Source organism: Falco cherrug, chromosome 5 (assembly GCF_023634085.1).
Source record: "Falco cherrug isolate bFalChe1 chromosome 5, bFalChe1.pri, whole genome shotgun sequence".
NCBI lineage: Eukaryota > Metazoa > Chordata > Aves > Falconiformes > Falconidae > Falco > Falco cherrug.
The window spans coordinates 26296082-26367663 of NC_073701.1; the positions used below are offsets into that span (position 1 = coordinate 26296082).

General features: G+C 38.8%; 2 protein-coding genes across 6 annotated transcripts; one reads left to right on the forward strand and one right to left on the reverse strand.

Annotated features, from left to right (window-relative positions):
- Positions 1–3472: 3472 nt before the first annotated feature.
- DNM1L (dynamin 1 like) lies at positions 3473–42764 on the forward strand. 5 transcript variants are annotated; one of them, XM_055710594.1, is made up of 20 exons: positions 3473–3705; positions 15046–15193; positions 21202–21240; positions 22407–22453; positions 23560–23631; positions 24190–24276; positions 25078–25240; positions 27204–27324; positions 27933–28064; positions 28365–28571; positions 28769–28889; positions 30250–30405; positions 30514–30603; positions 31569–31661; positions 33231–33287; positions 34469–34546; positions 36850–37017; positions 37714–37823; positions 40283–40442; positions 41878–42764. In XM_055710594.1, the coding sequence occupies exons 1-20, from the start codon at positions 3604–3606 to the stop codon at positions 41932–41934; spliced, it is 2208 nt and encodes a 735-aa protein (XP_055566569.1). In that variant the 5' UTR covers positions 3473–3603; the 3' UTR covers positions 41935–42764. The 5 variants fall into 5 exon arrangements, with proteins under 5 accessions (XP_055566569.1, XP_055566570.1, XP_055566571.1 ...); XM_055710595.1 differs by lacking the exon at positions 21202–21240; XM_055710596.1 differs by lacking the exon at positions 34469–34546 and having other exon boundaries at positions 3474–3705.
- Positions 42765–46393: 3629 nt separating this feature from the next.
- Positions 46394–54160, reverse strand: YARS2 (tyrosyl-tRNA synthetase 2). Its single transcript, XM_055710600.1, has 6 exons — positions 53323–54160; positions 52251–52418; positions 49481–49636; positions 48976–49146; positions 47908–48505; positions 46394–47633 (listed from the first exon to the last, which is right to left on the reverse strand). The coding sequence occupies exons 1-5, from the start codon at positions 54123–54125 to the stop codon at positions 48346–48348; spliced, it is 1458 nt and encodes a 485-aa protein (XP_055566575.1). The 5' UTR covers positions 54126–54160; the 3' UTR covers positions 46394–47633; positions 47908–48345.
- Between the last annotated feature and the right edge of the window lie 17422 nt (positions 54161–71582).

Consider the following 71582-nt stretch of genomic DNA (forward strand, 5'->3'; position numbering starts at 1 on the left):
CAATGAAATATCCTTTACTGAGATGCTAGTTTGTTGTTTCCTTGTTTTGCAGAAATGAATTAAATGGCAAATGACTTGTCCACTACTGTCAATATGTCAATATAAAGAGGCTCCAGCTGTCTGAGCAAAAACTACTGAGTAAAAATGGAAGCAGATTATTATGCAAAACTATAAAGAATTCATATAATGGAGAAGAAAGACTGGAAATTTTGTTCTCCTGACTTCAAACGTAAACCCAAGGAAGCTTATAATGAAATTAGAAGATGACAGATTTACAACAGACACCAAATTGATGTTTTACACTATGCATAATTAGATCATGGAATTTACTGTCATAGGACGTCATTGGAGCCAAGAATTTAGCTTGATGGGACAAAAAACTATTACACGGTAAATGAAGCAATCTAGTTTCCAGTAACGTAAAGCGGAAGAAAAAATTGAACTGTCTACTTCCGATCTTACAGCAATACCAAAATTATTTAATAAACGATTCGGGAATCAGATCTTATTACATTGCATTTTTATATTTTCCCCAGACAGCTGATGCTGGATGGTCTTAGAGATGAGATTCTGAGGGAGTTTGATATCAGGGGCAGATTCAGTGTGGCAGTTCCTGCTTTCTCCTGTCAATTAACTTTAGTAAATAACCAATCTAACTACTGCCTCTTATCAGATCTTTGAGCTTCTTGCTGAGTACAATGTAGGCGGGCCATGGAAGGTTAGAGTTAAAGCTACAGAAGGCCATTTCTTGTTAAAATGTTTGGTTTGGCACAGTCCTCAACTGGGCTGAAGTGCTGGATTTTATAAATTGGTGCAGTACATGACAGTTCATAGCAAAAGCACTTCCAGCTTTTTAGCCAGAAATGTACAACATATTAAGCTTTGCATTCTGGTGTTTCTCAGTCTTGTATCTTCTTTAGTACTTTCTTGTTGCTTTCCTTCATCAATTCACTTCCTCCATCTGTGCTGTGCTTCTCCATTTGGGTATCTAGCCCTTGATAAGACTTTTGACATCTCTGCTGGGCAGACTATGTTATCTCAACTTGGTTCAGCAACTGATATTTTCGCTGTGTGATTCTTGAAATATTATTCTGATAAAATTCTAAGAATAGCCATACTGGGACAGATTAAAGGGTAAGCACACACAGTGCTTCTGCATGATACTCTCCCAGCTTCCATCCATTGTCAGCTCAGAAACATCCAGAGCTAGTTTTGATTCCTACATAGCTATTTATTTATATGCAATACATTTCCTTAAACTTGTCCAAACATCATCTGAATGAATTTAAATTTCTACTGTCTACAACATTCTTTGGCAAGGAGCTCAATAGGTCACTGACCCACCTATGAGGGGCTACTCTCTTTATTTTGTTCTGACCTGGCTCCTAGTTTCATTAGACACTCCCCAAACACTTTATGTTGGAAGGGAGGGTAAACAAAACTGACACTCCAGGCTGATAATGATTACACAGACCTCTAATCCTCCCTACTCCTCCCCATTTCTTTTGTAGAGTGAAGACTTCTAGCTTAGTGTTGATATTGAAGCTGTTCCACAGTTTTCATCATCCTTCCTGTCCCTCTCTGACCCTTTTCCATTTCTACATTCTTTCAGAGATGTCCCACTTCTGGTCTAAATTAAAACATAAACCAGGTTGCACTTTCTCCATTTCACAGTGGTGTCCATGAGGTCATATGGCAAAATGAAAACATCAGGAAAAAAGAGATACTCGTAGAGAAATAAGCTAGTGTTATCTACTTCAGGTGCCAGCAACTTCTATTTCTGTGCAACTAGGATGCTTTTTTTTCCCTGTTTTTCTTCTTTCTTTTCTTTTTCTTCCAGGGAGTCAAGGAAGGAGAGGAAATGAGGCTCCACACTAGCCAGGGAACAGCAAACCCTTTAGAAAGAGTATTTGCTGTGTCAGGTGTACAATGCAGGGAAAGTTCGCTGTAATCCTGGAAGCTGGAGAAGAAGATGCCAAATGGCATCCTGGTATTAATGATCTCTGAGAGCAACTGGCTGAAGCACACTGAAAGCTAATGGGTGAAACTGCTGGATAATCATGTCTGTACGGCTATGACAAGAACTCCTCACCAAGAGGTCGTTCAGGACCTTCTTCATAAAATGTTATGTGTTAGTTGATTCTCTCTGTACTGGCATACACCAATTTTTGAGTGTTTCAATTTGCTTAGCCATCTTTATGCTTTATGTATAAAGCACAAAATGCCCTCTGACAAGCAGTGTGAAATTTCCTCATTCTAAAGAATGAGAAACTTTGTTGTAAAGATATACAGAGAAGAACATACTTCCTTTGTACGTTCTTTCCTTCAACATTTGAGAGTTTCAAGACACGAAGACTGGGAAAGAGTAATTTGTATAGAATAACAATACAAATTCTAATGCCATCCAGAACTTCAAACTTTCAGAAGCATTTTTACTATGTTGGCTTCCAAGAAAGGACAAGCCAGAATTTAACACATTGAACATGCTAGCATATTCATAATTTATCTTTGAGAAAATGCACTCAAGGGGAAGACATTTAAATATTGGAGACTCATTTGTTGTGATCTCGCATCACAAGTCATCCTCTGTGTCATTCTATCTTTTTGTATAACGCAGCTGAGCAGTAGATCTCACTGTTTCCCACTCCCCATGCCCTGCCAGACACCTCAACCAAACCTAATAGTATTCATCTGAGTTAGAAAATTTCAGATGCAGATTAGCCAAGAGACTGACAGTGAAAACAAAAATATCCACAGAAAAAGCAAACAGAATAAATATAGCCGTTTTAAATGTGTCTATTGCAATTTTCAATACATGAACAGCAATGGGAGAATATCCTTTTTGCTGCACAGTTTGAAGGACCTGGTCTTCTCTGGTTATTTTCTCCCCCTGAAGAGACCTCCATAACGCTTCCTCCTCACTCCCAGCAGTTTTATTTTCCTGCTCGGTTGGTTTTGCAACACCAGACACCGACAGGGTCCAGCAGTTTGTCATCCAGCACCCTTCCTTGCTGTATTCAGGCCGTGCCACCGGCACACCTGGTGAAGCAGTGGGGAGGGCAGGGGAGGCACGGTTTGGTTGTTTCCTGCTTCTCAAGGGTTTTCAAAACGTTGTGCCTCAAATAAACGTGGCCACTCCACACTGCTTGCTGAAATCTGGCGAGGCCTGCCACCCAAACACCCCCAGCTGCGCTGCTGCTGGGGCTCCCTTGAGGGGATCGGCTTTGTCGCACCAAAAGGTGGAGTAAAACCTGGGAATGGCTTGTAATACACGGCCACAACGGCAACGCTGCCTTATCCTCGAAGGCCTTTGGGCCCTGGGCGCTTGCCAGGCAGAAAGCGGCGGCCAACAGCCCCCAGCGCGCCGCCGCCTGAGAGGGCGCCCGCACATCCCACACCGCCCCCCCCCGCACTACAGCTCCCATGATGCCTGGCGGCGGCGGCGGCGCGGCGCCCCGGGCGCGCACTGCCTGCTGGGGGCCGCGCCGTGCGCGGGGGCCGGCGCCAATGGCGGCAGGCGGAGAGGGCGGCTGACGGGAGCCGCTGCCCGTCGCGCCCATTCATCGCCGACGCCTTCCCCGGCCCTCGCCCTCCCCCGCCGCTATGGAGGCGCTGATCCCCGTGATTAACAAGCTGCAGGATGTGTTCAACACGGTGGGGGCCGACATCATCCAGCTCCCGCAGATCGTGGTGGTGGGCACGCAGGTGAGGCGAGGCGGGGCGGGGCGGCGGGGCAGGCCGGGGCCGGGGAGCGGGCGACGCCGGGCTTGGCCGCCTTGAGGGCAGACTCGGGGCGTCCGTTGCGTCGGTGCTGCTGACCTGCCTCCGCCAAGGGCACGGGGGCGGCCGGGACATCTGCCGCGGCCGCTCGCTTTCCCCCGCCGCCGTTCCCTCGGCGAGCTCCTCTGCCTCCCTGCCATTTGCAGTGCCAGTGCCCCTTTCACCCCCCGCCCTCCCCTCCGGCTCTCGGCAGCCGTTTGAACGGCCGAGGCGCTCGCAGGGCTGCCGGGGCGGCCTGGCCCTGTGGCCCCGTGTCTGCCCCCGCACCACGGGCGTGGGTGGCGCCGCCCGCCCGGGGCCCCTGCCGGCCCTGCGCCCCGGCGGCTGCCGCGGGTCGGTGGCGGCCCCTCGCTGGCAGCCGCCGCGAAGCGGGTCTCAGTCACAGGGATGCGGTAGCGGAATGGCATCGTGCCCGCCTGGGTCGTTTCCCCGTGCTGCGAGTTCTCCTGCCGTTCGCACCTCTTTGTCTTAGCTGGCGGTGGGGAATGATGGTGGGAGGCGAAGCCAGCCGTTGTTGTCTCTAACGGTGTGCGCGTCTCTGCCCGATAGTGCTGCTCCTGGGCCCGAAGATAGCTCAGACCCGTGCAGATCTATTCAAATGGGATGCCGTTCTTCGGCAAAACTTTTGGCAGCAGAACATGTGTGACCAGAACAGCAGCAGTCATAAGAGAACTGAAAATGAAACGTTAAACCCAACTGAAACTTGAATTAATGGATCTCTCTTTCTGTGTCTTGAAATTAACAGTATTTATTGAATGTGTGATGCTACCTGACAGTACGATGCCCACCTAGGACAGTAATACCAGCAGCTGTGCAGTCAGGGATTTCATTATATGACTTAAACCACACAAGCTGTATATTTAAAACTTGCACGTTGCTGAAGCATGGAGTAGGTTTGCTGAAAGCCAAACACTAAACAAACACTGAAGTGTCAAACTGGCTGGGAGACAGCCAGCTGTCATTCTGTTTTACCAATACAAATCAGATTCGTTGAGTTTGTATCAGCCACTTTATAAAATAGATCTGAAATACTTGAATTGGGTGGGAGGGACTTCGTGCTGTTGAGCTTTATTAGGTACTTGCTATTTTTGTAGCTGACAGGATTCAATCGCTTTATGAAGACATTTGTTTTCCATTACATTAAAAATCATACAAGCAAGCTGCTTTTTTGTTTGTTTGGGGTCTGTTTTAGTTTAGTTCTGCAACAAAGTGCAACGCAGAGGTGTGGCGTTTTTCTCTGTAAAATAAATAAAGTATTCTTTTGTTTCACTTTATGAAATTCATTGAAGTGGCATTTTTTTAATTATCATCCTTTTAAACAACTTTGTCCTAGTTAACTTTTTTTAAGTGTGTACATTAGATACTGAGAGTTAAGACAGTATTGACATGCATTTGACTTCAGTAGTTTACCCATCAGTATTAATATCCATTTAGTGCTGTATTCAGTATATTCATAAAACTCCTTGAATTAGTGTGATATTTCTTAGCATGCCAAAACAAAGACTTCTATAGACTCCAGGAAAATACATAGCGAAATTTCTGGCAATTTGTATCTTGTTTTTTTTTTGTTTTGGTTTTTAGTCAGGGTTGTTGGAAGAAATAATCGTATTTACTGACGTGGTAATTCTGTAGGTGGTTATTTTATGCAGTTAGTCTTAAAATAATTTAAATAAAGTTTTTTTACTTTATTCATTTGAAGTTAGTTTATTGTAGACCAGATTTGTGGAGATGTCTTAAATATGGCCTTAGAGCTGATAGTTTTACTGCTGGTAGCTTGCTTCCATGTTTTATTGAGATATGCCTTGAAACAGTCTTGTTTCTTGAGATGTTTTTGGTTATGTGCTGTGCAGCCTTTAAGTTTGTTCACACAGTTGTTTTGTTTGTAGCCCACTGGCATATGCAGGCTTTACTTCCTCCTCTTTGAATAATATTCACAAAGAGTTTTGAATTTTGCACCTACATTTTTATTCGTAGGAAACAAATGCTACTGGTTAAGATTTCTGTAACTCTGTTAATTGATTATGCTTTTCACCCCCTTTTTTGGCCTGTTGCTTTTCTTAAATGACCTTTTTATGTATTCAGCAAGGAGAAGAAAAATGCTTTTTAAAGTAGTTTTTGCTGTTTCTTTTTCTCACCTGTCATATGTTTCTTCTCTACCCTTTTCTTTGTGCTTGTGTCTTTCTTCAGTTCTCTGTGCATCTTTCTACTTCTGTGCATCAAATTATTCTAGAGTATGTACAACTAGAAACTGCTTATAATTCTTAATTTAGCTTTGAATGTTTTCTGTTTCCCATGTCTCCTTTGCCCCTCCTCTGTTGTTTTGGGATTCATTTCCTACAATCCTTGTGTTCTGAACAGTAGAAGCATCTTAAAATTTCCTCTTTCTAGATGGATTTTGGTACTAATTACAAAATATTTATCAGTAAATGTTACACACTCAGATGGCCTCTTGTACTTCTTCTAGTGGTGTTCCTGTGACTCAGTCATGTGAGAATTCCTTTTCATTCTCCACATAAATACCATGTAAGTTATTTCTGTATCTAGTACAGGGTCTGTTAAGAAAACTGAAGACTCTACTGCTGATAGAACTTGGAGGGCACCCTCAGACTGCCAACTTTTCATCACTATTTCAGGGTTTTTTTGCCGTTCTCAGATAGGGGTTTAGTTTTTTCTTTTCCTCATTCAGTATTTCAGTTACATTTTTAGAACTGTATTACTGAAGTGCAAATAAAATGTCCATGCTGGGAATACTATATAAACAATATTTGTTCAATAATACTGTAATAACTAAGCTTCTGATGTGTTTTGTACAAATGCTTTGTGATCAATACCGCCCTGTTAGTCCTTTACAAGTACTGAAGTGCCTGAACCAAACACATTAAAACTATAATTAAAGGAGGCAGGAGGACGAAATTTGGTTAGTTATGGCCTTTTGTATGTTAAAGGTACACAGATGCTGTCACAAAAATGAAATGCCCACACTACAAAAGTGGGCATGAGTTTTAGAATAAATTAAAAAAAAAACCCCACAACCAAACAAAAAAATCTCTACCTAGAGATGCGTAGAAATTAATTGGGGTTTTTTTGGTTTTTTGGTTTTTTTTTTTAGTTTCTTAATTCTTGGTATCTGTTTTGCATTTTTAAAAGTCATTAACTTAGCTATATACAAAGTTATTTAGGAACTTCTTCCAATACTGAAGTTATAAAACCAAATTGTGGGCTTTGTTTGCACTTGGTAGTGTTGATTCTAGTAGAGACATCATGGTGAAATTGATCTAGCAACTAATGAAATTCAGAATGAGATTTTTTTAAATTACCTTCCAGATGTACATATATATAGTACTTTTGTTCAGTCTTCAGTTAATGCTGTTTTGGGACTTTAAATGGGGAGGTACAGTTTAACATAGGCTGTTTTGTTGAATGTTTCCATCAGAAAAAAATGTTTCATTAGCTGCTGTGATTGGCTCACAGATGAGCATTACACTTCATTCTTTTTTTTTTAGCTGTTTGGAATAAGTATCATGTTTGATATTTCAGTGCTAAACCATTTTTTGTTGCTGAGGAGGAACATTTCTTGATCTGAGATAACAGATAGCTTGAGCATTTGAATATGTATAACTGTATATTCTCTTAGGCTAAACAGGATAGTAATTTGCCTGTTAAGAATTTGACAGCAGTAAGAATCTAATGTATGGTCCTGACTACTTATGAAGAGAAGAATTCAGTGGATGCTGTATCAAAGCATCTGGTCTGGGAGAGGCTGGTACTGTGGTTTTAAACTTCAGTTGCCCTACAAAGCTGTGACCTTTCCCTGTCAGGGGAACAGAAATTTAAGCCACTTCACCTTACTTGGTTTGTTCAAGGTATCCTACATTGTGTTGGCAAAAAGCCAGTTTTAGGTGAAGGAAATTCCTGCTTGTACCAAGCAACCAGGACAAACCCCATGCCAAGCTGGACTCGGGAATATCTTCCTTCCTTCTCTCTTGTGTTTGGTTTTGGTTTTTTTTGTTGGGTGGCCTTTGGTTTGTTGGTGGTTGTGTTTTGGGGTTTTTTTTCGCAGGGATTTCAAGCAGATGCAAAAAGACATTGTATCTACATTTGTAAAAGGGGATGCAACTAGAGCATGGCTTCAGCCCTGGCAATGCTGCCTGGGGAGAGCTTGGTTTTTTTCCCAAATATTTTGCATAACTGTTTTCCTTTTTGCTATCCCTTCCTCCTGTCAGACCAGGCCCTGAGCCATTCTGGTGCCTTTTTCAGACAAGCAGCAAAGTGAAGCTGACATTAATTAGCTGGTTACATTTACCAGATATAAAATAGATTTTGCTGCTATAGTTATATAGTACAAAGAACATTTGGCATTTTGCTGTTTCTTTTCTCTGATGGGCCCTCTCAGTTTCTGAACAGCGATACTTTTTAGGTCCTGAAGGCCGCTATGATTAGAAGGATAGCGTTTTCGCTGTGCTATGTACAGACTTCAGATTAATTAAAATTATAGGTCTAATAACTGATGTTGCCTTCAATCTCTACAGATTTTTAGTATATTAAACATCTTTTAAATTGATCTTTGGCTTTATTTTGCATTTTTAAATTTGCAGATTTAAATTGATTTTATTGTTTGCAAGTGCCCAGTTATTTTGGAAGAGTGGAGAGAATGTGCAGTTGTAGAAGGATGTGAATTAAATGGTTCTTTTTCTTTTTTTCCCTTCCACTAGTTTTGTATGCTTCCTGCCTGGGTCCTGTTCGTCTTGTGATTGGCAATTGTTTTTCTTGGAAAACCTGTATTTTAATTAGAATGGATGGACCTTGTATCTTGTCCACAGGATACAGTGCAAAGGAAACATGTTTTCAGGAAAAGTAATGGGAAGAATATTAAAGCAGACAGCCCTGGCAAATGCGTTTCAGAATCTGGAGAGAAAATGGCTTTGAAGTTCTTAGAAAACATTTGGCATATAGTAGCCAAAAGGTTGATTTGCTTTCTCTTCATAGTTATATTTTTTTAAATCTTTCTTGTTTAGAACTTTTAAAATTTGATAATACACATTGGCTTTGTTTTGATTAATTTTACTGAAAAAGTAATGAATATAGTAGTATAAGCAATACTACTTCAAATACCATGGTTCCATGATCTGACCTAAAGGAGTTCTTTTTTAATCTATCTTTAAATTACATGAGTTACTTTTTTCTTAAGTATTGGAGGACTTTGGCAATTGATGAGTTGAGAAAGAATACATCTGCAAACCTTTTATCTATTTACTGTTGTTTGGCATATATTTACATTTTGATATGATGCAAATACATGGTTCCTGAAGAATTTAGACTGAGCTTTGTGAATTCAGGATTTCCTTACTACTTCTACATAAGCTGTCCTTTGTGGAGGGAGCTCCTGTGGCTTCCAGTTTCTTTGTGACTGATTCAGGAAAGCTCTTTATTCAAGTGAGTGGGGAATGGCCTGCAGGAAGAACAGTCTTGTAATCTGGATGAGATCTATTACAGAGAAAATATATTTTGCAACATCCAGCAGTGCATTATTTCACTGCTTTCTCAAGTTGGGATCAGCCTGTTAGCTCTTCTGCATCTTTCTAGAAGTATAATTTTGTTTCAAAGAATGTCTTACAATAATTCATCGGGCCTGCTTGTAACTTAAAAATTCTTTTCTGATTAGTAAATGCATTTTTAAACTTGTTGGCTGCTTAGAACCAGCCTACCTTGGGGTGTTCCTGGTTCACACAGGAAAATTTTGCCACAATAGCTATTACAACCAAAGCAGTTCCCTTGTGGAACTGCTCTGGAATTGCATGTGTGCTGACCTTTTATTTCAGAATAATTCATGTTTGTAAAACAAAGAAAGAAAAAAATCTTCCTGTTTTTTAGTTATAGTATGTTGAACTCTTCCAGGATAGCTACTGCAGAGAACCTATTTTCAAAGTATCTGTTTGGATAATGTTTCTGTGGATGAGATCCCTGTAAAAATGTGTTAGCTTATATTTCCCAATAACAGAATTAAAATTTAGTAAACCATATATGTATGTATTGCTAAAAGCATGATTTAGCCAGTAAGGCTTTTACAATTTGTGTATGACAGAAACTGCAAAATTGCCACCATTCTGTCTTGGGTGTCAAAGTAGATGCATTGCTTTTCATAAGAGAATTCTTCAGGAATTACCATGTCTCACTGAGAAATCTCTCCTACTTCACAGTTCCTTAATGTTGTTCTCAAATATTTATTATTGTTGTACCACTGAAAAAGTCATAGGGAATACTGTGTCGTCCTGCAGTAAACTTGTATTGTGTTGCAGGAGTTCTTTGCAGTTTTTTTCCCATTTGTTCAGATAATAAAAGATTTATTAGTTTGTGCTATGAAAAGCAATGGACAAAGTTTATACCCCCTTCAACCAATTTTCTTGTTGGAAGTTCCCCAGTTATTTATTGGACATGTTTCCTTATAAAGATTTTTTTCTGCAGATGCTTTATTTACATTGGCTCCACAAAGCATTTACAAAGTCTAAAAATAGAAGGAAAGCAGCAGGTTCTTGTAAGATGACTTAAAATCTGCAGCCAATAGAAGTCCACTGTCATTTTACTAACTTGAAATATGCAACAATCAACATTCTGAGCAAATGACTGTAAAAAAAAAAATTATGGATCTTGTGCATCAATGATACTCCAGGTGAGTCTTGTGTTTATTGCCTTCGTGCTGCATGGACTTCATAAGACTAAGAGCAAACTTTGGCTTATTTACTAAGCTAATCGGTGGGATCCAGTGAGTTAAAGAACAGCTAAGCTCAAGAGACCTGGTATGCCTTTAAGGAGAACCTCGTTGGAGCACAAAACATTTGTCAGTACAAATGTCCAGGAAAATGAGTAGACATGTAAGGAGAGCAGTGTGGAGGGAACTCATGACTGAGGGTCAATGCAGAAGACTTTTGCAAGAGGTAAAATAAGGACAAGCTCATTCAAGGATATAAAAATACTGTCTGCATATGCAGAGATGGTATTAAGAAAGCCAACATTCCACTAGAGTAACTTGTAAGGGACATCAAAGACAACAAGAAGAACTTCCAGAGCTGCATCAGCAGTTAAAGAACTAAAAAAGAGAAACAAAGGAAATACAGGCTCGGTGCTGACTGTGAACAGTGGATATGGCCAAGGCTGAGGCAGTTGGTGCTTGCTTTGCCTGGGTCTTCACCAGCTGGCCCTTCTAAGCCTTTGAACCTATAGATGGGGCCTGAAGTGGAGGCTAACTATCAATAGTGGATGACAATTGGGTCAGGGTTCTCTTTTGGATATGGGGAAAGCATCTTTGCATGCCTGCGGGTGTAGGGCACAAGTCTTTAAAATTAGGAATGCTAATGAGGACTTGGAAGTAGAAGAAAGCCAGTGAAGTAAATACTTGGGATGAATGTGAATGGTTGTTCAGAGTGTTACTTCAGAATTTTCAATACAGGTCTCTTCCATTTGACATGTCAACAACCTTGAAGTATTGGTGAAAGTATCATCTCTTGCTGTTCATGACCTGGACAACTATAAAATAATGCACTGTTGTCTGCTGCTTCTGAATTCCTTAAAAATGTGGCTAGTAATACAGCAGGCTGCAATCCAGATTGTCTCATAAGAATTAAGGTAATGGATGGGAATGAGTTTGATACTTGAGGAGTGCACGCAGTTAAAATACGCAGAGACAAGTAAAGAAGAAATGAAGGACAGGGAGGCAGACGCAAGATCATTAGGGCTGCTAAACAGTAGAGATGTTGGCCTTTTGGAGCAGATCACAGTTCTTAAAGATTTCAGCTTTTTAGTTTGTGAGAGTACGTACACAGTTGTTTCCCTGTTATTCTACCTTTCATCCTTGATTGTTTTAGATTAACCTGAAGATTATGTTAATAATGATGAAAATATAACTGTTAAGGAGGCAGTGAGAAAGCTGATAAGATTTACATCATATATAGTGTCAGAGTGTGTTGAAATAAAATGTTTTAAGTGTCTGTTCATCATCTTTTCTTGTCTTAGTACTTCTGGGAAAAATGCGTTTACCATCTGTTAGACTCAGGTGCTTATCTGTGAGACTGATGATGCTTAACAGAGCAGAGTGTTAAACACTCAGCAATGGAAGTTTGACAGAATGGTTAAAGCAGCAACAGACAGCAAGATGCCCTCTTTTTTTTCTCTGCAGACTGTATAAAATTCCTCTAGATATCACAATTTAAAGTTATTTATAATTAGGATCCGATACTAGGGTGCAGAGGAAAACCTGACTGATCTGCCAGAAAAGCTTAGAATTTGTTAATGCTTTTTTTTGGACCTGTCACGAAACGAGTTTATGGGTTTCAGTCTGCTTAAAATAGTGACGAGCATTCCAATGAGATGACAGAACAAGCATGATGCTGCTGCAGACTTATTTCTAAAAATTTTGGGGAACCTTTTGGTAAAAAGTATTACTCTGTCTACATCTGTTATATGAAGGAATGGCTGAACTGAATTTGTATTCTGAGCAGACCTATATCCCTCACTTCCTCCCACTGGCAGAAAAAGATCAGCGTTGTGTTTACTGCTTTTCTTACCATGTTCCCAGACAATTCTTGGTACTGGATGTGTATGAGGCCCAGATGAAGGAGTGCGTCATTAGATACTGTATCATTTTCCAAGAACAGACTGCTTTAATAAGGGAACATAATGCAATTTGAAACAAATTTCCGGATCTGTGGAGTACTGACTGTAGTGTCTCATCTAATATATGACTTCACATTTGCAAAGGATCCAGATCATTTCTTCGAAGTGATAATTGTGGGAGTGGTGTAAAACATAGTGGTTTAGTTTGATACGTAGTTTGGTGCATGCCTATCTCATCTTCCTGCAATACCACTCTTTTGGAAAGACCGATGAGCAGTAGTGTGCAACAGCATGTCCCATGGATTTTGGTGTCCTGTCTTGAGGTTCTTGGTAAGGGCTTGAGCTCTCTATTGCTATCCTTTCTCTACTTGGATCATACGTTCAAGAGAAGCCACTTCATCTGTCTCACCTCCAGACCTTTGAGACTGAGTGATCATTCTAACCGTGTGTAAGAAATCTTGCTCAGGAGGTGTTCAAAATATTTTTTAATGGATGAAACTCTGGTGGTTTTGGTTTTTTTTTCCCCAGTGCAGCTGATGAACCTTTATCATGTCTCATCTTTTTGAGCAGGCATTGCACTTTTTTAAAATTATGAAGTTTGTTAAGTGGTTTGTTTGTCACACTGAAATTTTATGGCTTTTCACATTCTGTAATATCAGTAATTCTTTATAAGTAGGCTACAACAGGAGCTCTCTCAGGGAGGCTTCCAGATCTAGTTCATGCTTTGGCCAGGTTATTCTTCAGTTCTCTTTGGTAAGATTTCAGTGTCCAATGTCCTGTCATAAGCTCCTTGTATGGAAGGTGCCCAAAGTTGGTTGGAGAAGGTCAGTTGAAGAATAGAATTATTAATTACTTTCTAGGGAAGTCTTTTGAAACAAAAAATCTTAATAAGGTATATTTCTGTTTCCTGTGACCCTGTCCTTCTCCCTACTCTTTCTAGACAGTTGACCTCGCTCCTGTCAAATTTGACTTTGTGTATATTTTTCAAAGTAAATTTGTCTGCATTGGGTTGTTATTCACCTGACATTGTTGATAAAACAGCATTTTTCTGTGCTGTAAAGCATGGTTATAAAGTAAAGTGTTAGAAGAAGGCTTTCATTTGTTGTCATTGTTAAAGCTTTCTAGGGATTTGGGCTTATATGCAGAAGCATGCAATAAACATTAAATACAAGTCCCGTTTTAATAGATTCTAATGCTCTCACATAACATGTTTCTGTCTTCTCTTACTGCACTAGTAGAAAGGTGCTGTTTGCTAGTGCTGTGTTACTTGATTTCTGCAGATCTATTTTTCATTTTTAGAAAAGTCACCTAAGATGTCACTAAATGTATGATATTTACAAGATATTCAGTACTGCTTTTATTTCTGTTAGGCTAGGTTATGTACTCATGATTTACTTAAAGTCTTGAATTAGTTCTTTCAGAATTGGTAAGCTGAATTGAGGCTGTATAGCAGTAATGCACATTGGAGCTGTCAGAAGCATGTGTTGCTTGCGGTGTTTTTTTTAAGAGAATTGTTTGGTAGTAGCATTAATATAGAAGCATTTGTTAGCTGAGGGCAATGATTGTCAGAGCAGGTTTTCACATGGCATGCCCACGTTGAATTCCCAGTTGCAGAAAACTGGGAGTTTAATAGACAAAATCTTATTGTTCAGACTTTTAAAGTATTATGTTGACTTCTTAGAGTCAATTGTTGTTAGTTTTAACAAGGTAGTAGTCTTTAATCAGTCTCAAAACCTGTGTGTTCACAGCGATATGGTGGTCCATGTCGCCCAGTTCTGCATTTTATACAGAAGTGCTACAGGAGAACATTTTAAATGTAGACTTTAAAAGCAAATTTGTAATTCCACAGCCTTTAAAAGTATTCACAGCTTCTTAATTGTTTGTTATTATGTAGACAGATGTTTGCAGTCAATTCGTAAATACTTATAGAGAGGGTGGGAGAGACAGTATTAAACGATGTTTGTTTATATATTTAGTATAAAACAATGTCTGTGCTTATTAAGCTGATACGTTATTTAAAAAAAAAAAAACAAACCCACAACAAAACCAAAGGAATAGAAGACTGTAAGAGCTTAATGTACTCGTATGTAGTTAATATCTTTTTGTTCATGCTCCTGTTATTGTTAACATGGCCATCCCATGTTAGCACTAACTGGAGGTTAGATTCCATAGTCTACAGAGTGGAGTGTTACTGCAAGATGTTAAAAGATGATGTAGTAGAGGACATAGTTTTCTTTATAATGCTCAGAAGGAAATTCTTCTTTTCTTTTCCAAAAATATTTCTGGAGAGATTAGTATTTGGGGTAGAAAATGTTAAGTAAGATATTAGTTTTTCTGAGGCATATTATGTGTTTAACTTAGCCTTAAGAGATAGAAAATACATCTATCTACGTGACTTTTAAGTGTCCCATAGTTTTTAAGTATCCCAAACAGGTTTAGACAGTTATTGGTATATAGCAGGACTCGTGTCCTTCACTGCCTGTGCAGTGTGATACAGCTGTGTTAGATGCAGTGAGTCTATCAGGTGCTTCTTTAGGTGCTGTATAGCAGGGGACAGAATACAGCACTGTTTGCAGCAGTGATGAAAGCAAGCTAAAACTAAAATACTGCAGCATTTTGTTGTTTAAGAAAATCATGTAGCTGTATTCCAATTTTCAGAGCAGTGGAAAGAGTTCTGTGTTGGAAAGTCTTGTGGGGAGGGATCTGCTCCCACGAGGTACTGGAGTTGTCACCCGGAGACCCCTTATTCTGCAGCTGGTGCATGTTTCCCCAGAGGATGGTCGGAAAACAGCTGGAGATGAAAATGGTAAGTGTGATCCAAGAGTGTGTTTTGCCTTGTAGGAAAGAGACTTTTAATTTTTCTTGTTCATTTGACTGAAAAATCAGTTGTAATCTTAAAACTTGTGTGCTTTTAAAAATTTACTTGGAAGAAGACATAGCTGTTGTCACATCTGTTCTGTCCATTTAGCAAATGTTATGAAGTCAAAATCTTTTGGGTATTCAAAATATCTTTAATGTTTTAAGCTTTCCTGTTTCTTCTTAGGGAAGGCTTTTGAGAAAAGCAGGCCGAAGAAAGCATTTTGGTTATGGTAATGATTGTTTAGATTGTAGAGAACATTATTTTCTTGTGTGTTTTTCTTTTCCTCCTCTTTTGCTGTATAAATACGTTTTTTCCTTGAGAAGATGAGTAAGTGATGTTTTAGAAGGTTAGGAAATAAATAAATTCTGAATAGAGCAGAAGAAGGAGAAATGAAAAAACGTTGTAGTAGGTCAGGCAGAATTTAATGGGCATGTTCTGTAGCTTACAGATGCTACCTTACTGGACTGCACTGAGAGATTCCAAGTGTGTCAAGAACAACAATTCAAATGTTCTGAAGCTGTCTGGTTTGAAGGTTGTCTTTTGTAGTGTTTCTATCTTATCCCTCAGCAGATCAAGAAAGTAATCTCAGTTGTCCCTTGGGAGTTTAAATGTTTTTTCTATACTAAATAGTTCTCTTGATCTTATGAAAGAGCAGCAGAGGTATATCCACCTTCTGATCGTGAAATAAATCTTAGCTTTTTGATGTAAATAGTAAAGAATACACAGGCTTTTGATGGTGTGATAATATTGGGACTGTAATTACTAATTTTTATTGTGTTCAATTTTTTTTGAGTTGATTTCTAGCAGTAGTAAGTCAAGGTATCAGGAATTCTTTACAGTATTTATTTTCATGTAATATTTATAGCTTTTGGTTTCCGAAGACCAGTTACTAGTATTGTGCAGTTTGAAAGGTTTAAGCTCTAATTTTCATTATTGCCATAAGCAGAGAATACAGTTTGGGTTCATAACAATTAAGAACTTTTTGTGTGCAAGCCAGGATGTGCTGGATTGTGAGAGGTTGTAGGACAATTCAGGCTGGAAATTGTTTCAGGAGGTGTGTTGTCCAACCTTCTCAAAAAAGGGCCATCTCTGAACTTAAGACCAGGTTGCTTGGGGCTTTATCCAGTTGGATCTTGAAAATCTCCAAGGGTGGAGAATTCAGTCTTTGGACAGCCTTTTAGAAATAGCACATTGGATCTCTTTATATGTGGCTCTGTTACTTCATTGTGCTGTGTATAGTTTCTAGTACTTTTCAGAATGCATTGATTCTGAGTTGCAGGATCTTGTTCTGCTCTGCAACTTTACAGGTATAAAAGACAGTTTTGTAATCAGAATAATCTGAGTCAAGGCAGAGCCTTTCTGTTGCAGGTTGAGTTTGATCTGGGGATTCAGTTTTTAAATTTAAAATGGGGTAATGATATTATTGCATAAGGTTGTAGGCTAAATTAGTATTTATAAGGCCAATTTAGGTCTCTGGGGAAAAATAAATCAATATGTAAGATGTATATGTTATAATGTCGTCTTGATGTTCCTTTGAGTAAGACATGGGCTTGTTTGGTAGGAACAGGCAAACCTTTATGACTTACCAGTTGCCTTTGAAGTGCTTCTTTTCTCCATCCAAACTTCAAGCAAATCGTGGTCTAAATGGTTTTGTCACTGGTCTGGTTTAGCATATGTACAGACTCTGGTGTTACAGCTGAGAAGATGGGATTCAGTAGCTTGGAAAGAAAAAAGATGGAAACCTCTTATCATTAATAATAGCCTTATGGGCTATGCTGCCTATATTATTCTATGTATATAAGTCACTATATTATTAGAGGTCATTGGTTTTTTTTATTATGAGGTGGGTGTTGAGGTAGGGTTGAATACGTGTTCAGGATTTCCCAGAAGGAAATCTACCCATAGTCTTGCAGAAAAGTATTTTCTCCAGATGAGAGGTCTGGTCTCTTGTCCAATATTGAATTTGTAAAGGAGATTAGTCTTGGCATGCTGCTTTCTGAATGTGCTGGTACTGAACTCTGTATGCACAGATACTTCTATGCAATTGCTTCTTTGTTTTGTGATATGTCACCTTTAACTGTACTAATGCTTGCTCTAGATATGTATTAGTATTACATACATCCATTTAAAAATAGTCCTAGTCTGTGGTTCTTACAAGCTTAAATTTTGCCTTTGAGTGTTTGCATTCAGAAAGGTTCCCTGTTGTTAACACAAAGTGCTTTGGGTTGCTGTGGTATTTGTTTAAGCATGGACAATTGCCTTGTCTTTATGACTGAAGGAAAAAATTACGTATCTCCCATAGCTTAATTTTGACAACTTCTGATGCTTGTGAACTGTCAAAAGTATCAGTTTGTATCAATTTACCATTTTTGTTTGGCTGGTTTAGGGGTGTGTTGGTTTGTTTGTTTGGGTTTTCTTAATTTTTTTAAATTTGATTCTTGGAAGCACGTTGGGAAAGACTGTTGAGAAAGAATTGCAGCCAGATACTTGAACTAACTTCTGATTTTTTTAACATGCAACCTTAAGGTCATCTCTGCTGTTGCTCAAAGTCACTGAGGAGCTATGTGATACCCTTGTATGGTAGTCACTGCTGTAAATCAAGATAGTCAGAAAACAGCAGAGGGATGAATTTTCCATTAAATTTGAAGTGCTGTGTTTTCATAACATGGTATTTCAGACTGGTGCATATAGTCTACAGATGCATGTGTGATGTGCAGGAAATGTTCTCATTAAACTTTTGTTGTTTATTGTTAGCCTGTAGTGATTCAGCACGTACAGTATGTTTCATGTGGTGATAGCCCACTGTGGTGTTCTCTTATCAAATTGCAAGAGAAGCAGCATTTACGAGAGAACTAGGCCTGGTCTCATAAATTATTAAATTGGTCTTATAGCTAAGACCTATTCAGGTGGCGTATCCACTTGTTAGGAAATGGAAGAGAGGAAGGAACGTATGAATGGTCAGTTAGTAAATGTTTATAGGCTGGGGTTTTTTTTGTCCAAGATAGGAAGCCAAACATTGTTCAAATTCTGAACAGAGAGAACTGATGTGGAACACAGGAATATTTAATACACATCTGTTGCTTGCTAAATCAACGCTGTTTTTTCAGCTTTTTGCACTCTACTTCAAATAGGAATCTCTTACCCCTAGCTCCCAAACAGTGTGGTCTGCTTCCTTGTTCTTAGCTTTGTAGAAGCGCAAGAAAGAGCTTTAACTCAAAAGAGCTTGCCATCTAGTTAGCATCAAAGATGGAAAAAATGGTACAACATACAGAAGGGATTGGAGAATGTGCACATTTTTTCACAAGTTGGGGTTTATTTTTTTTATTTACAGAAAGAGGGCAAGGAAAGGATGAGTTGATGGGGGGAAAAAAAAGAGTTCAGATGGTAGTCTGCTGCGTCCAAGAGCTGTGAAGTTATGGGAACTAGAAATCTAGGAAAACAGATAAGATTCTTCCAACTTTGCTGATTTTTATCCTTTTTAGTATTTGAGATGTTCTCATTGCCGTGCTGCAAGAAATTGTCTATGGTGGTAGCCTTTTGTGACTTTGAACAGCTTCTTTGTGCTCCAGATGTGTGTGAAGAACATTTCTACTGCTTTAGAAAGGGAGAAGAGAGAGAGGAATAACTGAAGTCAGTTAGCATTGTGCTGTATTTGAGCTTCTTAAAGGAGCATTGAAGCATGGGAGGCAACAAATAACCTATCGATGGAGGGCAGTCCTGAGAAAAATACCAGAATCATGTCTAGTTTTCCAGTATATTGGGAGTTTTTCAGGTCTTGTTTCAAGATACGAAAAGTGAGAAAAGGAAACAGACTGTTGCTTTATTCAGATGTGTTTTTTGAAGGGCAGGATTTGTTTGTTCTAAATAGCTGCTGGTTTCATAATTTCTTACAATCTGTAATACTTAATTTTATAATGACCAAAATGTCATATCTGCACACTTTTATCTAGCATTGAACCTCTAATGTAACTGAGTAATTCACATGAAAGTTTTAGCAGGAAAGCTTTCAGAAGGTAACATAACCAGAAGACTGATTTGCCAGTGAAATGAGTGATAAAAAAATAGTTCTACATGTAAACCAGAACATTGTGTTGTTGCATGTAAGCTAATTAAAATATTTTTTCCTTCCCTGAAGCATTCTTGCATTTTGAATAATGCAAATCCTTCCTTCTTTCCTAAAACCTCCTTGCATTGAGCTATTGGGAAATTTTTCTCAAATATTAAAGGGGTGTTAGTACAGACTTCCTCAGAAGGGTGGGGCAAGAGTTTCCCTGCTGTATAAAATTTTATACTTTGACCAGATGAGATCTGTGCACCTTGGGAGACTGTGTTTATTCCTTAACTTTTTGTCCTCCTCTTTTTATGTGCACTAAGGCTGAGGTTAAGAGAAAGCCATTTATCAGGGCTTCAGTCTTCTCTTCTGTGTAGCACAGAAAACTTGCAGCTTGTTAAAGCTTGAAAAATTTTCAGTCCCCTTTGATCCATAGATGTTAACAAGTTAAAATGCAACGCCTCTGACTAGAATGCATCTTTGTTACATGCATTTTAAAAAGTTAATAGATTCTACTAAATCAAAACATTTATTTATACGTAGAACTAAGCCTGGTACCTAGCTGCAAATTCCTGTGCCACCACAAAACCGTAATTGAAGACTAAACCATGTGTCCTAGGAGGACATCATCTCCTTAGGAGGGACATAACAGGAGAGTGCTTGGTCCTCTCCCAAATGTAATGGTGGCAGTATCTTGCTGTATCTTTTTCTTCCTCATTTTATACCTGTCTTTACTTTGTTAGATTCAGTTTTTAAGAGGGGATGAGCAATACAATCTTGAAGATACTGTAGTTTCTTCCCATATTTGCATTTTGCTTTATTTCCTCTGAACTGTAACTATACTAAACCTGTATAATAACGTGGAATTAATGAACCCTTCCGTTCTGCGCTTATTTTGGAGACTGGTATGTAGTTTTGCCTGTTTACCAACCAAGACAAACAAACTGCCTCCTAACAAGGGTTTCTTCATAGCTTATGCACCTGCAGAACAGTAAGGATAAAAGTAGGTTTTTAAAAAAACTTTTTCCTTAATGGTTCCAGTCCATCTAAATCAGCATAATTCTGTTGATGATAAACCTTTGACTTACCTACCTGAGCAAGACATTAAAATAACTCACCAGATGTGCTAGGATTTCCAAACTGATGAATTGATTGTTGCTGTGCTACTTGTGTTCTGTGCCAAACAGGCATGTGCCAAAAATGTATTCTCTTGTTTGTTTAGATTCTTGCACTTCCATGGTGCTGTACTGACATCATATAAAAATACAGAGTTGTAAAGTCATCAACCCTTCAATAAAAAGTTGGGTTTTTTTGTAATAGGATTTCCATAAATATTTTGAGAAAATCAGAAGTTGAGAATGGTGATAGCTAATATTGTCTCTTCTTAAATCTGTCTCAGAAGTACTGTTTTTTTAATTGAGCATTAGAAATATTGATGCAAACCCTCAGATTTCTTTCCCATACAATAGTATTACTTCCAGTGACATTAAAAAGGTTTCTTTACTCTTACTTGCTCTTGCCATGAGTAAATGATGAGAAACATACATTGCCAAAGAAGTTCAGCTTTGCAGAACTTGATGGTGCTGTTTTCTGTGTGCTCAGATAAAAATATTGTGAGCTGTTGGAATTAGATGAACAGCAGTAATAAAGTCATCATGAAGTAAACTTAGTTGTATAGAATATCTGATTAGTATGCATCATTTATCAGTGTTTAGTTAAGGTCTTATATCTGTGCATATTGTTAATGTTATACATTCTCATCAATAGTAGAATAGCATGCACATCTGTCTGCATGCATTTGTGATCTTTGTAGTATGTCTGGTACTGAAAGTTAATGAAATGCTATATTAAATATGATTACAAATTTTAAACATCATTCAATGCTGTTTCTCTTTAACTGCAGACCCTGCTACATGGAAAAATCCAAGACACCTTTCTAAAGGTTGCCTTTATCCACTTGCTTTTTCTCCCTACGCATAAAGTGCATGCTTACATACACTAGCCACGTACATTTCATGCCACTTTATGGCTGAATACACTTTTACTTTTACACTTTGGCTACTGTGTTGATTGATTATTTTGCTGAGCCTTGTTGTCTGGTTGATTTTTAGTTTTCTGACCTTGTTTGCATTAGAATGAGATGATTTTTGCTTTTCTTCTGTGCCGCTGCTGCCTCATAGAATTTCCTGCACTTTTAATTCCCAAATCCTTTAAAAAAATCTCTATTGATCTTGGATTTCAACTTGAGTGGAAAAAATGTTTTGAAAGATTACTTGATTTTAGGTAAGCAGTTGTTTGTCATATGTCCAGATTTCTTGTAGACTATTCTTCTAGAGCAGATTGCTGTATCGGGGAGCAGAGGGGAAATGACCACAAACTAAAAATTTGAAATTGACTTTATCGCTAATACTTGGAAACCTAGTTGTCTAGGTGTGAGTATCTCACAATGTGACTCAGACTGCTGTCTGCACGATGAAGCAGGAATTGACTGAACCTCCTTTGCTGTTTCTGGGACTGCTCTTGAATAGCCCCCAAGTAATTCCAGACGTTAGTGGTGACTGACAAGAATTAAGATGTTTGGTCCTTGACAGATTTGGGAAGAGACATGTTCTCCTAAGACTTCATGGTTATGCAGAATTCTTACATATTTTCTGTTTGCTTGGTTTTGGTTTTACAGGTTTTTCTAACTTTTTCTTTCAGCTGTAATTTGATCTCACTTGCATGGTAAAAGAAAAGATGCTAAAAGGTGGTATTATTTTCAGGTTTTTAAAACTATTGCTAATAACTCTTTTGTTTTCTGTTGCAAGCTGATATTTAATGGACTAGACCATTTCTGAAAAATGGTAGGATAACTAATTGGCTCAGTCACAATTAGGACCTTGTGTAAGAAAGACAAATTGAAGAGTCATGAGATGCAGTGTTTAAATAAGAAGAATCATAAATACATTTGTACTGAGCTATTTAACATCTAATGGTAGAAAGCAGACTAATTTTTTTCTTGCTGCTTGGAAAAAAGCATAACATTGTAGTTTTCAACAAACAGGCTCTCAGAAAAATGTCATTAAAACATCTGCTTCTTCTCCTCACCTATCAACTCTTTGTTTTCAGAGATAGATGCTGAAGAGTGGGGTAAATTTCTTCACACCAAAAATAAGGTATGTTTACTCTGATAATTGAGTAGCATTGTCATAAATACACTATCATGTATATACTTAATTCTGTATCTCTTCCCTTGACTTTCTCAAAAAGGAGATTATTCTGTCTGCTATACTATATGCCAATATTGAGGATTTTCTGCTTTGGTTTTTGTGAGTAGAAAACTTCTGAAAACCTTCTTAAACTCAACACAAAGTTTATCAATGGTTGTTGTGTGGGGCATTGATTCTGCTGAGTTATTTATCTTAATCCTTTTTATGTCAATTTGTTCGTTATTGTGTGTGTGTGCGTGCGTGCATTGGTGAAATTAGAATGGACATTGCAAAGGCAAGGAAGTGTATAATCGCAAGTTGTTTCAGTCCACTGAAGAATTGGCTACTTCAGAAACTTATAAAGCTGTGAAAAGGAAGGAAGAGCCTAATGCGCATCAGCGGCAAGAAGCAGAAACTCAGATGACCTAGGACTTCAATAAGAGAGTCAAAGTTTAGTTCTTTGCTTGAAGAAAGTAATCTTTTTGTTGGCAGATGAATTACTTAAGTGTTTGTTACTTTAAACTGATTTCCTCACCTGGGCAGTGCTAGAAATTGAAAGAGATCTAGAGACAAATGCAGAGGGAACTTGCGCAAGGGTAGCTCTGTGCCAGGTCATTTTGGATTGGTGGAAGGATAACAGTTTGGACAAGAGTGGAAAAATTTTGAAATGAAACTGTTCTTGTTCTTCTTCCTCTCTGAGATGAGAAGAGGTTCAGGCTACATGTTTATTAACTTCAAAGGATAGCAGCTAGATTAGAAATGGAATTGCTTGAGATTCTCTTTAGGTGAACATTATTTTATACTTTTGTCTGTTGTTGTTGGGGTAATAAATGTTAATAACTACCATTGATCAATAGATTAAATACCAAGATTCCAATTTCTGCAATTTTTAGCACTGATGATTGTTGCTAGCATTAGCTTAAGGGCGAATAGTCATTCTTAGTTTTTCTTGCCTTCTGTATACTTAGTTACAGAGTTTTTCACTGTCACTTGGAGAACAGAGCATTATTTTGCAATTAGGTAGGTGGATGCTGTCCTTGATTTTTAAACAATTTTTTTCTTCCGTATTTCAGATTTATACAGATTTTGATGAGATTCGTCAGGAAATAGAAAATGAAACTGAGAGGATTTCAGGAAATAATAAGGTAAATGTTGGACTGTTCATCTTTCTCTTGGTATAGATTCTCTGCTGCTTAAAACTTTCTTAAACAATGTTGACAGAAGTGAAAAGCATTGAAGTATTCTAATGAAGAACACAATGCTGCTTGCTATCTTGAGATTTTTTTTCGTTGTTCATTGGATAAATTACTTCAGCTAAAGAAAATGCAGAGAATTGCTGTTGGTTTAGTTCAAAGCTTCTGTAATAATAGTGCAAAACATAAAATTTGAGCTAAACTTGCTTCCATTTTTCCACAAACATGGCTTTATCTGTAATTGTAAAATCAAGTATTCTGTTCTTACATGTCTATATAATCACTGAAATAGAGAAGATTTTATACATTATACTGAGGGAGGGCTTCTTCCAAAGACAAAGGAATTGATTGACAGATGTGGCTGGCATTTGTTTTCCTTATCATGTAGTTTTAAGGTGTATGATGGAAGAAAGTTTTTCTAGTATGACACTACAGCTTTTGGTTTTCTGAAGGGTGCATTTAAATAATCCAGTACAGTGATTAATTTTTATTATTAATATATATTTCTAGGGGATCAGTCCTGAACCTATTCATCTTAAGATTTTTTCATCTAATGTTGTAAATCTGACTCTTGTGGATTTACCTGGAATGACAAAGGTAAGATGCAGAATGCTTTTCTTCTGACTGACTGTGAACAATGTATTTTGAAGCAAGAAGTGTATGCTCACTCTTTGGAATTATTCAATATTGTTAGATAAACAGCCCTCCTCAGGTTTAAGTAGCTGGTTGTATAAATTTGAGATGTCACCATCTTCTGGTGTAAGATTTGGGTTTCTGGTGCTCTTTGCTGTTTTAAGAGGTAGCTTTGCTTAAGTTCTTCCTCTTTCTATATACAGCTGAGGGACTGGAAGCATTGTGTGGGCTGCATGTTCCTTTTTTTAATCGAAGAGGTAGAAATTGAAGTTTCAAAGTTGTACTTGCAGATAGATGGGTAGTTGGCAAGGTTGAAGATGTTTCCCCCATTGCTTCTCCAGAAGTTGCTACGTGTATTTTATGTAAGAAGTTGTATAAAGTAAGATACAGTAGAAGAAATGTTCAAGTCCTGTTTGATCAGGTTTTATACTGAATGATTTTCTGCAGCACGAAGATGACAAAATGATATCTTTCCCTGCCTGTGCACACGTATGCACCCTACTCTACCAGTTGTTCAGGTGGATCTCGGATACCATGCTGCCTTGACAACAATATCAAATAATTTGAATTGATTATTATTTCTATGAGGTTTTAGTTCTTACACCTTGTAAGATATTTCTTTTCTTTCCTGTTTGTTTGTGAAGGGGGAAGGAAAGGACTGGAAAACTATCTTATACTGTGTTATAGGGTATGAACTTTCAATGGGTGGTCTCACACGGGCATAAATGTACAATTTTGAACAGTTCTACATTATTTTTTCTCTAGGTGCCTGTTGGTGATCAGCCTAAGGACATTGAACTCCAAATAAGAGAGCTAATCCTTCAATTCATCAGCAACCCAAATTCAATTATTCTGGCAGTCACAGCTGCTAACACGGACATGGCCACTTCAGAAGCACTTAAAGTTGCACGGGAGGTGGATCCAGATGGTAAGCAGCAGAAAATCTGGATCCTGTAATTCAACTCCTAAAATAAACTGAAGTCATTTGGGCAAAAAGTAGTAAGGAAAACACATGTCACTGCATTTCTTAGAAAATACATTTATATTTGCTTAAAGACTTCCTGTTGCAGTTTCTGTAACTCAGAGAATGTTGTGATGAATTAATACCTAATAGATTTCTGGCTTATGAACAGGCCAAATACCTATTTTAGTAGTCATAGGTGCCGTTTCTGTTTCCAGAGCATTAAAATGGCATAAAATGGGGGAGGTTGAGATTTTTAGTAGTTTACATTAATCTGTTAGGATGGCTTCATGCTTTGTTGTCCCATGTTGGTTGTTTCTTTTAGTAGAGGAAATACACCATCCTGCAGCTAGTAATTGACTGTCTAGCTGTTAGTTTAAGTGACTGCTTCTAAGAATAAAATCAATATATACTGTCAGTATCCATTTTTGTGTCCTGCATTTATGTGATGGGACTGATTTGATTTAATCTAAAAAGAGGATTATGGTTTTGTATTTACTTTATGACTTTGAAACAGATCTGAAGCTACTGGTTGCATGCTTCTTTTTTATGCAAAGTGCTGTTGGTATCATTGACTAATAAATGGCACTGTGTGATTTGAAATGATATGGAAGAGTATACTTAGAAAATAGGGATACTGAAATTAGGCTAAAATTTAGTGTTGGCATGCTTTACCCTCCCATCTTTCTTCCCATGAAGTATAACATTTCTTGATTTGTTTCCAGACTCTGGTCTGTCTGCGTAAGCCTTTATGGGTTCCATAGCCCCATAACCTTAAGGGAGAACCTCTTCAGGCAGGATTCTTGGTCCAGTTGTCCTGGTTCAAGGCAGCAGACCCTTTCCTTGTAATTTGCCCCTATAAAAATGATGAGCTGTGACTCTTGGATCACTTTTCAAAATTCTAAACCTTAAGGGTCTGGAGTGGCAGCTCATATTGCAGGTTCTGTAGGAATAATGGTATGTAATGAGAACTTGAAGTACTAAAGGTAGACTCTCTGACTTGCATTCATCTGAAAGTTTCAGGACCTGAAAACCTGCTGATTTTACTGAGGTAATTTTTAGACTCAGTAGTTTGTTTTTTTTACAGAGGTAATTTTTAGACTGGTTTATTTTTAGACTCAGTGTGTTATATTTTTAAAGAAAAAGTTCTTGCCACTTTTTTTTCAGACCCAAGAACCTGGAAAATATTAAGGTCTCGGACAAATCCTGTGCATGTTAGCTTACTTGTTTAGGTGTGCAATATTTACAGATTTAATGAATTTAGGTCACTTTGTCCTTCACAGTGTCCAGTATAAAGTTTAGTTTGAATTCAGAAAACATTCAGTCACATATTGAATAAAAGTATGTTTCATTAGCAAAATTGAATCCCCTAAAGCTTTTTCAGTGGATGGATTTCAAGCTATTCAGTCTCCTGGGGCATTCAGCTATGTATTTGATGCACTGTGCTGGAAGTGGGCCTGTTGCCTTCTTTAGCAGCTTCTCCCGTGGGTAGTGGTATTTCAAATGCAGTTGGAAACAGATTGCCATTATGTCTGGTCCTGCATACATGCTAGAAATATGTTCAGTCCACTCACACTTGTGAGTCCCCTGCCTGCCTTACTGAGTACTTGTGGAGGAGACTAGGTAATGCCTCTAACCTCACGTAGTATGCAAAAGTGTTTGTTGTACTGAGTAATGGCTCCTTTCAAACTGCATGGTGCCTGAACCTTTTCCTTTAGCCAGATCTGGGGGAGGAGCAGTACCAGCCAAATACTTACACTCCTGTTAATAAGGGACTGCAGATATACTAATAGAACATGTTCTTGTGCTGGTCTTTGCTGGTTTGCAGTGTCAAACTTCATGCAGCTGTCTGAAGAACTTTTTGAATGATGAGTTTTAGCTACCCTGGTCGAGACAAAACATCCCTGTGAGTGAGTTTTCCTTTTGGTAGGTCGAAGAACCCTAGCTGTTATCACAAAACTGGATCTCATGGATGCTGGCACTGATGCTATGGATGTGCTTATGGGAAGAGTGATTCCAGTCAAACTTGGCATCATTGGAGTAGTGAACAGGTTTGTCTGTGCACATTGATGCTATTTTCAAAACTTAATGTGAGGTAATGCTTTTGGCTTTTTTACCCATGAATATGGTTTTTTAAGAATAAGGTGACGATGTTGAAATTAACTTCTGAGTAAATGAGAAGCTTGTTGCTCACTTCTCAAAATCCTGTCCTTCCACTCAACCAACTGCTAATTTAGAAAGGAGTAGGGACACTTCTGGAAGTGCACTTCTTTCTGCTCTTATTTTTGAGCTTGAGGGATGCCTGTGGTCAGCTGTTAATATTAGCACTGATCCGCTACAGATCTTGTTTATGTTAGGCCTAACTGCAAATGGCTGTAGTACCTGTAGTACTGTTCATTTTATTTTTGCATTAGCCAGGTCAAATCTCATGTAGTTTTGATAAAAAGGTGTTGCTTAGTCTGTGTACAGCTGCTGTTCATACTGATTTGTTGACTATGCTGCACAGAACAACAAATAAACCCCTTTATTGTCTGAGGAAGATGTTAGGTGTGTAAAGCAAAAACCAGCTGTTAGATGTCCTGTCCAGAAAAGCAGAAGTGTAATTTTATTTTTACTTTGCATCTGTTAACTAGTGTGTAACTCTGCCTTTTAACTTCAGGAGTCAGTTGGATATTAATAATAAGAAGAGTGTGGCTGATTCCATTCGTGACGAGTATGGTTTTCTTCAAAAGAAGTATCCTTCCTTAGCCAATCGAAATGGAACCAAGTACCTTGCTAGAACATTGAACAGGTATTACGTATTAAGTAAAAGAAAATAAATGTGAGCTTTTAAAGATACTTTAAGCTATAAATTGGTGTTAGAAATATGTGTAAGCATCTATTTTTACCTTGCCTTTCTCTTTTGGTGATGTGCAGTGATACATTAAGGAAAACTCTGTTTGGTTCCAAATTCAGTTTCTGAATTTGCTGTTATTTTCCTGAGTAAATGTTTTCCTTTGGTGATTATTTTCTGTCTTTTCTCTGTTTTGCTGGAGATGATAAAGATGAAACTTTTTCTCCTTTCTAATGAGGGACTGTTCTCTATTTTTAGACTACTGATGCATCATATCAGGGATTGCTTGCCAGAACTGAAAACCAGAATCAATGTTTTAGCTGCTCAGTACCAGTCTCTACTAAACAGCTATGGGGAACCTGTTGAGGACAAAAGTGCCACCTTATTGCAGCTTATTACCAAATTTGCAACAGAGTATTGTAACACTATTGAAGGAACAGCAAAATACATAGAGACTTCAGAGCTGTAAGTACCAAATGGTTTTCTAGAATACTGACTGAGCAGTTAAGTGACCCAGTGGTTCTTGCAGGCCGTCACTGGCAATAGTACCGCACTGGAACGTAACATACTCAAAAATGTTTGGATACTAGTAACTGTAAAAAAGGTTTGCAATGAGAGCTCTTTTCTTGTTTGCTACTTCAGTTGTTGTTTTATTCTTTTAGGTGCGGTGGAGCCAGAATCTGTTACATTTTTCATGAGACCTTTGGAAGAACTTTAGAATCTGTTGACCCACTGGGTGGCCTTAACACAATTGATATTCTGACTGCCATTAGAAATGCTACTGTGAGTTGTTTTTCTGTATTTCTGTTATTGCTGTATGTTGGATCTGAAGATAAGGTTTCAACAAATTTGTGCTCCTTCAGTCCTGTGTATTAATAACCTCAGCTGAATGAGTTAATATGAAGAGGCTGAATCCTGCTTTTTGGTATTTTAAGTCAAAAAAATTACAATATCCAAATTTGCAGCCATTTTCCTATATGGAATGAGTTTAAGGTGAATGCTTACCTCTCATTACTGTAATTTACAGGCTCAAATAAAGCTCAGGCCCACTTTGGCTGTGCTGAAGCTATTATACATTACAGAAATGGTGATGGAAGACTGCCTCTGCATTTATTTTGCATTAAGCACTTCTCTTAGTTATGGAGACTCAGTATGAGATGCGTGGGCTAGGACACATTCAATGTTTTAATCCTGTATAAGGGACGCAACTCTTCAGTAGTTCAGTGTTTACGTGACAGATTTGGTTTCTTGTGAATATGGGAATTGGTGTTGCTAAGAATTAACAGAGGAAGTTCACTTTTAAATTTTGTAGTATATAGAATGTTCACTTCTTAGAGCTTGACTTTGGATGTCAAGCGTGTTAGGTCTGCTTTTGTACTGTGTTCTGTTGGGTGTGGACAGACAGACAGGTTTCTGTAAGACCAGTAATTACTCAAACTTGGAGCACTTTAGGTACTTTGTAGCAATGATGTATGTGCGTGCTATCACCCTTCTGTAAATGTAAAATAGCATTTAGTAACAGGAGAGGTGCCTTGTTTTCATGCGACATTGACGTCTTTGTGTTTCTAAAGCTCATTTGATTTAAAAAATGAAATTTCAGGTAGAAAATGTTTTATCTATAGCTAAGCATTGGTCTATATGGTCATAAATGAAATTATGCCAAACACTGTAATCAATTACACTGTAGTATGGTTATACTGAACAGGAACCCCACCTACCTTGCAGTAAGAGCTGCATGCATAGGACTGTCAAATAATGGTAACTTTTCTCTCAGAAGTTAGGAAGAGAATGTCGTTGCTTTTATAATAAATTTCATTTAAACTCGGATCCACAACCGTGAAAAGAATTGTTCATAGTTGTAAGGAGTGACATTAGTAGGTAGAAATCTTCAAGAATTCTATAAGGATGCTGGTTAATTCTTATTTAACAAAGAGTTTGTCTTAAAGGTAACAACTTTCTGTTTTACAGCTTTTATATTTAAATATTCTTGTAACATATTTCTCTATTAAGACCTGTTCTGAGTGTTCTTTTGGGTGTGAGTACTGTGACCTGATTTATTCTGGGCTTCATCAGATACTACTCCTTAGAAATGCATATTGTTTTAATAAACAATTTAGTGGCTTTTTCTCTCCTTTTGAACTAGGGTCCTCGTCCTGCCTTGTTTGTTCCTGAAGTTTCATTTGAATTACTGGTAAAAAGGCAAATCAAACGTTTAGAAGAACCTAGCTTACGCTGTGTGGAGCTGGTTCATGAAGAAATGCAGAGGATTATCCAGCATTGTAGTAATTACAGTACGCAGGTAAAAATGCATGTTTTAGGATTATGTTTGTAATTAATGGGCTTTTTTCCCTGCACTTCCCTAAAAAATTCTGGAAGTCTTATCAGTAAATTTTTGGTTTGTTTTTAGGAATTACTGAGGTTTCCTAAATTGCATGATGCCATAGTTGAAGTAGTAACCTGTCTTCTGCGTAGAAGGCTTCCTGTCACAAATGAAATGGTAATTTTCCATCTACTTGCTGGAAAAAGTGTGTGTTTTCTGGAGTCTCTCTTCATGCTTCTGTTTGCTCTGTAATGTTAAGAACCCAAGTTATTAAAGGAATCAATCTACATGGTTTGAAACTTCTGTATTAGAAGATAGATCCATAAAAATGAAAGGGATGGGGGGAAACCATCTTCAGCTCATTGTCCCCTATTTTCCAATTTCACAAGAAGAGTTTTACCAAAACTGGGATTTAGCATCTCCTGGTCTTTCCGATATAGGTATATTTCCCTCCCTTGTATCAGAAGCTGTGTGTTTACTGTAGAGTTCAGGATGCAAAATTTAATGATGAAAATTAAATTGTAGTCCTTATTCTGTGTGTTTCAGAGATAAAATCAACACAAATGGTGATTTTTCTTGTAATGCCTTTTATATAGTGAGAAGTAAAAATTCAATTTCTGTCTTCAAGTAAATTTATTTTAATATAAAAGTCTGCTTTGGGCTACTTATTTGGGGGGAAACAAAGTGTTTCAGTTATTGACTGCATATGTTTTATGTGAAAAGCAAAAATTGTTCCGTACATTCACTATCCCCCATAGAGAGCCATCCCTCACTGGTTCAGATGTTGTATGTGGCATGTGGCTGAAGGTTGACTGTATAGCTCACTTCATTACTATACAGCTTACGCTCATTACATTGCTGAGTTTTGTTTATTTATGGCTGGAAAGCAGTTAGCTTAATCAGGCTAACAAGTTAAACTGATGTAACATCCAAAACTGTTGAAGGTCTTAATGTATTACAATGAGTGAATGAACTGCATTCTTGCCCTCTGGATCAGAATTTTAATGTCTTTGGGGCAGTAAGAATGGTCCTTTTTTTTATGGACAGTTAAACTATGCTTTCTAGCTTCGTAGGTCATTGCTTTTCACTAGTATTAGATTTACTCACTGAATTTTTGAACTGTGAATGACATTGCATTGCAGGTTCATAATCTAGTGGCCATTGAATTAGCTTATATCAATACCAAACATCCAGACTTTGCTGATGCCTGTGGTTTAATGAATAACAACATAGAGGTAAGAAAGCCCATTCTCCTAGAAGTCTTTTGACTCCTTTAGGTAAGAGCCTAAATAATTGGTAAAAGAACAGATGCTTCATTTTCTTTCACTGAAGCACGGATCTACATTTTGAAGTATAAAACTGTGGTATATTAAAAATATGGTCTATACTCTTAGCATGTGATCTGTTGATTTCTTAGATTTATATTGCATATGATTTTCACGGACAGTGGTTGATATTTCACTGAAAACAGTTGTGCCTGTATTTCTGTCTGGAAGATAAGATGAGCACCTAACTGAGTATTGGCTAATGAAATGAAATTTTCAGAAGAGAAACTAGATAGTTGTGAAATACTCTTTAATGTTCAAGTAACTACATTTTGTCTCTGACAATGTATCAATAGCTATAATGTTCCTCTCTTTTATGAAAGGATAATACAAGTATTGTTTTCTCTGTTGAGGTCCTAATTTTTGCTTCCCTTTGGCATTGTTCCTGAGTCTCTGTGTTACCACGCTTCCATCTCCTTAAGACAATTTTCTCCATCATTCCCATAAGTCTTTTACAATTTCAGTAGTTTTCCTGATTTTCAAGCCCAGCTTTGATTGATAATACTTGTTGCTGTCATTGTCCTAGAGAAGCAGTTGTTCTACAACTGATCTGCTCAGTTCTTTCTTGCAGTCTGATTTTGTTGTAGTACTTCGTCCATCTGGCTAAGAGTTCGCTAAGAGTTCTTGTGTTCCCCTGCTTGTCCAGTATTCTTTCATAGTAATGTTCTTTTTTTGAATGCTTACGTTATCATTTCTGCTCTTTAGTTTTAACCTTCTACTTTCTTCTATACGCAAAATTTGTGTTGACTGGGTATGCAATTGAATTTGCCTTGGTAGACTGCTCTTGAATCTAGTTCAGAAACAATGTGTGTGTGACTGCCATGACTAAAAAAAATAGGACTTTGTGAAGTTGAACATACGTGATTATTGTATTACTGAGTGTTACTTAAACTAGTTCTTTCCCAATATTTTCCTAAACAGGACATTGAAATTTTTGAAGAAACAAAGCAAGTAAAAAACATCTTATGCTTATTCAGTGGACAATTCTTAATTTCAAGAAAAAAATCAGATCTTTGTCCTGATTGCTTTCAATTCTAGTTTGCTATAAAGTGAATTCTGCCGCCTCCTTCTCCCTTTTGGACCAGTCATGGTTAACTGTGCTGGCCACAGAATCAAATCCTTTTAGGTTACTTCAAAGATTTAAAGCTTAATGAAGGCTGTAGGGCCCTCACTATACTAAGCCAAACTGTCTAGCTTTGAATTTGTTTTTTAAAGGCTCTAGTTTTGATTATGGAGAGCATTGCAAAAAGTTTAGCAGAAGTTTTTATGTTGGGAATTTACTTCTAACCAGGTAATCAGAGTAGTTTTATCCACGTAATTGAAGTTTTCATAGGATTGTATTATGGCTATATGACACTGGATGAGATGAAATTACTAGTGTTTGTCTCAAAAATATAAGTTATCTGTAAAATATGAATCTTGCACATGTGTTGATATAGAGTAATACATAACTGAGGTCTTGCTGGGTTGTTTTTAAAGGAACAAAGGCGTAACAGGTTAGCCAGGGAATTGCCTTCTGCCGTGCCACGAGACAAGGTAAGTAAATGTAGATTTCTGTTGATTCATTCATTTAAAGTTTAATGCATTCTTCTTTGATCCAATCTAAGTATTGGAAATGTCAATATGCTGTGCTAGTAACAGTCTTGGGAGCTCCCAAGTATTGACTGACTTCCTTCAATTTCATAAGATGAAGTAGAATGTTACCGTCTTCTAAAGATGCAGTTTTTGGCAGGTTTTATATCTGGGATTTCTGAAAACTTGCATGTAAATTTACATTAATATTACGATTATTTCTTGAATGTCATTTGAGGAAAGGCTTAAAATGCCTGCAGATGTTAAAGATGGAGTCAGAACATGCGTGCTTAAATTTATGGCTGAGACTGATTTCAAAACAAACAGGTGATTTAAATTCAATGAGCCAACATAGTGACTTGGTGGTTGGTGGTTTTTTGGTGGTTTATTTTAAAATTATTCTTAAAACTGCAGTTTATTGCAGTCTCAATTACTTTGGGAGAAGATGGTGGAGGTGGCATTTTCAATTGACTGTCATAATCCAGTCATGTGTTCTATCTCTGGAGCTTGCTTAGTTTTGCCAGGTTTTGGGATTAGTTCAATGACAAGTACGTACCTGCGTGGAAGAACCAAGTGTCATGGAAAACATTGCCTGGCTGTAGAAATGAATGGTCTGACACTCAGATGGAATTTTAGACAGTTAGATATTTTAAATATGTGAAGTATTCAGAATCCAAATATACAGAATATAGTTTAAACTCCTCACAGGTTGTAACAAGAGTTACTACAGCTGATAGAAATTGATTCATTAAGTTTGTTAGCTTAAGAAGTGAGACTAAGTTCCAGAACGGATCTACTGCCTTTAATCCGTGGAAGCCAACTGGTGGATGAACGGTGAATTTAAGGTAGCCATCTAGAGATCGCTTTCAGTGATCTTTGATCCTTCTCTTTCATTGGCTTCATATTTATGTCATCAGTATAGAGTTGAAATGAAATTGAAGGCCAGATAAATGCAAAGTCTCTTCACTGTCTTGGAGATGCTTTTTTCTTTTTTCTACTTACATTACTGTTTTGGTTACAAATTTAAAATATTTTCTGGATTTTTAAAGATGCTAGTAAAAGTGTATAAAATTTGCTAGGTAGATTTGGTGGTCTTCAGTTGAATTTTTCCCCCTCCCCCTCCCTGCATCTTTTACCTTCCTTAGTCTACTAAAGCTCCAGGTGCATTGCCACCTGCTTCCCAGGAGACTGTTACTGCTGCTTCTGCTGAGGCTGATGGCAAGGTCTGTCTTGATTATTTTTTTTTTTTCTATAAGCACTGCATGTACATTTCTGTTGTGGTGCATCGCAGATAGTATGGAAAGCAGTTGGTGTTTAGTGCTCTGTCACTGACACAGCATGCCCTACACAGTATAGACTGTGTCACTGCTGACACCAGTATTTGCAGTGACAGGTAAAGCTATGCCATTAGGTGGCAAAGTCACTGCTTTCTGTTTGAACTCTTGGTTGCAATGTGTTGTGATGCAAGTATGCAGCATAATTTGCCTCAAACAATAGTCAGTAGATTGTTTGGTGCAACAATGTTGTAATCAAAAGTGTCCAGCATGGTTGTTAAACTGCATGTTTTTAATGTGTTGACAGTTAAAGAAGGAGGACAGAAGATAAGCTAAAAATGTGAGTTTCCTGCTTCCTGCAGGGAATCTTTATAGGCTTTGTTCAGACTGAACCTCCTTTTCGTTGTTTCACATAATCGTTCAATCCTTGGTTTACTTGTAATTGTGAAATGTATTTTACAGTGGTTTTTTACACTTCAGGTGTGCTGTCTCTTATGTTAAAATAAAGCTCATTACTGTAAAGACTTTTTTGCTAATTGCTTTCACTTGGAGTCAGAAAAGATGGGTAGTCACAAGTTTGTGTATTAAGAGTACTGAGAGGACTTACGCTTTCTGCTTCATTGCATATGCACATTCAGCTTCTAGTGCAAAGCTGCCATTTCTGTCCTGAACAAAGTAGTTTAAAAATCTAGTCAGTGGCAGATTTTTAACTAGTATTTTCTCAAGAGTTTTAGATACAGTTGCGATATGCTGCAGACATTAAAAAGAAGTCAAGAGCTACTGTGAGGATACTGTTTTGACTTAAGAAGTTGCAGGAAGCTGCCAAATTTGGTTTAATTTGTGTTTCCCACAAAACCTGTTCTTTATCAGATGGTACATAACCCAACACTTTTTCTTAGGAAATAATGTAGCTTTGTTTCTGAAACTACTTTGGAGATACAGCAGGCTCCATAGTAATACTGAATGAGAGTGCCATAAGGATTTTTGCTATTTTGAACGGCTGTCTTGCAGTCCTAAGTAATGTAATGGAGCATTTCTCATCAATGGTTCTCTCTTATTAGCAGAAGTTGATTTGAATTCTTGTAGTGTATTTTTTTACAGCACCTCTGAGCAGTTGTACAATTCTAGTAAAATTTCTGATGTGGACAGTTTATCTGAGTTTCTTCCTACTATGCAACTGTTGGTATTCTGTTTGCCATGCTTTCTTTCTCACTCCTTTTTTTTTAGACTCAAGATCAGCCTGTGGTGTTTCAATTGTAAATGCAATAGATAAATTTAGCTTATTTCCTCCTATATCCAAAACAAGACATAAGTAGTAGTAGTTTAGAGCTTTGTATGACTTCAAATGTTTTTCAAACAGCAATAGATTGTAAAGCACAGTAGTAAATAGGTACTAGGCTTATGGAAAGGTACAAAATAAAAAGCATTACTGTTCCACATAAAAATAAACTGTTTTGGTGTTTTTTAATACTGTTAGTATGTGATGGATGATGCTATCTACTAATACTTCTTTGGTCCAGTCATTCCTAATATTTAAGAGTTGGATGTTACGTCCCTTTGTCAGGAGATTACCGAGTCGTTCTTTGTCTGGCACTTCCCAGAAACTGATCCTCTTTTCCAGAGGATGGAGATTTATTGTTCTGTTTTGATTTGGTATAAAAAAAGCCCTCCATAAATTGAGATCTGACAGCACAAATATGTTTGTAGCTGTAGTACCTGGAAACATAAATGTGCATATTTTTAAGCTGTTATTGTAAGAAACTTCAGTTCGTACTTAAATAAATACAATATATAATATAATAAATAAACTTAAATAAAATACCAAAGAATTTAAATTCAAGTTTTCTAAGAGCTGTGGTTATCTTCAAAACATACTTTCAGATCCTGATAGTATAGGCTGTACTGCTCCAGGGATGTATGGTAAAAGCGGTAAAAGCCAGATGATTCAGGAAGACCATTCTGTATTTCAGAAGTGCTGGGAGGCTTCTCTGTGTGGCATTTTCATACCATTATTAGGAAGAATACAAGTTTTGAAAGCTTTTGTTTTACTGGTACTTTGTGTCAGCTGTAAGCAGCAAAGAGAGAACAAAGGTGGAAAATGTAAAGAATAGAATAAAGGGAATATACATGTGAAGATCTCATTTTTATTGAGTCTTAACCTATAGCTCAGTAACAGTAGATTTGATCAGATACTGCTTTGCCATGCCCAAGTTCTAATTCTCCAACGTTTCTTCATTGTGCTGTTTGTGCAGGCTGCTCCTGGGCCAGGAGATACATCTCAGGAGCCTGGAACAGGCAACTGGAGAGGAATGCTGAAACCCTCAAAAGCAGAAGAGGTATCGACAGAGGAAAAATCCAAGCCAGCTGCAGCCCTGCCTGCTAGTCCTCAGAAAGGACACGCTGTAAACCTATTAGATGTGGTGAGTCATGAAAGACAGATGCCTCCCCTTTGTACTTCAGGCTCAGGAAAGAAAACACCTGAATTCCAGATCTTGTAACTTTGCTAATATATGATATCTTTCTAAATAATTACCATTATAGGGACAGGGGGCTCTAGCCAGTCTCTTCTACTTCCTTCTTGCCCAGTCCTTCATCTTTTCTTCCGCACCCCTCCAGTTCCAGCCTATGATTTGGGATAACTGGCTTCCTTTCACAAGTTACTGTGCAAGTGAACTTCTTGTCTAGATCACTCTTTGTATAGAAACAAATCTCAGCTCATGTCTCAACTCAAATTCCTGCTCTCTTTTTGCTGAAGTTAGCGTTTTTATATTAAATAATCATTAAAGAAGAAAAAAACCCACTTAATAGAGATGCTTTCAGTGTTTGGAAAGCTTAGTTCCTTTAGTGAGCTTTTAAAAAAAAAATAAAATTAGTAGTGATGTCCTGTGACCTTTGTCTTACAGGTCTGGATTTTGGCATGTCTCTAACTTTATTTCTGAAAAACTAGAGGTTTGTTTAAAAGAGAGGTTACATCTATCAAACTGTCTGACTCAAAGAGCAATAGTTTATTTTAGACTCCACAGCTTGAGTTTTATTTACTTATATAAATGAGCAGAATTAGTAAACTGAGATTGGTGGTTTTGCTTTGTTGTTTTTTGTTGTTTTTTTTTACATAGCCTGTACCCGTTGCACGCAAACTTTCTGCCCGTGAGCAACGAGACTGTGAAGTGATCGAACGACTTATTAAATCTTACTTCCTTATTGTCAGGAAGAACATTCAGGACAGGTAAAACTTTCTAGAAATGTTTAAGCCATACAAATGTTGTGATATCTCAAGAGTAATGTATATAATCTTGTTATTTTATCATGTTTGTATGTTTGTAAGCAGAGAGAAAATACAATTATTTTTTTTAGAAGGGGCAGCAGCAGTAAAACTTGACCCATCGCAGAATTAAGCAGCACTTGTTTTTTCTACTGGCTTGAGTTCTGTATTATATTAAGTACAATGTTGAATTAATTATTTAGGAGATGCTTTTCTGGAGGATACTGCAATTCACATTGATGATGTGCAGCAACTAACTGGAATAAACTCTAGGTGCTGTGTAGACCTGACAGAACTTAGCTTTGCCATTCTGTTATTTCAAATGGGAAGGTGGAATAGAAACTACTGTGGCTAATATTTCTAGTACTGTAGGGATGGAAATGGCAGAAAAGTGATGTTTCTGCTGTGGGCAACTATGAAAAATGCCTTTAAAGTTGTGCTTAAAAATTGTCATACCTTTTTTTTTAAAATGAAGAATGATGTAAAACTTCGCTTGGCTTAAGTCTTTGTGGAAAGATGTAGCATTTTATATATATACACATATATGCACACACACATATGAATGAAAAGTTGGGGGAAATACAGGTATCTGGAAACTAGAGTTTAGAGCAAATTAATGAGCTCATAAAAGTTTTATTCTATCCAGTAAACTGATATTCTCCTCAATAAAATTTTTAGTTTTTCATGGCAGGGAATTGCCTTGCTTACCTTAATTTTACTGCAGTGTCAGTACTAGTAGCGTTACCTCCTTGCATACTCTAAACGATCCCTTCACATTCTTTGCAGTAAATAGGCATACATGAGGAAATAAATAAAATGCTATCTTAGGAATTATAGATTTGATTTATTAGGACATCCTCACCTAATTCAGAAATATTTTTAGGAGATACCTCTCAAAGATGGTACTCATGTCCATCCCATGTACCTGAAGAACTAATTCAGGCTCTTGCTTGGATGGTTTGGATGGTATCTGTACATACACAGCTTTGAACCAGAGTTTTGGGTTGCTTTCACTCTTCTAGCCAGGTGACTTCCAAAATATTCTAGGCTTCTTTCTTAAGCTTCCTTTTGGTAGAACTTGCAATGTATTGGCTTGAAAGGGGTATGTAAACTAAGGTACTTGAGTACTAATAGATGTATACGGTCTCATGATGATTTTCCGGAAGTCTTCCCACAACTGGCTAGTAAAGAACCACAAAGCAGCAAAATGTAGTAGTGGGAAAATTCCCAGACAAACTTGGGAGTATGATTCCAAAAGCTCAGATGTGTTGATGGATCTTTGTTGATCTTGGGTCTGGCCGTTTAGATTCGCATGACCCTTGTCAAGTTAATTCTGTAGTGACAGTTGTAGCACTGAGCAAAAACTCTTGATCTGCCCATGAAAACTATTTTGGTTTAAATCTAGGGCTATGGGCACATGGGAAGAGTGATGTGGTCAGTACTTACGGAGTCAGAACTGATCATATGTCAACTCCCAGTTGCGAAATACTGATGCTAAGAATTACACCAACAAGGTTGTCTTAATGGACGTTGTATTTCTCAGCTGGGAACAACCATCAGTATTTTTATTGTCAGGTACTGTCACTCTGATGAAATAACCTGAGGTGCACTAATTCAATTTTTGATTCTGTGTTCATATCCTCAGATTCTGGTACTGTGTTAGTATGATGAGTTTACCAATACTCATGTAAATATTTTCCCCCACTCTTTCAGAAAAGTACTGCTACGCATATCCTAAGTCCCAAAGAAAATCAGGTTCAGCTATATTCAATACTTTGAATATTTTTTAAGGAGGCTTAGTGGCATGGAAATCAGCTAAGACAGTGGCTGCTTGTTGCCTTACAGATTCTATAGTGTCCTTCTGATGGACTGTTCTTGAGTCTTACTGGTTGCTGCCTGCCTCCATTCCAGACAAAGTCACACTTAAACTCTATTTGCACCTTAAATTGCTCTCATGTTATGCTCTCTGATAACAGAAATAATATGGCCCGTGTTTGAACAGTGATCCTGTTTTCAGTTCATCTGCTAAGTAAGATCAGATATATGAACTCTTTCCTTTCTCATTCACATATTAAAAATTATTTTAGGGTTAAAATACTTAGCTTTTCATCATGGCTAGCAGAGTGGAGACTCAGGTTGGCCTCTAGTGAGCAAAGTAATTTATTCTTATTTTACTTTTTACACTGTATATTCATGTTCTTAACAATGGAGCTATCCTATTTGGAAGAAATTTAACAGCTCTTAAATTGTACAAGGTTCTGCATTCACTTGAGAGAAAAGGGTTTTTTATTTATGGTCATGGTAGATTCATGGTAGTTTAAGCCAAGGTTGTGTAGCTGTTTCCTCACACTGCATTCTTCAGTGTAGGGCAGACCTGGCTTTGAATAATTCTTTCTGAAGAAACAATCTTTATGTGCTTGCAGTGTGCCAAAGGCAGTGATGCATTTTCTGGTGAACCACGTGAAGGATACTCTTCAGAGTGAGCTGGTAGGCCAGCTGTATAAATCCTTGTTGTTGGATGACCTTCTGACGGAATCTGAGGACATGGCACAGCGCAGAAAAGAGGCAGCTGACATGCTAAAGGTATTAAAAAGATCAGGAGCTTGTGGGAGTAGTTAATTAAATCGAAACCATACAAATGTGAGATTTTTTGAAAACTTGCCTTCAGTTTTTACTTTGCTGCTTTTTAAGAGTATGCCAGTCTATTTTCTCTCTGCTAGAGGAATTAAAAGCAGTATGTGATCAGAAAGTATTACATGGATTGAGTACTTGGGAAGACGTGTCTTAAACTGTATTTTGGGTGTAAAGCAGAAGCTGTAATCTGGTGTTATTTTCAATTATACATTTGGTTTTAATAATTTGCTTTTATTTAACTTCATAGTGTTCAGCAGTTCTCTTTTGGGGGATTAAGCTTACAGTGTTTTAAATGCTGTTCATCTGTATGCTTCACACAGAGCCTGCTGGCCAGTGGCAGGTGTATCTAAGACAGTACCCTGTAATGTGAACACTGGGAGTGTTATGACTTACTTATGATGACCTCATCTGTATCACAGTGCATTTGTGACATGTCTGTGCTGGAGAACTCTTCGTTTTTTCATTGTTCAGTTATGTGGTATATCAGTGTCTGCATCAGCTGCACCAGAAATATGCCACTTTGCATTGAACTGCATAGAAGAGTTCCTCTGCCCATTCATCCCATTGACTGAAGAAGTAGCAAGAAGTGCTCCTCTCCTATATGCAGCGTGGTCAGACACTGCATGTTTGAGAGACGATACCCAGAGATACTGCTTGTCAAAGACCAACTGCAGCAAATTTAATCTTTGTTATCATATGATCAACATTTGAGTGAAGGGAATGGTCTGCTAACAGTCTTTGAAACTATAAACTTCATAGGGCCAAGCTCATAGCTTGGATTTCTCCAAACTGAAGTAAGAATTTAAATAATGTTTAGTATTAGCTGGTATTCTGAGCTTTTAATTTTGCAAAGTGTGGCAGGCTAGACTGTAATGAGTACATCAGAATGCTGAAAGTGATACAAAATAGGTGCAGTTTCTCTTATTTTGAGGAAGGTTTAAAGCGTTAAAACTGTGTGATGAAAAACGTCTGCCCTTCTTGAGCATTTATTTATAAATACAAAATGTTAAGACAAACAGGTGTTAATGGGAATATGTGAGAATACAGAAGTTGCTCAAAACTATGACAATGAGCTTTTTCTGCTTCAAACTGGAAGTTGTTTCCAATTTTTAATTCTTAAGTCTAGAGAAGCGATTTAATGACACCTATGCTAAGTTTTATCATTACCTTTGCTTTGTAGTATTTGCCAGTTGCATAATCTTTTGCAGATGGAAGGCTTCAGAGTTGTTAATCAGTGGTGTGTAGGTTGATACCACTCCTTTCATCATGAAAATGATTTGCTTTTATTGTATCTTTAACATTGTACTTCCTAGACTACTGCTGCTATCTGAGAAATCTCTTCAGAAAAACTAAATAACTGGCTTTTCCATCTTTCTGTGTGCAGGCCCTGCAGCGAGCCAGTCAGATCATTGCAGAGATTCGCGAGACACATCTTTGGTGAAGACTCTACCAGCCACACTATTTATATGCATTGGAGGTTACATTGACTTGAAAATTGCTAGGCATGGTATACGGAGTAGAATTTTTATTTATGAACTCTTGTCTGTGTACTGCAACTGTGTAAATTTGCTCATGTAAAGACAGTTGGTTTGATTTGCAAACAGAAAAATATGCTGCATTTTGCAAAATAAGTCATATTTAATCCACATAATAAATGGCTCTAAATGTTTCCTTACCAGCTTTCTGGTGCAAATTAAAGCAGACCAAGTCTACTGTCTCAGTGACAGTCTCATTTAAACTTGGAGAAAAAACATTAAAGTTCCAGTGCCTGACTTGCTAAACAGGTTGCCTGTGGTTAAGATGGACGGTGTAGTCTTGTGGCATAGTTTTAAGCTGCTTTTACAATAGAAGTTTAAATACTGTGAAGAGAAGAGAGCACCGAGTATTTTCTTTCATGAATATATTGCATGCACAATGACAGATGGAGGTATCAATTTTATAGCACACTAGAGTTGTCTACCGTATTACTATGTGTGTGTGTGTGTCCCCATTTTCCCCCCAAATGTTAAAGCTGCAGACAAAAATCTGAACTTCATTTAATGGAGTATCACATAGGAAGAATTAGCCTGGAGCTTGCGAACAGTAACAGCCTACTGAAAGGTGGGTGCAAAGTTATTCATGTGCACTGGAGCTTGTGTGTAAACGCTGGGGATTGTAATCAGGTACAAGAACACCTTCCCCTTCCTCCCCACTGGGACCAAGCCCCTGGACCATCCAATAGTATGTTTGTTCTGGCAGAATTGAAAAATAAAACTGATTTCAAAACTGTAATGGGATAGTAAGTGTTTCTTTTAAAAACAGATTAAGCTGGCCAGGGAGAAGGGGATCCCCACAACTTTGTCCAGATTTTGGAATGTATGACAGTATGACAGAAAGTCTGTGGGACTAGAATTATTTATACCAGAGATTACAGTTATTACTTTCTTTTGAGGAAACCTTACTGTGCTGGAAGTAGCAGTGCGCTGCTTTTTTTTTTTTTTTTTTTTTTTTTAAGGACAATCTTAAAGTTAGGGAATTTTTGGTTGGAAATAAAGTTGATGAGTTACTTTCTTCTGATTATAATCCATACAGATAAATATTGTTCACACTAGCCTTTAAAAAGTAAACATTATAATTTTATGAATGCAAATGTATTTCAACTCCAGCCAGCACATTTGCATGTACTTTTCAAGCAGATTCACTTTTTTGTATCAAGTAAAAATGTTTGCTATGGTGTTGCTGATTATTTATCTTTAACACAACTTGCATGAAAAACAGGATGCTGCTGTTAACATCCATGGCTTGCTTTTAAGATACTGGGCCAATATAGTGAAGTTTTTATTACCATATTCAGTTCCTTCCCCATTTCATCAGTAATGGAATTCCTTTTGTAAGCTGCCAAAGACGGAAAATCAAAAAACGTAAGACCTCAGTTTAAAAGAAGGTCTATTTAAAAATGTATTTTTCTCATGGTAATCTTCAGTTTGGCACCAGTATTAAGCACAAGGTGTTACATCTGACAGATGCAGCTTTTGGATACTTTATGCATGACCCAAAATAATTCACGCAGAACACAGAAATACATGCTATATTTTTAAACAGCCTAAAAAAGTCATGATATATGCACTATATGTAATGAATACAAAGGAAGTAACTTCAACTTCTTGCATTGTATCCAGGAGTGGTAGTTCTCAGATTTAAGAAATGTGACTGTAGTGAAGTACAAGCCACTTTTCCAATCAATTCTGATGAACAGTGAAAGCTATTAAAAGTTTTGTTAGAAGCATTACATTTGTTTGGAATTCACCTGACACCTCTCGCCCTTTTACTTTCCACATCTAAGTAGCAGTGTGTTTTCAGCAAGGTAGAGCTGCCTGTAAGGGAACTGCTACCTGAGCTTTAACTCCTTAAGTTCAGTCAACAGTCTCTTGTGAAGAAGTATCTGACTTGTAAATTCTGAAACGTTGCATAAAGCAAATCAATTCCATTTATTTAAGGAATTCCTGCAAGTGATAACTGGCTCTTTAATGTTATGTTAAATTTCCACTGTTAATTTTGGGATTTAAAATGTTACGACTTTTTTTGTTTAAGCTTCACAAAAATTTCCAATATGGTAATGTTTTGAGTGCCAAGAAATGAATTTGATTTGTAATCTTTAATGCAAGTCTTTAAAAATCTATGCTGTAACAATCCTGTTATTTAATAAACAGATAATACACAAAACTAATTATTCCAGAAATACTTTTAACTAACTTGTAGTTCAGGTAAGGACTTAGAAGTTAACAGTACAACTACCTGTTATTTGCACAGCCTTAGGGATGTTTGCGTTTGTCCTCATGCAGTTCTACAGTGTTAGTTCTAGTATAGTTGTGTAATAGTGTAGACAGGCTGCTATTGGCTATTAATGTTTTTTAAACAATCTATCTGGAATTGAACTAAAATACTTAAAATGCTACTGTTGCTTCCACCATTAAAAGAAATTATGGGGAAATATAGAAAAAAGCCTAATGAAGGCACCAACAGAAAAATTCCTAGAATCAGCAATGGTTTACTAATGTCTTCTAGTCCACCTTATTTAAACTTGGAATATTCTTGTCATCAATGCACAAATCTCAGCTAACTTAAAATAACTTGTTATCCAGTGCAGCACACAATCATGGGGGAGAAAAACCACTGTAGCTAAGTTTAGATCAGTAAATGTTTGACATTAATACCTGACCTATGTGGTACTACTGTAAATAAAACATAGTATCCCTATGTGAACAGTTTGTCAATAAATTACTTGGGGTTTTTAGTGGCCAGTTTCAGATTTCACTTAATGGAACAGATAGGTAAGAGGGGGGATGTCTGTGTGATTCAAACTGTATTCTGAGGCAAATAAATCTTACGTAAAACTTGCCTTTATTCTATGTCTTATGGAGGCATATGCCTTATGACTTTGAAAGATGCCAAACTGAATATTGCAAACTCGGGTCCCTGCTTTGTGGAACAGAGCAGGGGAAACAACCTGCCAATCTGTTGTGCCCCTACTGGTAACTTGAATTGAGGGGTTCCCTGCCCCCCCCCCCCCCCTTAAATCTTTTCAATATGACAGTGATTTGCTAGCTAGTGTTTTCTGTAGGTACTGAAGATCTCAAATGGGTCTGCTTTTTAACTTGTCTGCTAAAACTGTGCTTTGAGGTGGGAGCTGAGTGATGAATACTTAAACTTTTAAGAGAAAAACAGACTAGACCACCTGAATATATGGTTTTATGCACAATGTTTGCTTGCTGCTCACCCTTTCACCCTTTACCTCTTCGCTGCTAGCTGCCACAATAAGGTTAAATTCAAGTCCTCTAGGTTTTGCTGTCCCCAGATGCTGTACAAATGTTTTTTGTTAGTTTTAACATCTGGCCCAAATAATTACTTTCCTTGCACTTCTAAATCATACAGTTGTAGAGATGTTAAATACTTCAATATTAGTTAGTACTTGTTCACATTTGAACAAGCTCTCTCGCTGATTACCTGAACATACTATATGAGAAATGAAACCAGGCTAAGGAATAATACTGTTTTTTTGGTGTTCCTTGACTCTCAGCTTAAGTATTCAAACGCTTAGTTGTGATAACCTTGTACAGTCATGAAAAGTAGTTGTATCCAGCTGTTTCTTTGGAAAGAGTCAGGGAAAGCTTTGGATTTCTAGGAGCTGGTCAAAAGGAAGCATGGACTAAATTTATTGGGAGTTTATGGATCTTATTAAAAATCTTGTATGCAAATAATTTAATTCCCTTTTTATTTTGTATTTGTAAAAAGAAATAAAATTCTTTTAATACTTCATCAAAGTGGGTACTAATGCTTTTTAAAAAAAAGCTGAAATTTCTGGATATACGTGTATCTGCACAATTTAGATATGAAGGAAAAAAGGCAGGAGATCAGAGATGAAACATTACTTACTTTACTCTTAGGAGTTTTATTTCCTGCAATGAGAAAGTAACTGTCACACCTGATCTCTTGTATTTCTCTGGAGACCAACATGGACGTGTATGGTATATTCTGTTCCCAGGTGCATGTTTCTGTTTTGCTATAATGCTTCTGTTCTTTAAGGTACAAGGCTGCTGTATTAAGTGAACGAACTTCACTTTCCCTTTTTTCCTACCCTTTCCAACGTCAGAAGTTGTGATTTTTCCTCCGAGTGCTTTCTCTGCAATGGCTCTGACCATTACTGGTCCTGAGAGCTAACACGCTATGTAGAGGGTTCTTTTCTTTAAGGTAGGAATGACTCAACTACTTTTTTTTCTTTATATAGAGATTAGGATAACGATACCTTATTATCAGGCAGGGAAGTAGGATCTAGAAACTGACATCAATACTAGTAAATCCAAGTAGTGAGCTACTAAAAGTACTACCATATTTCAGTTTAATAATCTGAAGAAATTGCAATGTATAAGCAGCAAGCCACTACAGTTTATTACTACTGAAGTTTTGACTGACAACAAATCCAACATCAAGTCAATCAATATCAAGTTAAAAAAACCCAAACAACTGAAAAAACAGAAGCTCTCTGCCCAACTATAGAATATCTGTCTGGATTCTTGAGACTTGTTTACGCTTCTAATTATTTCCCTGTTCTTCTTGTAGGCTTGGTGGTTTTAAGCCAGTTGAAATACCATGACTTACTCTAACATAAGAGATGGTGATGAGTTACCACATCCAGGTAGCTCAGATTAAGGTCTCTTCCCCTTCTGACTGCAAAATTCTATTGTCTAGGACTTTCACAGACTAGGAAATTATTCTCCTTGGCCAAAGAGTGAGGGCTACACTAAACCTTGAACACAACACTGCAATCAATCACTTCTTAGATCAGGCTGAGGGTTTCATAAGTATTTGCACTGGAGCAGGGAGGGACCTTAATAAAAAAAAAATCTAAGCCAGCCAACCACATGACTCTATTGTACCACTCAATTTAAAGTAATTTAAATACAGACTTGTACTATAAATAATCTTGGTAACCACATGTGGGTTTTGTTGTTCAGGTGACCTGGCTGTAAGTACTGTGGCACCTGTATTGCCAACCCAATCCCAAACACCACCATGGGCAGGGAATTTAGCAAGGCACTATACTCCATATTTATTTGACTCCAGGTATGTAAGTGGATAGCAATAAAATAAAGGGGGGGTGGGGGTGGGGGTTTGAGTGTGTTTTGGAGCAATAAAGCAATTTTACTTTGAAGTACAGATGTTGCTGTTCTACCAGTCTTGGAAATACATTCTCACTGTCATGCTGTCTTTACAAGAAAACTACGCTCCCCGATGGTGGCTAGGCCAAGCAGCAGTCAGATCGCTTCCTGCTCTTGGGTGAAGTGCAGCTTTTGCACGTTGCCCTGTCTGAAGGGTCTGACTTTTTTTAACTGCAAAAGCACTACAGCTTCCCTCACATGTTTTCTGTTCCAGATACCTTTCTGCTGCTGTTCACCCACCAGTCCTAGGCAGCTAAAATTAAAATCTTTAATGTACATGCTTCAAATCTCCTGGCATAATACAGCACCTTGCAACTGACTGTAGAGCCCGCAGAACTAGTGCCAGGGTCTACCTTCGAAAGAGACTGTAGATAGCACAGATCCATCCATGTAGTTCACAGGACTGAAGAAGCAGAATGAGTGTCACCCACACTGATGAGTCACACTAAGCACACAAAGGCATAAAAAGGATTCATCAGGCCGATTTAAGCTGGGAAAGGCTCACATTTCAAAAAGTGAATTTGCTCTGTATTACCATTTTAAGGCTAGAAACCTTTGATGCAATGTGCCCCCATATGAAACCGCTAAGAAACTTGGATACTAGGGCTTAATCATTCTATTCATTTATTGTCAATCTTCTGCAGCTTCCTTGAAAGGAAACCTGTGCAGAACAAGGAAAAAAAAATAAAAAATGTTGATTGCAGGTTGGTTGTCCTTACCCAGTTATGCAGGTTTCTCTGTTAAGATGAAGTCCAACTGGACAGCAGCATACATCCTTTGTAGGAACTACCGGTTTTAAGTATACTTTTGGCATCTTGCTGTGGATTATGCTGTGGAATACCTGGACACTGTTGTCCTACAACACAGGTTGTTAAAAGGGAAGAGCATCTCCATCTTTGGACTCTGAAATTAATCTTTTCCTCTTGTGCATATCCTCTTAGGAATGGTGCTTTGAATAAGGCAGAGTAGCTAAAAATCTCTTCAGTGGTGTAACTTAACCGCCTTTATCTGAACTCTGCTGGTGTAATTTGAAAATAACACTATGGTATCAGGCAGTTTGTGAGCTGTGTAGTAATGCACAGTATAGAAACATCTTCAAGTACTTCTTCAAGCAGCAAAGCTGAAACGATCTGTCGTTTTAGGGAGATACTCTGTTGTCACAACTGCAGCCACTTTATAATGTAGTAATTTTTCTTTCCAATCCTAAGTAATGATACTCCATTCTTGAGAATATGCTGTCCAAGAATAAGAACTGTCTCGGGATCAGTCACACGAATCCCATTTATTGAAACTCCACCATCTTTAATTTTCTGGTACCTAAAAAAACCCCAAACAAACAAAAAACAAGTAACTGGTAACTGCAAGAGGAAGCCATTTCTTGCTGTTAAGTATTGAAAGTTCAGTTAAGGTTTTTTTGGTTGGATCCATAATTGAATAGATTTTAATTCTCTGGCACTTTACTTTCAGTCCAGGTCAAGAGTGACTGAAATTAACCTTAGCCTCTACCACTCCCATTCTTTCTGAGAGGTATAAGAAAACTTAGGCTGCTGCCTCAGGCTGTCTCTTCATCAGGTGTAGATTTTACAGCTAAGGTACAAGAGACTGCATTATCCTACACTTTTAGTTCAAAATGGAATAAGGCTGCCTGCTCCCCTCTTTGACGCTGCTACGTAGATCAGTAGCCTGTTTCTGCTTGATTTGGCTGTCCTAGTTTTTTGACTTCTGAAAGCATACCACTGCAGCTTGTTTAAGTGAGGTATTACCGAAGAGCACAGGTGATAACATACCCGCTAGGTCCGTCCTGAATGGCATTTGCTTTGCGACACAAGTCAAGAACACTCATTCCAGGTTCAAGCATCAATTCAGCTGAAGGAGCTTGTCTAAAAAGTTCCTGTAACTCTTGGTCAGACATGGCTTCCAGTGCCTCCACGCTGCTGTAATAAAGGGCCTTAGTGCACCTGTGGGAACAAAGATCCTTCGAAATACAATGCTAGTCTCATCTTCACACAAAGTGCTACTCAACTAATCTAATTCCCCTCCCCAAGTTATTCCGAGGGTCCACACAGTAACAGAAGAACTTGAAATACACCCCGATTATTTTTTTTATCATAACCCACTGCATTGCAATTTTTGTATATATTGTTAATGTATCTGTAAGCCTACAGAATTACTGCATTTTTCTCTTCTAACGGCTGAGCAACAACTAACCACATGAAAGTAGTCCCTGAAAATCTATGGATAATTACCACTGAGTAAATCTGAAAGAAAACTGCTCGACAAATCAGACTTTACCTCTTAGCAGATTCTAGCCCCTCTCTACCATGAACGAGCTTGGTTACTTCTGCAGCAAGTCGTTTCTGAGGGCCCCATTTTTCAGGTTCTTTAGCATGCATTTCCATGATGTGGTCAATCTCCTCAAGAGGAAGGAAGGTGAAGAGTTTCAGGTATCTATGAGCAGGGAAAAAATACTTTGTCTGTACAGCCAGCATTACAGATTTCCTGCCTTTGTCATTCAATTTTCATTAAGTATGCTAAAATGATTCTTACTCCATCCAAGAAATCCGTATTTTGTCCTTTCAAACAACTCTTTATTTTCGCCCACGTGCTTCAGCTTACCGGGATAATTCACGTTTTATTTTATATGCTGCCTAGGTTAATGTCTTCAGACATAAGATAGCATCAGATGCTTTTATGAAGATTATACTGCAATCAACAACAAGTTACAGGATTTATTGCAATTGTGTGTCACGTAATAAGGTTTTACATTATATTCTTACTAGTTGCACAATATGCTAATGCAAAATAACACTGCCTGTCAGTGGTGTTCAAGAGACAAAAGTATGATACGTATTCACAAGTATCTTGGCAGGAAGATTATTTAGGATAATCAAGAATTTAAAGGTGCCTGTCTAAGCATACTCTTTACAACAAAATCCATTTTAATGGGCCTGCAGTACCATGAAATGCAGCGTATTAAAAAAATAAAAGTACCTTTACTGTTACAAAATCTGAACGCATGGAATATTTTCATATTAGGTACCCACATACCCTTCTTTTCAGTCTGAAAAGTGGTGTGGATGCAGAACCTAAATTTGAAATATCAGGAAATAACCTTTGAGAGAGGTATCAGAGTTATATGACAGGTCACAATATGAAAGGGAAGTACCTATCTGACGTTTATGAAGACTCAGATTTGACAGTGCTACTGAAATCTAAAGAAAAGCAGATTTAAAAGAGAACATATAGCAACTTACTAAAATTAACGTAATGCCCTGAAAAAAGCTATTGGCTATTTATTTTCAGTCATGTCACTGGTACACCAGCATGGAGGCTAACCACCAATGAAGGAAACCTGTCACATGGTATTTCTCATACTTCCACGACCCTTCTCTCATTACATGATTTTAGTATTTTTACACTGGTCAGTAAGACTACTGAATTATGTGTGGCTGACTTGGATTCAGAGACAGCACAATGAATCGAAGACCACGCTTTGCTCATTGGAATTGCTCTACTCTAAGTAATGAATGTTCAGTATTTTGTCTTTGCACGTGCTACAGCTTTAAGTAGTACTTGGATATCCTTCCAGGTTTTGGTGCATTAGTCTCATCTGCTTTACAGATCAATGCACTTGCCATTATAACTGTAAGCAGAAATCTTTGTTTCTGTGTTCCAAGATGAGGAAGATGAACAGTTAAGTTCAGGGAAACCCTCTAACGTTAAGCAGGGTCAGAATGATGCAAATCATTCGTATCAGCAACTTTCAAAAAGATCCACTAAAATTCCCATACAAGGTATATGAGAAGAACATCAGACAGCCTTAAGGTTTCACCACGTTAGTACTACCGGCCATTTATGTAACAAGCACTCCTCTCATCATATTCTAAACATTTTTAATTAATGCTTAACTGTGTGAGTTACGCTACATGGATAGAAATACATGGTATGTTTGTCCAGAGGTGGGCAAAATTACATGAAACATTTTTACCACAGTTACACTACTAAACTATAGCCGAGGGTGCTGACTGACTACTAGCTTCGAAGCAACTGGGGATTTGACCAGGTATATTCATTTTGTTCATTCTGTTTTTCTCCTCTGCCTTAGTTTTCACTTTCAACAATGACTTAAAACTGATGCCTGAAAGCCTCTACGTTGTAAATCCCTTCTACGCTACCTTGTATACTGCCTGCCATGAGCTTAAAATCATACCATTTTCCCTTCTTTTTAACCACACTACTACCACAGCATTAACTGTATGCTAGGCATGTTTTTATCTAGACCAGTGGTCTCCAAAGTGGGGTGCCAGCACACAGCAGGTATGCAAAATTATCCATTGTGGTGCAGGAAGGAAATATTACAACTTAAGCAGTACACTTATATACTCTATAAATAAATAAATATACGTGTATTGGGAGATAACGCTCGATTTTTTTTTTACTGACAGAGGGGTGTGATCAAAAAAGTTTGGAGACCACTGAACTAAAAGGTTAGTACAACCGTAAATATGAACTTCCTGGCTTTTTCTTAACAAGGCACTATAAAAATTTTCTTAGGGCTATGCAGTTTTTAATGTGATGCAGTTCTACAAGCTGAACTTTATGTGTTTGTTTACAACCAGTTCAGTAGCTTCTTGCAATTAAAATGCAGTGTTTCTGAATACCTCATATTAAGTAAGAACTTGTAGTAATTAGTATCTATTTGACTGCAGTTGCTTATTAGTCGGCAGGAGAGATTTCATTTGATAACTGTGATGTTACGGTACTGAAACTAACATACCTATACAATAAAGTCACCCCACTGGCAGAACAAAATGCATTACACTTTACTTGTTTGTTCATCCACGTTCTAATTTTATGATGCACATGCCAGCATATGGAGACAGGTTCCACTATCCTGTATACCTAAGAACCAGTCATGCCTGTTTGTTTAATGAATGTACAGTTATAATTAACATATACTTCTACACAGAGCTTCTGTTGCACACACCCCAATGAAACAGTTACAGTTAGGATCAGGTTTTATAAACTATGATAGAAAGCAAGACAAAGAAAAACTACTTACTTTTCAACTACGTTATCCTGTTGTCTGACAAAAAACTGATACAGTTCAAATGGAGAAGTCTTATCTCTGTTTAGCCAAACTGCATTGCCAGCAGTCTTTCCCAATTTATCTCCAGTAGTACTGGTAATAAGAGGTACAGTAATTCCAAACACATCTGTTCCCGTCATCCTGAGAAAGGAAAGAGTCACTGCATGTTAAAGAAGAAAAGACAACAAACCCCCCCCACATATTGGTAAAGCTGACTAAAATACAAGCGTTCTGTAATACTTTATCCTTGATATAAAGCAGTTAAGACAAGGGGGTGAGGGGGAAAAGATGCCAGAACACTTCTGTGAAGGGTGCTTTAAGAAAAAAACCTACAAACACCACCAAACACCCTTGAACTTAACTACTTGAGTTCTTTTGTGCGTAACAAAGTTTACAGCCATTAAACAAGTAGTTTCATGGCAACATCACTGGCAACCGGTACATCCTGTACCTTTCCTCTTTGCCCTGAGCACTGAGGCTGCTCCTGTGGCCGGGGCGCTCCCAGGGCTGCTTCTCGCCGTGCCGATGCTCTGCCCCGCAACAGCCAGGCGCGCGCCGCAGCCGCATCCCCACCCCCGCCTGTACGCTGCGAATTCTCTAAGGCTCGCGGCAGATCTGGTGGATAAGCAGAAGCTCATCCTCACCAGGTTTCACGGGATTTCTGAGAAGAAACGCATCCACCCTGGCCAACGCACCGCAGCTGCCTCTGCTCCGGTGCCCGCCGCGCAGCGCGCCCGCCCGCCCCGGCCCTGCCGCCTCCCGGCGCGGCTCCCTGCGGCTCCTGCGCCCGCTGCTACGAGAGCCGTCCCCTCCGCTACAGATTCCGTAACGCTGCACGGGAACAGGCTTAAATCCGCGGCCCAAACGCGCCTCTGGGCCAGGCCTAAGGCCAGGGCAACGCACTGCTCCCGGATCCCTCGGCTCTGCGCCGCGTCCGGGCCGGCCCCCAGCGGCAGCCCCCCCCCGCGGCAGCCCCGCGCCCGGCCCCCGCCGCCCCGGGTGAGCGCGGAGGCTAGCGCCGCCCGCCCGCCAGCCCCGGCGGTACCTGGTGACGAGCTCGTAGCCGGACATGATGTTGCCCATCTGGTCGGCGCCCCCCAGCTGGACGCGGCAGCCGTGGTGCTGGTGCAGGTGCAGGAAGTCGTAGGCCTGCAGCGCCGGGTACAGGAACTCGGCCAGGCTCATGCCCTCGGCGCTGCGCAGCCGCGCCTGGCAGCTCTGCCGGCTCAGCAGCGCGCCCATGCGGAGCCGCCCGCCCGCCCCGCCCAGGAAGTCGAGCAGCGGCTGCCGGCCCAGCCAGGCGGTGTTGTCCAGCAGCGCGGCCCGCCCCAGCCGCCCGCCGCCCGCCGCCCAGAACAGCTCCCGGTGGTTCTCGAACAGCCGCCCCAGGCCGGCGCGCAGCCCCCGCGCGTGCGCCCGCACCCGCTCCGCCGACAGCGGCTCCCGCGCGCGCTCCCGGCCCGTGGGGTCCCCCAGGCGCGCCGTGGCCCCGCCCACCACGGCGATGACGTCGTGGCCGGCGCGCTGGAAGTGGAGGAGCGCCACGACGGGCAGCAGGTGCCCGACGTGCAGCGAGTCGGCCGTGGGGTCGAAGCCACAGTAGGCGGTGAGGGGCGGGCGGCCCGGCTCCAGCAGCTCCAGCAGCTGCTCCTCCGCGCTCTGCGCCGGGAACACCTCCTGGAAGAGACCGCGCTCGCACTGCGCCGCCAGCAGCCCCCCGGCGCCCCGGGCCCGCCGCGGCCTCTCGTGAGCTCGCCGCCGGAGCGGTAGCGGTAGCGGACCCGGGCGGAGGCCGCCCCACAGCTCCGCCGCCCGGGCGCAGCGCCGCCGCAGCGTGGGCGCCGCCATCTTGCGCGGGGGACGCTGGGATTGGGGCGGGGCGGTGGGCGGGGCGGCGGGGGTGGGGGCGCAGCCGGCGGGGCGGGGCGGCCCGGCCGCGGTCGGGCGTCGTGTGCGGGAAGGCCCGGCCGGGAGGAGCCGGGGGAAGGCCCTGGCGGTCGGCGGCGGGAGTGCTGCGGGCCCGGGCGCCGGGCGGTGACTGCCCTTCGGGATACTGGAGAAGATGTGCCCGCAGGCGGGATGTGTTGGCTCCTGCCTCGGATGTTTTCCCAACCTGCCAACCGAAGTACCGGGATTTCAAACCGCCTTCGGGCTGAGATACGTGCGCTGGGAAGCGGCCTTCGGCTCTGAGCAGGGCGCCCGGCAGGGGGCCACCAGGTGGTTGCGGTAGTGATGCTGCGGCCTCAGAACTTACAAACTCCAGAATTGATGAACTTTTTAATAAAGCTCAAAGCCTGTCTAAAACACAACACTGTCTCGGTGAGCTTTAATGGGAAATGGGATTTGGTGTAAAGTAAAGATTGCAGGGAGAGGGCTGGCGGCGGCTACCGGCCGCTTGGAGCAAGTCAGGGGGAAACCAGCCTTCCTGGTGTAACTTTTTAGTGTTTTCCAGAGCTGTTCACTCCTGTTGACTAGCTGCCTGCTTCAGTTCAACAAAAACGATGACTCTACATCAGTTTAGTGACAATAGTAAAAGGTACTGGAAGAACTTTGCCTTGATGCTTCTCTGAAGCACTGTAGTAGGAGGAAGTCGGTAGTGGTTTAAAAAAAAAGGGTGTGAGCAGCATGATTGAGTACAGAAAATAACACCAAGTCATTTAGAGAATGTACATCAGTTTTATAACAAGCTCTTCTCGTCTTGGACACTCCTCCTTTTTGTACTGATTACATAGGTAAGTACTGGCAGACTGTGTTTCAGAGGGGAATATGCACGATAAAATACGAGGTATTGAGATTGTCCAGCTACTGGTGAGTTCGCGCAGCCTGGAAAAGGAAGTTTCATTAGAGGTTTGAACGGTGCTAAGTAACCATACCAATAGAAACCTATCTTAATTCGTCAGTTCAAGTTGGAGGGAGAGCATTTACACGCATGTAGCGTTCATAGGTCAACACCTGATTGTCCTGGTAAACTTCCCCAGTTCACCACACTGGTTTCCAGGTGGCATATGCACATTGACAGGGTGAGTCCAAGGTAGTGTCAAAGGTGGAACAGCGTGTACATGACTATGACTCACAGGAGATAAGGAAGATACAAAACCAATAGGTTGCGCACTTGAAAGCTATTACCAGTGAAGACTTCTTCTAAAAGACCTGTGGGTAAGTGAAGTACAGAATCGTTCTATCACATTGGGGTAAACACGATAGAAGAAAATCAGATTTTGGTGGAAAGTAAAGAAAGAAGGGGGGGGAACAAGTCCATTAAGCATCAGTGACCTAATCCTAAATTAATGAGGTATCTGTCAACAGGAAATACTTAATGCTTGGGCTAATGGTGTTTTATAAGAAAAGGTGCTGTGAAGTACTTTGTCATTGGACCGGTATTGCATGCTTAATGGGGATGGTACAAATTAGGTTTCTTTAACTGAAGATTTATTGTGCTGGCAAAAAGAAAGGGAGTTGGCAATACAAGATACCAGATTTTCCTATATGTTTTGTTTGGATTTGTGTGGAGTGAAGGGTGTTTATTATTTTTAAAACATGAATAAACACAAGTTATATGTTCATATATACTTAAATATATATGTGCACACACACACACATGTACATATATATTCTGTCTACTACAGTGCTTCGCTTCAAAAGTAAGTTAAAAGGAAGACTTTTTTTTTTTCCTTCCCTTGGAAGAGGAGACCTTCTGGAGCTGAGGACATGGAAGATGGTTTGTATCACTTTGCTCCCATTAATCATCTCTCAACTGAAACGGGCACATCTATCTTCAGTTTCAGGAAAGAATACAAAACCAGGACATCAGAATTGAAGTTTGACTACCTCTTTGTAGATAGAATGAGCAGCAGGAATTTAAACACAGCCCAGAGCTTCTCTTTCAGTATTAGTTTCTGTGAGATTTATTAGATTTGTTACTTGCATGATGGTATTGCTTTATGGCTGTTAACCAGCTTAGTGTTCCTTAGCAGTCAGTGGTGTGCTCCTTAGGCAACACCGACCCAAACTTTTCTCTTTCTTACTTGTATATTCTGACAGTTAATCTGTATGTGCAGTACATGTAAAAATATATGTATTTCTATGTTTTCCATTACCCAAATACTCTGCCTTCATTCTCCATATTACCAAAAGTGCAATAATCAACAATGTCTTTTCTGTAGCATAGACCTATTTTAATTTGCCTATTAATTATGACCTCTTCATTTGGACCTGTTCAGGGAGTCATCCATGCATACGCTTAGAAAAGAAAGATATGTGTATGTTTCTAGCTCATCATATGGAGCAGTCTCCAGAATGTCATGCCCCATCTGACCAGGTATGTAACAGGCTATCATTGCTAGGAAATATTTTTGCTGCTTATTTTACTGAGAATTATCCTTTAATATATCCAATGACATACATCAAACAAAATATTTATAACATAAACCTCTATTGTGTGATTGCCACTTTTGTGATGGAAGTGAGTCTGGTGAGTTATGTGGTTCATTCTAGTCTTGCTATTAAAAATTACCAGTCTTAAAAGTTACTGATAATAATTGATGCTGTTAAGTTTTTCACCGTAATCTGATAAAGTTACATAAAAATACTGGATTCCTAAGTATCAATTAATTCCATTTTTTTCATTTCCATCACTATGTCACATCATTGAGGCATACCAACATGCTCAAATTGTTATTGAACCCTGTAATGGAACCGGAGGAGACTGCCAGGGAAAAAGTGGCACTGCCTTGTGTTTGCTTTCCCTACTTGAAAGATGGTGATAAAATTATGTTCAGTTGTCTACATGTAGGGATAATGTGAAGATTATTTTGTGTTTACCTGTGATTTAAAATAGTAAATCAGTTTGTGAGATAGTTGTTGGCCTCCCTCTGTCTTTCCTGTGCCTATTGAACCAGATTCACTTTCTGTTCCCAATGGTGTTGGTGATGCACATAGTTTCAGTCCTTCAGCCAGAGCTGTCATTGCTTTTGGGAATAGCACAAAGCAGGTGAAACATCCAGGTGAGAGAATATTCGTATATTCAAATTGGCAGCCTTGTCAATAGCTAGAATGGTACTAGACAGCATGGATAGTGGGTAATGTGTTTCCTCCTTGGAGTGGTTGTTATCTCAGGGAGTACAATTCTTCATGTGAATGTCTCTGAGGACATTTTAATTCTTTGTCCCTTTGTATTCTGAGAATAGAGCATACCACAGGAGGCAGTGAGCCCAATGTGCGACTCTGCTTTTTGTCTGCCAGACTTTTTCAGTGTCCTGAGCCTTCCTCAGCTGCGCCTCAGCAGCGCTGTAGGCTGTGAACTCATTCACGGAAGGATGAGTTTCAGGATGAGCTTAGGTAGGCGAAAGAAAACAGAAACATTTATTTGCACTAAGCACGGCTGTAGCCGCAGTAGCTTGTTAAGCAGAGCTTCCTGGGTCTTTCGTCACAGGGCAAGAGTGACAAGACCTCGCCCTTCGGGCTTGGACAGTGATTTAACTGAATCGGTCTGACAGTCTTAATAGCCACAGCACTTTTCTGAAAGAAATAACTGAAACTTCTATTTGATCATTTATTCATGTTCTCATTTCCACAGTTAAAATACATCCCATCTTAATTTTAGTTGTGAATATGAAAACATTAAATATTTTATTTTCACATGCTGTTTGGCTTGTGTAGAAAACTTTCCCAACTTCAGGATATCTGAGAATGGTTTATAAAACTATTGATTAAATACTACACAGTGATCAAGTTAGCGGATAACAGTAATGGTTACACTTTTAACAACTTAAGAGCTACTTCTTAAACATTACTGAAATCATAAACATCTGATCTGATAATAATAACAAACAGCTTTGAATGTGAAACAGTGGAATCACAGAAATGGGCTGAAGGAATCTAATCCATTTTCTTGCAGTGAAGCAAGATTAAGTTTTATAATTACTTTATAAACTAATTTTAATTACACCACCCTTATCAGATGCTTGCCTAACATGATCTTCAAACTATTTTATAGGCGTGATGTATCACCCTTCTTATGCCAAGCTCAGACTTTCTCCTAGATTTTAGTTGTTTGGTTTTTGTTTAAACCTCCAAGGTTCCTTCCCCAGAATTCTGCAGTGTGCTTGCATTTTTCTTAGGGTAGGATGAAAACTTGATGTGACACCTTCAGGTCAGGTAACTACAATTAGGTGATTCCCGTAGACATCTATTATACGTGGAGGTCAATAGTAACGTTGTGTTGCTGGTCTGTCAAAACATAGTTCACAATAGTCTCCTGACTCTTCTGGCAAGGAAATGTTTCTATATATTGTATTTGCTTGTTCAGTTTCTGTTTACAAAGCGGGACCTTGCTTTGCTTGGCTTTTGTTTCATCTTGTTGCTACGCAGCCTTTTCTTTATTCTTGCTCGCCCTCCTTTTCTGTTGTGTAATGTAACTGTGCCTCCTTTGATTTTCTTCCTGCAGTTTTGTATGTACACTCTTCCTTTTGCCTTTTGTATCCCTTGCTAGTGGCAGTGTCTGTGTTTTTTTCAGTAGTCTTTCTAATTTTATCTGTGCATGCTATACTATTCCTTTATGATCATTCTTCACGTTGCCTTTACATCTGTGTTTTTTTTCTTATTCTGGTTTTGATAAAGATCTGTTGATACAACCAAACTGGTGTCATGGTGTTACTGGCTTTTCCTTTACATCAGGATATTTTACTCCTGTTTCTCTTCTACTAAGTCAGACTCTCATAGTCCTTGGATATTTTTTTTTCCAAGAGTCTTCCCAACAGTTCCTCAAATTTGCTGATATACATCTTTCTGAAACCATTATTGTCATCCTATTCTTACAACATCCTTTCCTATGTATCATGTCATCATAACTTTTATTTGAGTTACTTTCCACTTTCACATTTATGGTCATTTCTTCTGTGTTAGAATGAAATACAAAATACCTGTTTTATCATTCATCACTGTAATGAAGATAGGCTATGGCATATTTCCAGAGCTGCAGGTGTATCCTGAATGTATTACTTTTCTAGCTGCTATCTCCAGTAGTTAGTCTACCTTTATCAAAATATCCTTGAATGCATCAGATGATTGCTTAAAGGATTAAAAAAAAAAAAAAAGGGCACTTCATCCTTTTACCTTTTGGTCAGATGGTCAGTAACAGATCTCTGTTGATATCACTGATACTACTTTCTTCACTCTTGCTTTGCTTAATTCTGTTATTTCTTTGAGAAATTTACAGAATTATGTGTTTACGGTTTTCTTGAAAGATGTTAGTGAATCCCAAAGCTGCTGTTGTTTTCTGAAAAATGGCACAAGCTATTCAGTTCCCATGCAGACATCCGCTGGGGCAGGCGGAGCAGAGCTACATTCACTGAAACATCCCCTGCAGGTGTTACTGAGCTCCAAAACAGCTGCATCTGTAGGTGATCACCTAGAACAGATCATTCCAACTGCTTCTGTGACAGAGAAGGCAGAAACTGTTGGCTAAGAACTGGATAATTTGATCTAATTTTGAAGCTGGCCTTGCTTTGAGCAGGAAGGTGAATTAGATAACCTCCAGGCTTCCGTTTCAAATCCGAGTTACCTTGTGTTTCTGGTTTGTTGCTGTGTAGTCCATCTACCAGCCTTGTAGGGGGGCCATACCAGCAACAGCAGGCATTTTTTGCACCATTGTAGCAACAGAGGGCATTAGAATACCTGCCATTATATGAATGTACATAAGATTTAAAGAATCTGGACACTCATTAATATCACTGTCTTTTTCTTTCTTTCCTACCACAGTTAATATAACGTTTATGAAGAACCCAGCTCTTTACATATATGTGTGTGTGTGTGTGTATTCTTGGAGAAATTTGGCTAAAAGAAACAAATCCTTCCCAGAATGTTTTAGAAATCTATAGTTTGATCTTTCTGATTCATTCCATATGTGTCTTCATTGGAGCAGAGCTGGATTTCTTGAGAATTAATACACAGAAAAAAATTTAATTCCTACTAAATTTACCTTAACTTCTCATAAAGAGAAGTTGTGATCTAAAGATTGTGGGACTAAAGAGGCTTTATATGTAATACAATGTGGGAAAACCTAAGGTGTATTTTTGAATCTGTGGAAAGCATGCATGCGTGCCTGTAAAATCAAATTTGCTGTGCAAAATAAACTTTCTTTTCTTTCTCTTCAGTTCAATAAGACTGGGATTGTAATATGTGAATCGGGCAAAGTACACAAAATGTTAGCTATGAGTTTCTCCGTAGCCGGGTTGCATGCCGTCCAACAGATCATTCGGTGTCTTCCCTCTTCTTTGCGTGACAGCACTGTGTATTTGTCCAGGAAGCCATGCACAACTTGTACCACATTCCTCATTCAAGGTATATAATGCATTTTTTATCAGCCTCTGTTAACTGCAGTTCTACCTGAATCAGAAGTTCATAAATGACCCCACTAAACACCATGTCTAGAAAAAAGTTGTACGTGGCTCAGTCCAATAAATCCCTCCTTAGTCAAGTAATCCTTTTTTTGTGCAGATAGTCTCTTAGAAATAAGTGAAACTGCTTGCTTGGGGGAGGATTAGGAAACTGTGAGAGGTCTTTTATGAATGTGAAGAACCAGTTGCAATTGTTTTATGTTCAATTCAGATCCCATTGCAATGGGAGAGGTTTAAGCCTGTTAGGTAAGTGTATATAGGCTCTGGACAGTAGTGTATACACAGAATTGCAATGCAATAGAAATCGGCCCTGCTGTGTCAAACAAAAAGCGTGTGAATTGAATATCCCAGACGACTCTGGCACTTTAAATGACTTTCAGTGTTTGTTTCTAGGTTCAGTTTCTTCAGTCTATTACTGGCCAGTGGCTCCTGAACAAAAGGGAGATGATTCAGTAGTTAAGGAAGATACTCAACAAGCTGACTGCATGTTTCTTAGAAGTCATATAAGTAGCAATGTGCTCTTACCCATGACAAGCTTTGAAACTGTGAAAATGATTGCAAAAAAAATAGGGTGCGAAAGACAGCTGAACAGCAATTTTAAGTTGATCGATTACCTGACTGAAGACTTTGACAAATATTTTTCACTGTTTAACATATGTCAGTGTAAAGATACTTGTGTCAAACGGATGGAAAATGCATTTCGTTGCTATGATTTTTTGCTGAAATGTTCCCAGCTTGAGGAAAAAGGACTGAAGGAAAATATTAATCGACATGCATTGCAGCTTTGTTACTTTTTAGCAGCAAGATCTGGTAAGTTATGATGAGACTGTATAAAGAATAGTAACCAAATATAAAGAATGAATTACTGTATTATTTTTTTTATTGCCATTGATTCATTCATCTACTGCAAAGAGAAAATATTTCACAACATATACGTGTCAGTGAAATTGGCACGCTTTCCTAACATAACTGCTAAAGTATTTTTCAGTAATTTATTTGTTACACTAATGTTTAATGTTATGGTTTATAATGTTTGTTGTAATGCTGAGCTTAAATCTCAAGCAGAAGATGGAAACATATTATAGAAACATGGAAAATAATATTTTATCACTTAATCCATTTTGGAGGGGGAAAACAATATTATTAAATATATATAAAAATATGTATGAATTTAAACATTCTTGGTATATTGTTAATGTACCTAGGTGAACTTACAGCAAGTCTCACCAATGGAAGATCTCGATGTATTTATAACCTATTATATTCTGTTATCAGGATTTTGTATCAAGTTAATACTCTGCAATTACTAATCAAAGATTAAGTGTACCTTGAGTCAGATTTTAAGTTGTGTTCTGAAATCTGACATTCGTTGTACTTGATAGTAATTATGCCTCATTGTGTTGTTATGTGTGGGTGTCTGTCTAGAATTAGATAATGTATATGCATGGAGGGATTCTTTGGATGGATTCTTTCAATATATAAGCAGTCACTTTTGCTTTCTGTTTCTATATCATTAAAGCACTACATGTTAATCTGTAAAATATGTTTTTAAGTATGAAAAAAGCATGTTTTCAAGTGACATGAAAATCCTTCTTTCTTCTACAAGATGATCCAAACCGAGGTGTGGGATGTGCACTCTACAGTCAGGATGGATATTTTGTAAGTAGGTGGAATTCTCCAACACTTCTAAATGTCTGTTTAGTGCTTCAGGGGGTGTGGTTTATTCAACCCAATGTAGACATCTGCAGTGTAGATGCCTGCTTCTTCTGAGCTATTGGCTCTGGCTCCCTTTTATAGCTGGTGGAGATCTACAGTGTCATTCATCCCAATCCAGAGTCTGGAATAGGCCAAGCAGACCTGATTTTCTCCCTTGAATGTAAAGGGAGTCTATGGTGATTGCTTCAGGTGTAGACATGTAAAGAAGTCAAGGAGAGGTGAACGAGAGATTAATTTCCCTCATGAACACATCCTCCCATAATAAATATGCTAATACTAATGATAATATTTTATCATTTAACTTAAAAAAAATAATCCCTGAGACCCAGTAAAAAGGAGGATCCAAAGTTTCTTGCAGAGAAAGAAAGACAAAAAGTTGGTGATGAAATTGATGGCGAGCAATGACCTCATTGAATGCAAAAGCAAAATTAGCTCTTGACTGTGTTAAAAGGGATAACATGATGGGGTATTAAGATGCTTGTGTCAAAGTGTTAAAGCTGATTACAAATCTGATATATAAATAGCTATAAAAACTTAGAAGTTTATGTACCTAGGAATATATAGACAGGATATATTTAGGTTTTGAAGCTGTATTAGTAGACGGTTAAAAAGTTACTGATGTTTGGAAGGATTTAGATTTTGATTATTTTATTTCATGTGTTATTTTGACAGTTTGGGGCAGGTTATAATGGATACCCCATTGGCATATTATATGGAAACCTGCCCAGTGTGGGGAGAAAAAAACATAAGGCTGGACTTGCAAAACGAGAAGCTGTTCTCCATGCTGAAGCGAACGTTCTCCTATACAGGTTATTGCTACAAATCTAGTAATTGAGCGGCTTCACAGGCATTCTTTGTGACAGCAGATGTGAATAGTGTGTAGTGTGAATAAGTCAGCAACCACATGTTTTCTCTTTGACCTTTCCATGTGTTCTTCACCCATTAACCTAGTTCCAAACACATAACATCTTACAGCTCTGAGCTTATAATCAGCATTTTAACATGTACATTTCCTCTCCTCCACCCCTAGAGGAGTGTAGTACTGCCTTGTACTCCCACACTGCCAAAGTCATCACCCAGTCTCATTGTGATGAAGCTCTGAACAGTTTTTGAAAGACGCAGTCTGCAGCAGTCTGCCTGGCAGTCTTTTTTTGGTGGTCCTTAGGCTGACAAGAGTAGTGTCAAGCCAACCAGATCCCTTAAGACTGTAGCTGTCAGTAGGTGGAGAACTAAAAAATTACTTTAAACCGTACGGCTTATAATGGCAGCCTTTTTATATACACAGAAGCAGAGGAAGCAACAAAGATCAGATGTTTGAAGGGAAGATCAAGGTGAAATAGGAAACTTGGAGGAGGAGATATTAATCTAATTAGAAAGAATAGTCTTCAATGGTATTACTAGTTTTATTTTAAGGAAATGTAAACATTATGTTTAGTTTTAGCTTTGCATAATTTTTCAGATCAAAGCCTGAAATAGAGGAGAGTGATGTTCTTTACTGCACCAAACCGCCTTGTCATGAATGTCAGAAGCTTTTGAAGGATGTGAAAATCAAGACAATTCATTGTGTAGAAGAATCATCCACACAAAGTCAACAAGTATGCTTATATAATACTCTTTATTTATTGCCATAGTGTAACTATATGTTTGGGGTCAGGGGCAGTCACTGTATTGATAGTTGACTTACAGGAAAACATGTCAGTTCTTACCCTTCTGTATAGGAGAGGAACTATAGCAGATCATCACCTACCAGGTTCTTCACTCTTGGTATGCATGTACAGCTCAAATTTTATGGCTTGCGTTCTGCCTTGAAAATCTTTGCCCTCAGATATTCTAAAGTTAGGAAAGGAAGGAGTTACATATTTTAGGATCTTGCACTGGGGAAATCCAGTCTCCTGTTTAGCTATATCTATATGGCAGAGTTCTGGAATGCTCCCCGATTTTGCATCTGGATGCTTATTCTGGCTGTGCCTGAACTCTTACCATGGTGAGACCCGGGTACGTGTCTTGGTTGCTATATGCAGGAAACCTGGGCATAGATGATGAAGGTAGCTGTGGGATGCTTCATTAATACCTACAATATAAAGGACTACCTCCGTCCTTTTGCCCTCACTTAACATTTAATCCCTCAGGGTATATGCAACAGTCTTCTTTCTAAGTCTCACATTCTCATATTTAAAGTGTCTGATGAGTTTGGCTTCACTGTTTACAGGTCTGTGCCAAACAAGGTATTTTCAGATTCATCACAAGATATCACCAGCCCTTTAGTGGAAAGAATATTTTCTGAGTTTGCAAATGAGTATTATTACTTTCAGGGAAGACCCACAATTACTTAACAGGACCTACACGGAGATGTAATTTAAATCAAATAATTTGTGTATGGCTTTGGAAAAATCTTTCTGAAGGAAGAGGTCTCAGTCTTGCTTCAGGCCCAGGTACCCAGTTAATTCCCATGTTCTAGATTAAATTCTACCCCTATAAAGGCTAAGGTATTCAAAATCTTCTTTACCTTGGTTTTTACTGCCAAGGTTTGCCCTCTGGAATCTCATTTCCCTGAGACCAGTGGGAAGATGTGGAGCAGTGAAGAGTTACCCTCAGTAGAGTAGAATCTAGTCATGGATTATTTAAAGAAGTTGGATGCATGCAAGACCATGGGTCCTGTCAAGAAGGTGACCAGGAGTAGTTAGCATGGATTCATGAAGGGGAGAACATGCCTGAGTAACCTGACGTTTTTATGATGAGATGACCAGCTTGGTGGATGAGTAGAGAGCAGTAAAAGTTTTGCAACTTGACTTTAATGAGACTTGCAACATGATCTCCCACAGCATCTTCATAGACAAACTGATGAAGTATGGACTAGATAAGTGGACAGTGAGGTGGATTGACAGCTACCCAAACTGCCAGACTCAGAGTGTTGTGATCAGCAGCACAAAATCCAGCTGGAATCCAGTCCCTAGTGGTGTACCCCTGGGGTGGATAATGGGACCAAAACTGTTTAATATTATCATTAGTGACCTCCTGGACGATGAGTCAGAGTGCCCCCTTGAGAAGTATGTAGATGATCCAAAACTGAGAGGAGTGGTTGGTACTCCAGAGAGTTGATTCAGAGGGACCTCAACAATTTGGGGAAATGGCAAAACAGTAATCTCATGGAGTTCATCAAAGGGAGGTGCAAAGCCTATACACCTGTGGAGGAATAAACCCATTCCCCAGTACAGACTGGGTCGGACAAACTGGAAAGCAGCTTTGCAGAAAAGAACCTGGTGGCCCTGCTAATTGGGTTGACTGGGATGCAGCAATGTGCTCTTGAGGCAAAGGCCAACTGCCTCCTGGGCTGCTTAAGGCAGGGCCTTGCCAGCAGGTTGAGAGAGTTGATCATTCCCATCTGCTCAGCACTGGTGAGGCTGTGATTGGAATGTTGTGACCAGTTCTGGCCTCCCTAGTATGAGAAAGATAAGGACATATAACATGAGTCCTGCTAAAGGCCGCGAAGGTGACTGAGTGATGGGAGTTTTCCCCACATGAGAAGAGGCTGAGAGAGCTGAAACTGAGCAGCTTGTAGAAGAGAAAGTTCAGGTGGGATTTTATCCATGTATATAAATACCTGATGGGAGAGAGTAAAGACAGAGCCAGACCCTTCTCAGTGGTGCCCAGTGATGGAACAAAGAGGCACTGGGCACATTTGAAATACAGAAAATTCCACTAAAATGTAAGAAAAAGCCTTCTTGCTGTGAGGGTGATGAACACTTGAAGGGGTTGCCCAGAGAGGCTGTGGAGCCCCCATCCTTGGAGATATTAAAAACGTGAGTGGACATGGCCCCAGGAGATCTGCTCTAGTTGACCCTGCCTTGAGCAGAGAGTCTGGACGGGAGATCTCCAGAGGTGGCTCCCAGCCTCAGTGATTCTGTGAGTGCCTGGTTTGTTTGCTTTTAAGTTTCTTTTTTCTTTTAGGATCATCTCGATGATTTAAAGAAAAACTTTGACTATCATGAGGTAGGTTTGCATCTTGAAGTTTAGACTCAGGGTTGTACTAGTAAAAAGTATTGTTCAACATTAATTTAATAAAAACATAGAATAGTTTGCTTTAATATGTTTCATCTTTCTGGTTTGCTTTGTTAATTGGGGGTGGGTGGGTGTCCTGTTGTTTTTCAGAAACACATTTTCATTAGATGGAATTTTCATTAAAATACACTGAGTGTGAACCATTTGATGGTATGTAAATATGTGTTCACCTGAATATACACATCAGAGCTTTTCAGTCATTTTGAAATTCATCAGTAGTTTTGGGAGCCAGTCATTCCCAGATGTAATAAGAAATAATTCAGCAGGTAGAAGGCATGTCAGAAGTGGAAGCAGATAATGTAGAAAAATATTGCTTCAATTTTCAAGATCCATCAGATATATCTGATGGAGGTAAAACAATCTGAGTTGGGTAAAAAGGGAACTTGGGGGCACAAGACTACTGATGAAATGCTTAGAGGAGAGTAGGCTACGTAACTGACTTCTATCTTCCTCTATAGAACAAGAGCTTTAGAACTGGAATAGACAAGAATAACTTCTAGGACCTGTGTTTGTCCAGTGGTCCAAGAAATCTTCATGGTAGATTGATTAATAGTTGTTAGATACAATGGCATATTTGAGCAGACAAATTGTGGAAAGTACTAAACAAATGTTTACTTATGCTTTAAATAAATTGATTGAGTTTGTGTTTGTTTGCTTTTTTCCCCAGTGGAAACAGTGTGAAACTAAACTTAAGGCAGGTATGGTTCTGTTTAATTTCCTTATCATTTTGTACTGTCCCATTTGCCTTCTTTTGGTACTACTCAATATTTAAATTTAGAAGCACAGTATGTTACTAAGTATTTTTCTTTAAAGCCCTTTTTGCAGCATGTAAAAAATACGACAAAATCTGGTTATAAATTGCATGTAATTACTGTAAGTTGAATTGAGTTACCCTTAGATTAGTTCTACTTGTTCCAACCTTCCTTTGGAACTATACGATATAAATATCTCTACCCTGCAGATTCCACTTCTGCCCCAATACTTCTGAATATGGAGAAGACAGAATCATACAGAAATGTTGTCCTTGAGGTCTGCAGGTGGCCAGACCCCATAACTGGTTACAGTTGAAAATACAGAGGAATAGCATAGCTAGTTTCTGGGGTTAATGGTTTCTGCTCTCTTAGTCATTCATTTTTTTGATTTTCCCCAAATGACTAATCAGCATTCTTCATGATAGTGTCTTATTTCAACCCTTTTCTGTGAATTTCTTCTGTCCTTGAATGCATATATCCAAATCTTTGGAGGTACTGAGCTTGAGTCTTCTCCTCATGCTACTGGCTTTATGCTGTTCTGAGTTATGCCAGTTAGCGAGTCTGGTCGCCTATCCCAGAATAATGTCATTAATACCAAAAATGTAATAACTTATAATTTTATTTAGACCATACAACGAGTAAAAAGTAACAGAAGTTTTTAAGAACACTGCACAACATTTTTAGAATGTGCCAAAATTTTTATACTTCTTGTTTGTTATAAGCAAACCCAAATTTATAACTGAATTAAAATCTTAATGATTTATAAACTGAAGTACCATTGCTCTTACTGAGGGAGAATAGAGGTTTAGAGTCAAGTCAAGAATTGGAGCAAAATGAAATTAGATAGTAAGTCCAAAAAAAATGCTGACCACATTTTTTTGGAGTGTGAAGATACAATGGGCAAGTAGGTTGCTGAAAACTATGTAACTGAAGAGGAGGAAGGGAAAGGTTATGTTAAAATCAAGGAGAACAGTGTATAATTGCAGTAGAATGAAATCAAACTGATAGGAAGAATGAGAACCAGGATGATGAAATTTGCCTAAGGAGGATGACAAATGGCAGAAATGAGCAAGCAGAGAGTCAGTATCAAACACAAGAAGAGGCAGTTGTGAGTGTGAAAGCAAAGGGAGTGGAGAGTGTGTAGGTATTGACCATTCTGTAGGTGAGGAAAGCATTCTGCATTTGTAGGTTAAAACATTCAAACCAACAAAACCCCAAAACACCACCACCCCAACCATGGGAGAGCCATATTTATTTCTACGTGAATTTCAGTCAACTGTTTTGTAATTGGCCAATTCCTATTCATTTTATTATCATATCTTTCTGAATAAAGTATCAGAGCCTGGATCTCAATGTCCTGACTCTCAGACATTGTCCTAGACAAATCATTGCTTCTGAGATGCCCAGCTCACAGTGGATGGTCTGTCAGTGTTGATGATGAGAAGACGAGGGCTGGTATGCTGCTACACTTCATGTAATATGTTTTTTCATGTGTTATTCTTAACCCAACCTTTTTCTTTTCTTTCTTCCAGTACCCAGTGATTCAAAAGACAATGGAGGAACAGAAGGAATGAATGATGAAGGCAAAGTGAAATAAATTTAATAAACTTTTCACTTCTCATTATAGTTTTTGGTTCCCCTAATTTCATTTCCTTAAACAGGGTTGAATAACTATAACTGTCCTGAAGGCAGTGAGCTGGATATTACACAGCACTGACTGCTGATGCATGAACTTCTGATGTATCCCCCTGGCAGCTTGTTTGTCTTAATTTTATTTTAAGTAAAAGTAATTGTATCTTTTTTTTTTTTTTCAGTCCTACCTTATGTTATTGAAATCTTAGTAACAAAATACAACATAAAAAAGGAAGGTTTTGTACTATGATAGTTGAAAGATACAAATTTTGAAGAATAGTATGACGCAGGGGAATAGAACTGGCCATTCCAGATATTGGATATTTGCATACTGTTTCTTCCCTGTTGAAGTCAACAGAAATTATTCCTTATGCCAGCAGAGAAAAGTAGATAACAACAATAAACAAACCAGCAAACAAACGAAAAGAAAAGAAAAAAAACCCCAAAACAAAACCAAAAACCAAACCAGAAAAAAGAGATTCAGGATATTTCTGCATTCTGTCAAGCAAAAGCTCCTGGGGTGATCATTACCATTTGCCTCAGAGGACTGGCAGGCATAACTGGATGTGCTGATGGGTAAAATGCAAAGATAAGGCTCTTTACAGGGGGGTAACTGCCTCATTGAGCTCTGATACATTATTAAGAAACTGTTCTTTAGTTCAGCCTATATAGAAGTTATAACCCTTTTCCCCAACTTTTCACCTAGGACTGGAGAGCTAGCTATATTATCCTTTCTTTCTCATTACCATTATTTACTAATTTTATGATACTATTTTTTCTCCAAGACTATTTTGATTAGCTTTTCTGTCCATTGTTACTTTCTAGGTCCTGTTCCTTACCTGAAGAAAGAAGACTTGTGCATCTTTTTAGCACTACATATGGAAAATTCACCAAGTGGATCACAGAAATCTGTGAGTTGAGTCAACTCCAGCATATTCATTGTTACCAAGCCCACAAAAGCCTTAGTATCAAATAGGATCTTGATTTTAAAATTACTGACTTGGTCTTGTGGGCAGAATGATCTTAACTTGAGGAATTTTAACTTAATTCAGTTTATTCGCAATAAATACAAACTTCTGTTTACTGAATTGGGCATTGAGGGAAAGTAAAGAAAATATAAAGAGTTAAACACCAAACATCCTTCCTTCAGTTTTTGCCAGGTTCCAGTTAAGCCAAACACCTACCCTCGCCTTTTCCTAGTCTCAACTTCTGTTGTTTTCATCATAGGTTACTCTTAGTCGGTCCCAATTCCTTCGGTGAGGCCACGGGTGGTGCAGGGGGTTGGGGCTGTGTGCATGATGGTTTGGCTGCAGTTCCTCTGTACTTTTCCCCAGTTTTCCTCTGCTCCTCTGTGCTTCCTACCAGCCCTACCCTGGCACAGGTTGTCTGCTGGCTGTGGTCCCTCAGGAGTGTTTCTCCCCCAGTGTGGATCACTCATGGGCAACAGTCCCACAGTTAGGATTTTAGTCTATTGTATGCTTAGACTCTAATAATTTTTGGTAAATCAAAGCTTTTTGTGGTTTTGCAACTACATTTACGTCTGGTGGTTCCTACTGTGAGTATCCTTCGAATAGTGTTGGCATTTGTTTGAAACTATACCTTGTCACTCCTTTCTCCTTTTTCGGCAGTTTGCAGTAGACTAGCTATTGGGATCTTTATCTCCCTACTTTTTTCATGATTCTACAGACTTACAGACATCCCAAGGTCTATCCTACCCCCTACCCCTTTCTGGACTCCAGTCAAAGTATTTGTACTGTTGATCTAGGATACAACAATTGAGTTATACACTGTGGACTGATACACCAGAACTGACTGAAAATCCACAAGAATCAGCATGTTTCTGGACTGCTTGATCCCTGCCCTTGTACAACAAATGCCATTCTTTTTCTGTGGGATCCTTTGATTGCTATTACTTTACATGCACATAATCTGGATGGGCTCTCATTCATGGAATGGTTATACATTCGTTTGTGTATGTGTATATTTATTTGTGTATATGTACACAGTATTGCAAAACTGGAATCGTCATCTGTGAAGTGAGCAAGCCAAAAAGGATTATTGCCCTGGGCTGCTCAACAGAGGAGCTTCATGCTGTGCCAAAAGTGCTGTTAAGGTTTCCTAATGCACTGAAAGGCTGTGAAGTTTACATGTCTCGGATGCCTTGCAATTATTGCACAAAATTGCTGGTTCAAGGTCAGTATCAGAACTGAGATATCTCCTGGACTAAGATTGCACTTGTGGCATACTCACAGGCTGGTAAACTAGTCATGTTGGTCATTTCTCTTCCTCTTCATTTTCTTCCATTTTGCTCTCTGCATTTTTCCTCAGTTAGTTCTATATGACTCATTCAGATCACTGTCAGAAGCTGATGTCGCTAAATAGCTTATTCAATAAGTAGCTGTGATTGTTAGAGAATATTAAGATGTGATTCATAATGTCATTGTACAAATTGTTGGTATTTACTAACAGAGGGATCATGAAGAGTGCAAGTCAGCCAATGAAAAAAGAGCCACCAGAGCTTGTAGAAACGTTTGTTAAACAAGAAAAATACTGAAGGAGTGGTCCCAAGGGATGTGGAAATGCTGAATAAATAATGCATAGATAATCAACCCAAAAAAATAAACAAAAAGAAAATAGCTATTCCCATTTAAGTCATTTATCAGTTAAGAAATATACCTCAGGTATTGATATTCGGGGTAACAAGGGAAGTAGGTAGATTTTTGCAGGCAAGTTAATATGTAGTACTTCAT

What these genes read in the sequence shown, in the direction of transcription:
- DNM1L (XM_055710594.1), top strand. Translation starts at nt 3,604, where the DNA reads ATGGAGGCGCTGATCCCCGTGATTAACAAGCTGCAGGATGTGTTCAAC. An exon ending in GGATTTCAGGAAATAATAAG is followed by an intron (nt 23,632 to 24,189) that starts GTAAATGTTGGA and finishes ATATATTTCTAG; the next exon opens with GGGATCAGTCCTGAACCTAT. An exon ending in AGGCAGCTGACATGCTAAAG is followed by an intron (nt 40,443 to 41,877) that starts GTATTAAAAAGA and finishes TTCTGTGTGCAG; the next exon opens with GCCCTGCAGCGAGCCAGTCA.
- YARS2 (XM_055710600.1), bottom strand. Translation starts at nt 54,125, where the DNA reads ATGGCGGCGCCCACGCTGCGGCGGCGCTGCGCCCGGGCGGCGGAGCTG. An exon ending in GGCTACGAGCTCGTCACCAG is followed by an intron (nt 52,419 to 53,322) that starts GTACCGCCGGGG and finishes TTCCTTTCTCAG; the next exon opens with GATGACGGGAACAGATGTGT. An exon ending in CAGGATAACGTAGTTGAAAA is followed by an intron (nt 49,637 to 52,250) that starts GTAAGTAGTTTT and finishes CCCTGCTCATAG; the next exon opens with ATACCTGAAACTCTTCACCT.